The 72089-nt window shown below is 39.3% G+C and overlaps 1 pseudogene; it reads left to right on the forward strand.

The window, feature by feature from the left end:
- Window positions 1-27249: 27249 nt before the first annotated feature.
- On the forward strand, window positions 27250-51026 carry LOC122470005 (annotated as a pseudogene).
- Window positions 51027-72089: the final 21063 nt, after the last annotated feature.

The following is a 72089-nucleotide window of genomic DNA, read 5'->3' on the forward strand; positions in this document are numbered from 1 at the left end:
ATGTGATCGTTATCTTTAATGTATCAACTTGACTGAACTAAGGGATGCCCAGCTAGCTGGCAAAACATTATTTCTGGGTGTGTTTGTGAGGGTGTTTCCAGGAGACATTAGCACTTAGATGGGTAGGATGAGTAAAGAAGATACCCTCACAAATGCAAGTGGGCATCATTCAATCCTTTGAACGCTTAGATAAAACAAAAAGAGAAAGGGCAAATGTGTTCTCTGCCTGAGCTGGCTTGTCCATCTTTTCATGCCTTTGGACATCTTAACGCATGGTTCTTAGGGCCTCTAGACTCAGACGAGGACTTACACCACTGGCTCCCCAGGTTCTCGGATCTTCAGGTTTGGACTAGACCTACACCACCCACTTTCCTGAACCTCCAGCTTACAGATGGCAGATCACGATTTTTCTCATTTCTTTCTATACATCTATTTATACATCTACTGTTTTTCTATATGTCTATGTAGATATACAGATACCTCACTGGTTTCTGTTTCTCTGGAGAACCCTGAGTAATACACTTAACCAAAGGACACAAGAGAAAGTAACCATGTTTAGAAACCAGAGAAGAGAACTTAGCAACACACAGAAGTATTAGGTTTCAGACCCTCAACTAATAAAGTACACAACCATGCGTAGTGACACTTAAGTGAGTGAGAGTCCCATTAGGCTCTCAGTAGGAGCAGATGGATAAAGAGCGTGGACACTTCCCAGAAACCACATCATCTGGGTTAGATACAATCATGCAATCATGGGTCATGCCTACACAACATGACCATGCAGGATAATACAGACACTCAAGCACAGTTTTTCATGTATTTATCTCAGCCTCTATGATAGTATAGTCTATTCCAAGTACATTTTGAATTCAATACCATGGAACCAGAACAAGGATCAGTTGCACAGATACCTCTATTATGCTAGCATACAGCTATATGGCCTATACTCAGAAGCTATCAGTGACACAAAGAAAGAAATACCCATAACTCGTATTTAATATTCCCATAGGGAAGACTACCAATCATCTCTCATTATGTTTTCTCCTTCTTACATGACAGTTGAATTATCAACAGGGCAACTGGCCATCTAATTAGGACTATCTTTCCTAACCACATGGCAAAGTTCTCATTATGGAATATTAATGCAACTGACATTGGCAACTTTTGGGATATGCCCTCAAGAAAAGGGTAAAGTCCCTTCCTGTGGAAGTAAAGAAAATATTGACATCTGGCTTGAAATGTGGATGAAGGAGACATCTTATAGGGACAAATTATCTTTCCCAATAATATTTCTCAACCACATGGACTTTTCTCAACCTTTCTAGGCACCTTATAGTTTTACTGATATTTAAAACTTCCAGACCAGCCTGGACCTTCATGCACAAGAGAAACATACTTCTATATTCTTTGAACCAATTTTATTTTGGGCCCTTGTTAGAACCAAATTTATACCACAACCAATTAAGGCATATGTATTATAATTTTTTAATTATGATTATACCTAAAGGTCTTTGTGTAAGAAAGAATATGGTACAAGGTGTCCATATTTGTTCCATCTTGTTCACATGCCATCCAGCAGAGGATCCCACATGTAGCTTTAGGATTTAACAAACTTCATTGTTTGCACAATTTGCTTAGAATGGACTGTTTCAGTTCATCAGACTTTGACTAACTGAATTATTTTGTGCTCTCTATAGGGATTACAAATCTTCAGAAAAATAATACATTTTGACCCGGAGATTTTGCTGGATATAATTTAATCTTTAACAAATCAGATAATACTTCACAGCCTTGTTATAGCACAGGGCCATGATTTTAAATACCAATACTTGTTATGTTATAATTAGTAGGGTTCAAATTTTTTTAAAACAATGAAAGAATGATGGAGGACAGAGTTGATCCTACAGGATGCATTTATTAAAACTGCTAGTTCATCACGTACTTATTGAGCATCTGCTGGGTCCCCTGTCTAGTTTTATCACTTAATTCCTATGCAAACTTGTACAGCCTATTCATTTTTTTGAACTTCTGATTTTTCAGAACTTCTCTTCCTCCCCAGGCAGAGAATTCTGAACTATAGCCACTGGTTTTGAAAGGCTATGATTCTAAGTATGTGGCGCTAAGGCCACAGAACAATGGCTCCTGTCACTGCCTCAACTCGCTGCTCTTCTTATGTGGGCACTCATTCTGCAACCAGATGTCTGCAGTTGGAGATATTTCCCCAAAAGCAACATCCTATAACTGCTCCTCTACACATTCTTTCACAAGTTGAGTTGACAGCAGTAGTGTTGCCTCAGGCCCCTTCCCATGCTGAGGCTATAAATGGGGTATCTGAACCATCATCCCTGACTGGACATTACCTCCTTGAAATGTGTGCGCTCTTAGAATGCAGAAACTTTTGAATTCCAAATTCCCTCCCTCTGTTAGAGAAATTGCTTGCCAATAATTCTGCTGACCTCCAAACAAGTCCTTTCCAGGGTGCCCTGTCTCTTTCCCTACATTCCAAGAGGCCGGAGGTGGTTCTCTGTTCTGCCAAGGCTGTGTTCATCTGGCCACAGTGAGAAGACCAGGCAGATTAATTAGATGCTTCAGAAGGGGTGAGAATCCTGCTGCTCAAGATGAAGCAGATTTGTGGGTGAGTTAACCGGACTCCTCTGTTCAAGTTGATGATTAACTTCAGACCTGAATAATGCACACGTTGACATACTGGATCCATCCAGGCCAGAACTCTGCCTCCAAGAGCAGCACTGTGGGGCATTTGGAGGAGCAGTAAGTGTAACAGTTACACAGCATAACAATATAGCCTCAAGATCAACATCCCTGTAATAACAGCTTACAGAGCTATAATTCATGAGTAAATCCACTCTATTAAATACATTTTTAATTTTGGACAATATTATCTTGGAACCCCACTCTACTACTTTTTAGCTAGAAAAATTTAGGCTAGCTACTTAATTTCTGATTTTGCATCTGCAGATGGAGAAAATAACATTCTCACTTGGTTACCTTGTAAAAATTAAATGAGTTATTATAATGTAAAAAGCTTAAATGTTCAGTACGTATTACATATTGTTTTTATTTTTGTAAATATGAGATAACAATTTCCAAGTCCTTGAGTAGGACAGGAAATATATAACACAATGGGCTTTGGAGTCAGATCTGACTCAGAGTTTTACCTCTGGTGTTTTCTAGCTACATGACTTAGGTCACATTACTTAACCTTCTGAGTCTTGGTTGCTAGAACTGAAAATGAGAATATTAATGGCAACTTTATAAAGGTAGTGGAAGTATATGTGAAACACCAGGCAGGTACTAAGTATCTACTAAAAGATCCATAGCTTAGCCTTCTTCCCTCCCTCAGGAGAAGCAGTCTGAGCTTCACTATGGAATGAGTATGGCTTATGAAGGTGGAGCCATCTTTCCTAGGATGCAAGGACAACATTGTTCAGAAAATATTTGTTAAAAGGACATTGACATTCAACAAAATAGAGTTCTTGTTTCTCTGACTGAAAACAATTTTAAAGGTCCTACTATAAATAGCTTTTACCCCTGATCAGAGATTTGTGTGTGTGTGTGTGATTCTCTCAAGGGCCCATTGATTCAACAAAAAAACTGAAAGGATAATTCAGAACAGTCAAATGTGGACTACGGAATAGAAATAAGGACACTCTATTTCTCGCACAAACTAGGTAAAGGATAACCCAGACCTAAAGCATATGGTTGATGGGTGGAGGTCTTACTGTTGTGCTAGTAAGTACCTTCTTTACTTGAACACCATGTCCTCTTCCAGCCAGCTTCTTATAAACATCTGCATGTTCTACCAACTGATGGTTACCAAAGGCACGAGGGTGGGGGGATGGGTTAAATAGATGATGCAAAAATGCGCAACATCACTCATCATCCAGGAAATACAAATCAAAACCACAATGAGAAACCACCTCACACCTGTCAGAATGGCTAACACTAACAATTCGGGCAACAACAGATGTTGGCGAGGATGCGGAGAAAGAGGATCTCTTTTGCACTGCTTGTGGGAATGAAAACTGGTGCAGCCACTCTGGAAATCAGTATGGAAGTTCCTCAAAAAATTAAAAATAGAACTACCCTATGACTCAGCAATTGCACTACTAGGTATTTATCCAAGGGATACAGGGTGCTGTTTCGAAGGGGCAGGTGCACCCCAATGTTTATAGCAGCACTACCAACAATAGCCAAAGTATGGAAAGAGCCCAAATGCCCATCAGTTGATGAATGGATAAAGATGTGGTATATATATACAATGGAGTATTACTTGGCAATCAGAAAGAATGAAATCTTGCCATTTCCAACTATGTGGATGGAACCAGAGGGCATTATGCTAAGTGAAATTTAGTCAGAGAAAGACAAATATCATATGACTTCACTCATATGAGGACTTTTAAGATACAAAACAGATGAACATAAGGGAAGGGAAGCAAAAATAATATAAAAATAAGGAGGGGAACAAAACATGAGGGAATCTTAAATATAGAGAACAAACGGGGATGCTAGAGGGGCTGTGGGAGGGGGGATGGGCTAAATAGGTAAGGGGCTTAAGGAATCTACTCCTGAAATCATTGTTGCACCATGTGCTAACTAACTTGGATGTAAATTATAAAAAATAAATAAATTATAGAAAGTAAAAAAAAGAAAGGAAGGAAGGAATAGATGATGCAGATTAAGGAGTGCTCTTGTCGTGATAAGCACTGGATGATGTATGGATGTGCTGAATCACTACAGTGAACACTTGAAACTAAAATCACACTGTATGTTAACTAACTGGAATTTAAACAAAAACTTTAAAAAAATAAAAAATAAAGATCTGCATGTTCTAAATAAAAATGCCAATATCCCTAACCTTTAAAAACATCAACAGGGGAGCCTGGGTGGCGCAGTCGGTTAAGCGTCCGACTTCAGCCAGGTCACGATCTCGCGGTTCGTGAGTTCAAGCCCCGCGTCAGGCTCTGGGCTGATGGCTCAGAGCCTGGAGCCTGTTTCCGATTCTGTGTCTCCCTCTCTCTCTGCCCCTCCCCCGTTCATGCTCTGTCTCTCTCTGTCCCAAAAATAAATAAACGTTGAAAAAAAAATTAAAAAAAAAAAAAACATCAACAAAAGCATTTCCCATTCTAACCACTAAATTCAATTTCTGAGAAGAAAATAAAAATAGGTATTAAATGGCATGAACTTAGCTGGCCAAGGTATGAAGCTTTTAAACATTTAAGACTTGAGAGAAAACATGCACCAATAGGTACAAACTTTAGGTCTTTTGCACATTTTCCCACTTATATATGATGCAAATGGATTAAAGAACAAATATAAAAATGCCTGGGTGGCTCAGTTGGTTAAGCATTTAACTCTTAATTTTGGCTCAGATCATGATCTCATAGTCATGGGATTGAGCTCCACATCAGGCTCTGAGCTGAGCACAGAGCCTTCTTGGGATTCTCTCTCCCTCTCTCTGCCCCTCTACCACACTCATGCTCTCTCTCTCAAAACAAATGAACATTTAAAAATATACATATGTGTGTATATGTGTATATATGTATGTGTGTGTGTGTGTGTGTATATACACACATATATAAACTAAGCCATAAATAATATTGGAAGAATGTACAGAAGAATATTGGGGTAGGAAAGATTTTCCTTTGTAAGAATAACTGAGAAGGCACAGAGGAGAACATCACAACTCATGTGACTGCATATGACTACATCATACAACTTATAAACTCTCTTAAGACAAAGATATACAAACAAATTTAGAAGACAAGTAACAGAGTTAGAGTCAACTACAACACATATAACCAAGAAAAGATTAATATATGTAATATATAACAATTATTTCAATCTATAATAAAAAAATGGCCAAATTATATTAAGAGACAATGAGCATACCTATTTCAGATTCCGGGTTCCTCTCTGTCTGCCCCTCCCCCACTCACTCTCTGTCTCTCTGTCTCTCTCTCTCTCTCTCTCTCTCTCTCTGTCTCTCTCTCAAAAATAAATTTTAAAAAGCACTTAAAAAATTTAAAAAAAAAACAAAAGGAGCACAAACTCAGGAAAATACTCAATCTCTCTAGTTAGCAGGCAAATGCAAATTAAAAACAACCACTAGAATCTGTTTTGCACTGCATATATACAAAAATCAAAACTTTCCTCATAAGGATGTAATGATACAGGCCATCTATCTATACCCTGTGGGGCAAAGTTTAGAACAGCTTTTTAAGGAGGGCAATTTTGCACTATCTGATATGTATACTTTTTAGCCCCAAATTTCTATTTCTAGGATACAAATCTACAAAAACACACAGATGCCCAAAATTACATTAGCAAAGATATTTGTTCCTGCATTTTTTACATTAAGAAAAAAAAGGAGGCCATCTGAATGTCCACTAAGAAGCAGAAGGTCAAATAAATTTTAGTACATGTTTAACACAGGACACTATACAAGACTCCAGACTGATTTGGAAATACATCTAAGCTACTGTAGCAGATGGTTTGTTTTGTTGTTTTCCTACATGGAGACAAGAAAATCTCCCATCCCCACAAGCTTTTCTCACAATGTAACGCTGACTTTCTTCCTACCTAGAAATGGGACTATGTTCCCTCTCTTTGAATTTGGGTGGAATTATGAGCACAGTGCTGAGTGGAAGTGACGCTGTGTGACCTCCCACGCAAGGTCATAAAAGAAGATACAGCATCCTCCTGGCTCTCTCTGTTTTGGGGTACACTTACTCTGGCAGAAGCCAACACCATTCTGGGGGGGAGCCTAAACTATCCCACACAGAGAGATGAGACAGAGACGCTCACATGGAGGGGAACTAAGACCTTCAACCAATAGCCACATCAACCTTCAGACACATGACTGAATAAACCTTCAGATGATTCCAGCTTCCATCTCTCAAGTCCTCTAAGCCCCAGACATTGGTAAGTGGAGACATACCTTCCATACCATGTTCTCTCTACATTTCTGACCCATAGAATCCATGAACATAATAAATGATCATTTTATGCCACTAAGTTCTGGGATAATTTATTATGGAACCAAATAACTAGAACAGATACTTTATATGAAAGATACCAAGTCTCATGACAATATATGTAGTATAATCCCACTTATGGAAAAATATCAATCCAAACTATAAATGTAGGTGTGAATATAGAAGTATATATGTGTTACTATATATATACATATGTATGCATGTGTTTTTGTATATGCCTAAGAATACAGACAACTATCCAGAAAGACACACAGTATGTTGCAAATGTTACCTCAAGAGATGGGAGAAAGAATGGAACAAGAAGATAAAGAGACACGAAACTTGCTCTCTAGATTTCTAGACTGTTTGAATTTTGTGCCACCAGCCTATTATTTAAAGGGAAGAGGGAGAAGGAAGGGAAGAAAGCATGAAAGGAAGAAGAATAGATAAACAGCTTTGTCCAGGAACTGAAAATCTAGCTGAGTCCATGAATAAATAAAATATAGATCAGATTTAGGGGAGAAAGGAAGACAAGGCTGAACCTTGACTGAGAATTGGCATCCTGATATCACCACTTATAAGTTGTGTAATTTTGGACAATTCAATCCTTTCTAAGCCTCAAATTTCCTGACTATAAACTGAGGGTAATATTTTATTTTTTTAGGGTTGCTAAAAGGATAAAATAAGATGCAGAATGTAAAGCCCCAAATATAAATGCCTGAAAGATACCATGTTTCAAATAAAGGGGAAATTTTTCTTCATCTTTCTTCTTCAAAGAATGGAAAAAAGGGCACTCACTCAAGTGAGCAAAAATATAGAAGAGGCAACTCAGTTAACAGGGACAATGTAGAGATCAAGCTACATAAAACTTGAGGCTACTTTAAGGTGAAGTCAGAGGTTATAAAGAAAAAACCTGAGCTAATCATATGCAAATATGTACAAATCATTGTAACTGACCCTCCATTCCCATGCAACTCATATACCTTTAACCATGGAAGCCAGTTGTGCTATGGCAAGGTGCAATTGTTACTGCTGCAGGATATTGAGCACATGGCTTTCTTGATCAAAAAATAAAATCTAATTTCTTCTCCTCATATACAGAGGACTACTTATGGCATATCCTTGGTTTCTGACCACCTAGCGATAATACAGCAAATTTCAAATCTAGGGGTTCTGAAAGAGACATAGTCCAAGGGGACAAGAATGCACTTGAAAACCCATTAGAAACACGTGCAGAGTGTCCTTTGAAGGCTCAGCTCCCCCACCCTGTATTGTGCCCTGAGTGTAAGACCTTATTCCAAAAGGTTGAATAAAAAGGAAGATAGACTAATGATTAAAAAAAAAAAAAATCAGCCTTGCCCCGATAGCCCACCCATCATACTTTCAAATAAGCTGATCACTTACAGTAGAGGTTATTTAGAACAAAGTGGAGCTCCAGAGTCCATTTATTTGAATGTATTTCCATTTCAATCACCCTGTTTCAGAAGTCGCCTCTCCTTCCCGTCACATAAGGTGAACAGATGTGATTTTAAGGACTTACTTCACGAACTCCTGCTCGGAAAAAAACAGCGCTGTCTGGATAGAGAATTTCTTTTTTTTTACCCCATTAGGAGCATAAGATTCAAAATTAGTTCATTTCTGATCCTACCCTTGTGAGGGCATCATATTATTAAAGTTTCCTTTCAATACCCTTAGTCATAAGGTTCCCAGATGAGTGAGTTTTCCTCCACTCTGGGCATAAATAGATTAAAGCGATCTGTTCAGGTGAGGAAGCAGAGATCAAGGAGACTTTCTAAAACTTTTCATTTCATTTGGCATAATCATTGGTATACAAAGGCATCCCTCTAACATGAGTGGAAGATCAGTTGAAGTTCCTTTTCCAGAAGATGGGAAAGGATGGGTGGATCTGAAGAAAACCAACTACACAGTTTCTTGTGTACTAAGTGCAGTTGTTACAAACAGCCTTTTATTTCAAATGATTAGCCAGGTTGGTGTATCTCCAAGACTAAATCTGGATAGAGATATTGTACATTATGAATGTTTAGCCATGTGCTTATTATTTCTAACATATTATAAAAACAACAATACAACCATTAAAAAGGAAGACAAGAGAAGAAATGTACCACCAATTTTTACCTTTTTCACGACTAAGTAAAAATTATGGCATTATCAACCAACATGACATTTTTGAGCACTAGCATCCCCCAGGACACTCTGAGAGAAGACAACACTCCTGCCCTCCCTAATGAAAAGATAAAAGTTAAACACACACAGGACGCCTGCGTGGCTCAGTCAGTTAAGCGTCTGACTCTGAATTTAGGCTCAGTCATAATCTCACAGTTTGTGGGCTTCAGCCCTACATGGGGCTCTGTGCTGGCAGTGTGGAGTCTGCTTGGGATTCTCTCTCTCTCCCTCTCTCTCTGCCCCGCCCCAGCATGCACTCCCTCGCTCTCTCTCTCCCAAAGTACATAAATAAAACTTTTAAAAAATTGAACACACACCAAAACTATAAAAATTTAAGAATGTTCCGAATGAATGAAAAATAAATGGGGTACATATGTGAAGGCAAGGGTGTATGGGAATTCTCTGTACCTTCCACTCAATTTTGCTATGAACCTAAAAGTGCTCTAAAAAAACAGTCTATTTAATTGGTAAAGAGACAGGTGATACATACATACATACGTACATATATACATACATAGAGAAGGTCATCTAGAATGACTTGTCAAAAATAGGCAGAGTCACAGAAAGCTTCTTAGAAGAGGTAAACCTTGATTTGGAACTTGAGAGGGAGTAGAAGTGGGATAAACTTAGTGAAAGCAGAGAAAATCAATGAGCACAACTAGGAGCCCAAAAGGTTTCGACTTCACAGAAACTATCCTCATTATATCAAAAGGAACATGCTGGAAAGTATTTGCAAATAAATCTGAAGAGTGGAATAGATAGAAGGTAAGATCCTTGTTTTAAAGTTATAACATCAATCATTCTTACTAATTTATGCTATAACATGCCTATTCAATAGGGTCAAAACACAGAACTAATTAATGATGAGGTTGAAGCTCTTAGAGTCAAGGCATATTATTCCAGAAAATTTGGTAGCGGCCTTACACAATGTTCACCTTTGACACTAGTGTCCAGGCCAACCTAAGAAATCTCTGGCACGATAGTGTTGGAAATATTCAACGATCCAACTTCTATTCAGCCAGACTAAGAAAACAAGGTAGTTTCTCAGGGAAAAATAAAATAAAATCCTGAATCCCACAGAAATTTTTCTCAGAGGAAGGAGTTCAAGGGGAGAAGTGCCAAGAGCAACTGAAACAAACAGAAATAAATAAATAAATAAATACCCTCATGTAATGGTAATTTGAAGGGTAGGAGGGAGGTGTGTGAATTTAATTATGATAACACCAGTTTGTCAGGAGAGCTAAACTCAACAAGAAAGTCCTTAATCATTAACACTGTCATCCCAGAAAAGTGCCTTCTCTCAACTGCCGGTTTGTTAGATTCTGGATGACAAAGGGAGCCTGCAGACAAGAACCTGTCAATCCTGCTGCACAGAATACCAGAGAACCCTGTGTGTGTGTGTGTGTGTGTGTGTGTGTGTGTGTGTGTGTGTGTGTGATGTGGTGTGGTGTGTTTTCAGGGTGTGTATTTCTTTCCCCTTTTGCTTCTCACCCTTTGTCCTTGAAAATTCTTCCCTCGTGTTCTCTAAAACAAATTGGCAATGCCTACTTTGCTCCCTTGCACTTCTTCCTCCTAGTACCTTCTGCTTGCTTTTCTCCCTGAAGGTTTTACTCAGCTTCACCGTCTGCTTCCAAAGGGGACCATGTTATTGAAAACCATTCTCAAGCCACAGTGTCTTTCCAGCATGCCCCTCTACCCCCACCTCCATCTAATCTCAGAAGAGAAGCTTCTAAACCAGTTGCATAGGTTAAGAGGTAGTTAGAGGCCACCCCCTGGCCCAGACACCCACAGCCGGGACCCGTGCCGATGAAGAGGTCAGACTTTAATTGGTCTCTTGTTGACTACTGCCACTTCTCCCCTCTTCACCAGCCTAGGAACATGGCAGGTAGTTCACCAAGACACACACAGTCGTTCACCTCTGCAGGCTTGCAATCCACTCCTCTAAATCGACAGCCTTTTCTTGTTCCCTCCTCACTTCTCCCAGCACACAGTCTTTAAAAATAACCTACTGATTTAGCATTTAAATTGGGAACATTTATACTAATATTAGAGCTAAGTTATCTAGATGGGGTGGTAATGCTGGAGAGGGAACTGTGGGCAAATATTGAAAGATCACAAGTCCCAAAAGAGGTGAAAAATAGTTCTATTTCACCCAAGAGGGTGTTAGTTAGAACAACGACATGAGATTGAAGGAAGGTAAATACATGCTCTACTGCAAGGGAAGAGTTCCTAACCAAGAGTCAGTGAGACAGCAGGATGGCTTCTGTGGGAAATGGTAAGAACTGCAGCAGCAGGGTCACTGAAGATGAACCCCCAAAGTGCCGGAAATAAACTCGAAGTAACATTCTATTCAAAGGGCTCAATTTGGTCAGCGCCCAATCTGGTCAGCACGTGGTAATAGCAGATTTCCCCATTTGGACATCTGTCATTCTCAGACTTTGAGCAGGGGGAAATCTGCTATTCATTTTTTGTACATTTTTTGGTGCCAATTTTAAATACAGTTTTATTTAAGACATTGCATTTTCCACTTATAATAATATAGTGCTTATAAAGAATGTCCAAGATGAAGAGTCCCTGAAACTTGTGAGGGGTAAAATCTGGCTTGCTGCCATCTTCTAAAAATACATTTCTATGATAGTCTTCATTTATTTTATAATCACAGGTCTCTGCTGGGTCTTTGCTTTATTTTAATTCATCAGACAATGAAGCTAAACAGATCTTGTTTTGTACCATCTTTTGTATGACATATACTCCCTTTTGTATTGTTAACGATTTAGGGGTGCCTAGGTGGCTCAGTTGGTTGAGCATCGACTTTGGCTTAGGTCATGGTCTTACAGTTCATGGGTTCGAGTCCCACGTCGGGTTCTGTGCTGACAGCTCAGAGCCTGGAGCCTGCTTTGGATCCTATGTCTCCCTCTCTCTCTGCCCCTCCCCCACTTGCTCGCTTGCGCACGCACTCTCTCTCTCTCAAAAATAAGTAAACATTAATTTTTTTTAAAAAATGTCTAGATATATTGGATCAGAGGAAATTTATGGTTGCTTTCTATTCCAAGTTTTTAAAAATTAATCTCTACACCCAAAATGGGGCTTGAACTCAAGACCCTAAGATTAAGAGTTGCATGCTATCAACTTGAACTAGCCAGGCAACCCACTATTGTAAGCTTCTATGATTCTTTGGCTTGAAGCAGAGAGGGAGAACTTGACAATGCTTTTTAAAAGGTGTATGCTTCATTCTTAGAAATTCCTTTTGGTGATCACAATTCCTATAGATTACCATTGAACAATCAGGAATGTTCGTATGTCAATAACTGGTTCTATAAATAACGTTTTCTGTAAATTTTCTGAATTAAAAAGATAATTATCATCTTCAGTTGGGTGTCCTTGCCTTCTTCCAAGAAGGATATGATAGGCTTTTCAGTGGTGGGTGTGGATTTCTCAGTCTCCTCTCTCATATCCCTCTGCAGATTATTTGCTCTTTTCAAACAAGCTACTGTCGTTGTTGTTGTTGTTGTTCCTGAAATTGCCATACATCTTCACAGTATGCTGTTCCATTAGCTGGGGGAGCCCTTTCACGAATCTTCAGACACATTCAACTTCCCTTGAGCTTTTTCCCCTTGGACTACCACTATTAGCTACTCCTTCCTACACACAGTGGCTGTGTGCCTAACCCAGGGCATTTCACTCTGACTGATGTTATAGTTCATTGTTTGTATGGTTCTGTACTCTCACGGCCTGGAAGCTACTAGAGTTAATTATGACTATCCCTCATTTATCTTCTTTCCCCTAGACAACCTAGCTAAGGTGAACTCTAAGTGTTCATTAAATGCCCTGAATGAGTGAAATGATAGATGAAGTAACCATAGAAAGCAAAGATCCTTGATTATGAAAAACTACACTTGAATTCAAAAAGTTTAAACTGGTTTCCAACTTGTATCTGACATGGTTTAAAGTAAATTTAAATTAAAAAAAAGTCTTACCCTCCTACTCCTAATTACCTGATGTTCTTTACACTTTATCAAAAGGCAAGTGAAAGGAAATAAATTCTTTCTGCGGTTTCCTGGCCCTGCTTCTATACTCCACAGAAAGAATTAATAAACCAACATTATTCCTGGAACTGGGTTGATATAAATTGATGGTTCTAGTGCCCAAACCAAGATGTGGTGGTCGGATAAGACTCTGAGAGCATAAATTTTTGTTAAAAGAAGAAACTACATTAATTCTATCACCACATATAACAAACCTAAAATTTAAAAAAAAAGAAACATAGAAAGGAGAAAATTACAACATTTCCTTTGTGGAGGTGAACATAGAGAAGGGAGGGAAAAACACATTTGTTCTTTTAAGTTATTTCTAAACCAAGTGAAAGAAATTAGACATAGGAATGAAGACACTTGCTAAAACAGAGAATATTGCATTGAGTTTGTTCTCACTGCAAAACTGTTTCTTCTATAAACTGCAGAAGGGCAGTATACCATTAAGCACAGGACCCAGGACACAAGAGCTGACAACTGCTAACATGAACAAATTACTTCATCCTGGTCAGGTACTGTGCTAAGCTCTTTACTTGCTTATAATATTTTATCCTTACAATAGCCCTCTGAACTGTGAATTGAGTACTGTTATTATCTCCATTTTTCAGATGAGGCTTAATAATATTAGGCTGCCCAAGATGATGGAGTTAGTAAGCAGTGAGACCAGGATTCAGATCCAGGTAGTGTGATTTCAAAGTCTTAACCACTTCCTATTCCTAGTATGCCTCAAGAATAGGAAATCTGGAATATAATCTGAATTCTATATTTGAGCTAGATTTTGAACATAGGCAGAATTTCAACAAACCCAGGCTGAGGATAAGATTTTTCAGTTTGAGAAACCAACATCAACTAAGATGTGGAAGTGAGAAAACAGGAGGTATCCCCAGGGATAAAAATGACCCAGTGAGAAAAGAGCACAATATCTATGGAGACAGTGGGGCCCGTAAAGTTAGGCCCTGGAGGCCAAATCTGATCTACCGCATGTTTTTGTACAGCCAGTGGCTGAAGAATGGTTTTTACATTTGTAAGTGAATGAAAAAAAAATTTTCAAATAACATTTCAGAATAAGTGAAAATGACATGAAATATATAAACTTTGAATAAAATTTCAGTGTCCATTAATAAAGTTTTAGTGGAACACAGTCATACTTATTCATTTTGTACTGTCTCTATTGTGCAAAGTTATCTGTAAGTAGCCACTTACAGAATTGAAAGGTTACAGTATAGACTATGGGGACTAAAAAGCCTAAATTATTTACTAACTTGCCTTTTACAGAAAAAAACTTACTGGCTCCTCATTTACAGAAGTAAGAGAGGAATGTTTAGAAGAGTATGTATATGACAGGCAGTCTTAAATACAGGCTGATCAATCACATTTGAAAGGTACTGGATCCAAAATTCTTAAAGATTTTGAGACATAAAGTGAAACAATCAGGATCCTAAGTTTTTAAGATATAAGACATATTCAGATGTCTTCTGTAATGATCATTTTTGTAAGGTCACAAAGGGAAGCAGGACAGCAAGGCAACTGCCTCAGGAGCAGTAAAGCCATTCTGAGTCCTGGGGCTTCCAACTTCCGAGGAAAGCAGTTCATCTACCCCAGGCCTCACCATGACCTCAGGCAAGCCACCAGCCCTGTGTGCTTATAGCATTCATTCCTCCAAGAGAAACTATTTGGTTGGATTAGTGCCTTATTCCATGAAGTACAGTGGTTAGCCTTCTGTTTATCCAGCCTGCCCATGGCTGCCCTTGACGGAGACCATTCCTTGTTCCAGACAAAAGCAAGTGAGTAGTTTCTGAGGTGCCCAGCAACTACACAAGAACTGTCCTTAAAGCCTGGTCCATTTTATCTACCACTTTAATCACTTACCTTTCCTGCAGCATTCTTTTACTGCAGTTACTTTTGTTCTTTTCCAAAAGAAGGAAGAAAGGGAGGAGGGAGGAAAGGGGACAGAGGGAAGAAAGACGACAGAGGGAGGAAAGGGGACAGAGGGAGGGCGGGAGGAAGGAAGGGAGGAAGGAAGGAAGGAAGGAAGGAAGGAAGGAAGGAAGGAAGGAAGGAAACAAATGCTCTTGAGAGTATATCTCTCCATTAGTGATTGCAAGTCAGTCATTTATTCTCCTTTGAAGATTTTATTTGTGTCATACTTACTTTGAATATAATAGCAAAAGATTATCTATATAACTAGCTCAGCAAGTCCCAACAGCTCTCAAATCTGAATCCTTAAAAGGCTTTTTGTCCTCTCTTCTTAAGTATTTAAACTATTTGAAGATTTGAAGCCAAAATCCAGAGTTTTGCTGGAAACTGTATGGATAGAGAGAACCTGAGTTCTAATCTTCACTGTGTTACTCATAGGCTGTAAGATCCTAAGGAAGCCAAAACCTTTTGGAGCTTCATATTGGTCAGATATGAAATATGAATACTAGTATTTCTGTGACATACTGCACATATGGCTCAAGTGATCAAATGGGAAGATAACACATTTCAAGCTTCAGAAATTGTCAAACATAGAATACATATGAATAAAGGATACAAACATTAGTATGCACAATATACATCACAAGGGTACAGAACAATGAGTCATCATGCCAGGCCAGATTGATAAGGGGTTGCTTTGTGAATGATTTAAAATTTCATCAGGATCTTAAAGAAACAGGAAACATCTTAGGCCGGAACAACAGTATGGAAAAAAGCTTGAGGTATGTTTAGATGAGTAACTAGCATGGTGGGAGAAGACTAAGTACAAAGTCAAGGGAGATGAATGTGTAAGAGGTAAACTGAAGCCAAACTGTTAGAGTTGTTGAATGCCAGGGTTAGAAGTTTGGAGTTTTCAGGAGACAAAGAGAGATATTTTTAGACCAATGATTTGGGAATAGCATGCAGGATAGATGGGGAAGAGAATGGGGAACAGGGCCATTAGAGGCTATTGCTCTCACCAATCTAGAAAGGAGATCAGGGCCTACTGAAGTTATGGCTGCATTGGCTACCATGAAGGATTTATCAAATGATGAGGATCCTACTGTTGTAAATGGTGAATTAATAAGTGGGAGCCAACCTAGAAGAAGAAATTAACTCACTTTCAGCCTCAGTTTTTGAAGGGAGGGCATTTGGGCTTGAAAAGATTTTAATATATCACACAGAAAAGGTTTGGGGGAAGGAATGAGCACGAAAGGGGCTTGGAGCCCCAGAGAAAGACAGGAGGCAAGCATTTCCCCAGACTTATGGATTGAGTAGGTTCTCCTTAAAAAGCATGAGGGAGACTTAGACCAATATAGCCAGAAGGGAAGGCAGCTCCCTTGGGAGCCTGAGTAATGGAGAAATAAATGTAGAACTGTCATACTGTAGCCCTTGATGGTCTAAACCTGACCTTCTCCAGAGATGTCCAACATAAAGGAAAACCACAACTCAAGACAATGTTTTTGAACCAGGCAAATGGGGAACCAAATACCAAGGAGAGCTGATTTGTATTTAAATACAATATTTTTATTACTTTTCTAGAAATTTGACACCAATCCTCATTTTAAACTAGACAAAGCAGCATAAATTTTTTCTTTCAAAATGATTGACACTCAAAAGGTAATACCCTTTAAATTCCTCCAATTAAAGTAAATTTAATTTTAAGTTTAATTAAAGGAAACTTTAATTAGAAAGAAGATTAAATTTTAATTAAATTTCTCTAAAATCTTCATACCGGCCTTTACAGCTAATATTTCTGTCAGAAACCAAATCCCTTCTTAATATTCTTAAATTCTATTCTAGCATTTTCCTTCGTATTAAAACAGCATCTCACCAGCTGAACCTGCCACTGTGAAAATTATTCCCATCTTAAAATACTGGAAATGCAACTGAGGAACCAAAGTCTCCCTGGGCAGAGGAGGGAAAACAACAGATTCTATTATTGATGAGATTTTTATTTTCAATCTCTTCCCACTCCTTTCTGAGGCGATTAGGTACGGTGGGCCTGCTGTGAGCCAGTTGTACTGAGTCTACAGCATCAACAAATGTTTATGGAACACCTACTGTGTGCGTGGCCCTACACTAAGTTTGCTGTCTAACAGGGAAACATTGTTAAAATACCAGCTCAGCCAGAGGTCCCAGTCCACAGAGCCTGGACCAACTTTGCCTCCTGGATTTTTCGGCTGCTTCCCTCTTCCTAGAGTCAGGAAGAGAAACATCATCTGACACCTGACTGGTACAGGAACTTTTCACTGCCCCACACTGCTCCACAGCTCACTAGCAGAGGAAGAGCCCCAGAATAAGAGAGAAAAAGTCAGATTCTAGACCTACACTGCTGCTAGACAGCTATATCATCTTTAAGGAAAACCTAAACTCTCCATTCTCACGTTCCTCATCTATAGAATGGGGTAATAAAACCTGTCATGCCTAACTTTCCAAAGATGTCATAGGATCAAGTGAAATACCGTAGATAGAAAAAAAAAAGCTTCTGAAAACCGCAAAGCGCTACATATTCCTACAGATAATCACCTCCTATTGCCACATTGCACATCCTCATTTCATTCCTCCCAGGAATGAATTCCTCCCAAGCCCTGCTCTCTTTTGATTCAAACCCAAGTTCAGCTCATATTTTATCTCCTCCTAAAGCCAGCACTGAACAAAGACCCCTGAAAAAAAAATTCTCTTGCTTGGATACTCATTTATATATGAACCCTGGCTTAGACTGCCTTATATTTAGAGATACTGATATATAGCAGAGCCCTCCCTTTTGACATACATGAAGCAAGCTTCAAGATCCCAAGCATTGGAGTGAAGTTAAAACAAAATGAGAATAAACAATTGCATTAAAAGAATGTTACCTTTAGTTTGCGTGACAGGAAGCAAAATCTCCTCTTTGCAGGTTACTAGATTAAGTTTCCAATCACTGTGAACAGAGGGCTGTGCTGAGCTCTGTACCCACTACTACATGTTCAGTTAAACACTCCATTTTCTTGAGTAGCTCAAATGCTCAGGGGCCTAGGCCACATGCTACAGAAAAACTTTAATTTTTCTGTTATCATCTCCTAACAACCCATCTCCCTGGCATCTCAGGGTACCTTTTGGCCCTGGGCGTGGAAAGCCTCTCCTAAATCTACTTACCTAGTCTTCAAAACTGTCACCAAACCCAAGATCTTCCAAGAAGCCTATCTGACCCCCAGCCCTTCCTTCTGAATTCCTGGATCCCTAGGACTTGATAACACACGATGAAGCCTTTGATGCATGGCCTGGCTCCTTGCTGTACCCTGGGTCTCAGTCCTGTTCCTTCACCTGCCTGCAGTTTCCACAAGGACGATCTGTGTTTTATGCTGTAGCACCTGCAGTCCTTGGGCCACCGCTAAGCAGACATAGGAGGTAACCAGGAAACATTTATTCATTAACTGTTTTCAGGGAAGGAGTAGAAGTCCTATTCTAATTCATTAAGTTCAAGGTACACCAGAGACGTAAAAATTCTCACAAAGCACGGAGACAATGATTATTCAAGAAGCAAGCAAAAGAGAGGGACAATAAGAAGTGGAAGATGGAATGGAAAGGTGTTTAAATCAGTGGGCTTGGCACAGGGTAAAGATGAGAATGTGGAGGCGGTTTTTCCCAGGGGGCTGAGAGGCCCCCAGCATAAGAAAGAAATCAAGGGGAGAGGACTCAGAGAAGACTGTGGTTCCATGGCCAACTCTGGGCCTAGGGTGATCCATTATTCAACTGTAAAATGGGTACAGGGTAATTCCCATGTTCCTACTTTGAGGACTTTTGTGAGATCTAATTATTTATTGTTTGTAAAGGGCTTTGAACTCTCCAGATGAAAGATACCATGAGCAGTTCAAAGGATGACTCTAGACCATTATTAGCTGTAGTTAGACTCAAAGTGAGAGGAACGACATGACCATTTTCAGCACACCTGTCAGCTCAACCTTTTTTTTTTATCATTTGTAGGATTTTTGGGGCTAAATTAGAATTGCTCTTCATTACTTTTTCACTGGCAATTAAAAAAAGATCAAAATTGGACTTGTAACAAGGAGGCTGAATGCTAATTTTTGCTCTCTATAGAAAGGCAAAATATACATCTCAGGAATCCTTTCCTATTACATTTACAGTCTGCAAGAATTTTAGGGGAAATGGGACTTTCCTCTTCTGTCTCAGAAAAACTAGGTCTAAAAGAACTGAGGTGAGAAGGTAAAACATCACGTTTAAGTGTTGATTTTTCCTTCTTTATACTAGTTACTAAACTTCCCTACTGCCAAAAGACAGAACACCATTTTATTTTATTTTTTGAAGTTGAACCTCTGAATAGAATCATCTTTCTCATTATCAAAAATGCTGCCAACAATGAATTCTAACATTTTCTCTTCTCCCCCTCCTACTTCTCCCATCTCCCCCTTCCTTAAAGGGAAGGTGAGTTTCTCAAGGATCCAATGAGACTGAGGTATGATCATTTTCTTTTCCTGTTCTAGCAGAAGATTTCTTTGGGGCCCCTTTTCCATCCAGGGCTACTGGCTACAGGTCATGTCCACCTCATGCTGAGGTCCCCATATGCCCCTGGTTTTCTTTCTTTCTTGCCTTTCCCTTGACCTTTTCACTCGCAGGAATATTTAACCGAGAATTAGTTTGCTCCAATCTTTTTTTTCTTTCTAGATTTATTCAGGTATACTTGACAAATAAAAATTATATACACTTACATAGATGTGACATTTTGATATATGCAAACATTGTGAAGTGTCACAATTAAGCTAATTAAAATATCCACCACCTCATATAGTTATGACTTTTGTGTGTGCATGGTGAGAACATCTCCTATCAACTGTCTTAGAAAATTTCAAATATATAATGCAGAATTCGTAGCTATAGTCATCACGCTGTACATTAGATCTCCAGAACTTATTCATCTAACATAACTTAACCTTTGTACACTTTGACCTATTATCTCCCAATATACCAGCCCATTCTAGTCTCTGTTTTTATGAGTATGACTTTTTTAGATTCTACATATAAGTGAGACTATGCAATAACTGTCTTTCTGTGTCTGGCTTAGTTTGCTGAGCATAACATTCTCAAGATTTATCAATGTTTTCATAAATAGCAGGATTTCCTTCTTTTTCTAAGGCTGAATAATATTTCAGTGTGTGTGTATATGTGTGTTTGTGTGTGTTTCACATTTTCTTTATCCATTCATCCCTCAACAGACACTTAGGTTGTTTGTATATCATGGCCATTGTGAATAATGTTACAGTGAACATGGAAGTGCAGATGTCTCTTCAAGATACTGTCTTTATTTCCTCTGGATATATACCCAGAAGTGGGGTTGCAGGATCAAATGGTAGCTCTATTTTTTTTTTTTTTTTTGGTAGCTGTATTTTTAATTTTTTTAAAAACCTCTATACTATTGTCCTAAGATCCTGGAGAATTAGGGCTAACCATAGTCATAGTTCTTGTTTCTTTCCAGTAATTTCCCTTCCTCTCACATACGGAAGTCAATACACCAACATGGATATGCATGTTGGAGTCACTAATGGAGATTAGAAAAAGCTTCTCCATCTTAGATTAATCCTCACAGATAACCTAAGAATCTAGATTTGTAAATAATTCTTGAAGATGACAAGTCTAACCTAAAACAAGGAGTTGAGAATGAGTTGACTGGAAAATAAACTTTTGAACTGAAATGCTTCCTGTTTCTCCTACCAAAGCTGGGAGATGGCAGGGTTTACATAACATTATGCCTCCACAACAGCATCTAACAACAAAAGTTCGTGAAATAACCCACCCACATGAGCTAGTACAGCAAAGATCCACTTTTCCCCAATCCAGGAGAGTTGTAGGATCCTGAACTGTGCTGCGGGTATATAAGAAACTTTCCTGGCCCCCCCTTCAAAAGTCCGGTGTCCATATTCAGGGTATTCGTAAGTATTCTCTAAAGGGTTTTTCATCCCACAGCAATACTTGTGTACCACAGGACTACTCAATCTAAAATATCTTGAATGTGTGTTTAATGAGTCTACTCTTTTCATAAACTGTTTCTCCAAGAACACAAGTTTCTCTTTTCAATAATTGTTTCTCATCTTCTGTTGTTGCTGGGGTATACATTGTATAATACAAAACCAAAGGCATTTATTTCAATAATTCCTTATGATATAATAATTCAACAGCAATGGCAACAACAATAAAAAAAAAACTAAATATTCAGGAATAGGAGCAATGACATGGAACTTTTAAAGACTTCACAACATTCTTATTTCTTTACTCCCTATCCCAGAGTCCTTTTTCCATGATAATCTCTACCCTATATCTTCCACTTTGCACACACACAAAAAATACCCTCTCTGCTCTCATACCCTATACACACATCAACATGGTACTTCTCAATAGTTTCATTTCCAAGACTGCTCATTATTTTCAAATGTCTTCAAGCTTCTTTTGTTCCATTACAAAACCCCATATTCATCTGACGTATCACCCATCACCAAACATTTGAATAAAAACATTAAAAACAATTATTCAACCCATTGTATCAAGCATTGGGGTAGGAGACAGGCAACCTGTATTCTGATCCCAGCTTTGTAAGTTATTAACTTTGTGACTCTGAGTAAATTCATTTACTCTAATTTCTTTATCAGTAACACAAGGAATATAACTGTCCTTCCTATTTTAGAAGGTTGTTATGAGATATAATTAAGAACTAAATATACACCTGAAGTCAAATGTTTATTACTGCCTATATCTTCATTACTATCTCTGTCTCTGGCATCCTCTCTGAGACCTCTTTCTGATGATCACCATCTCACCTATTTAAAATTCATCCTTTCATTCATTCAGCACATGTTTATCATATACCAACTATATGCCAGGCCTCAGGGGCTCACACACTCATGGGGAAGAGATCTTGGCAGAATTGCACCCCCATGTGAGAGGTGTCCAGTGTGCTGGGGGACACCTCGCCCAGGCTGTGAAAGCACAGAAAGACTTGAGACAGTCCATCTATGTATATATGGAGTGGACATGTGTCTTATTTTGCTTTTCCTTCTCAGCCACTCAGCATTCATTCCTCTTTCCTAACAGGATCTTCTTTGAGAAATCTACTCTTTCCCCAATGGGCCAAAAAGCAGACTCAACCTTATGCTAATTGTGCGCTCCTTCTCTGACACATGAAACTTGCTCAGAGACAGTAGAGATTTTAAATAGCAGGAATTCACTGATTATAGCCACGGTCCCTGACCCAGCTCTCCCTGCTAAGAGACTGTTTCAGTGTTACCGTTTCTGCTCCTCCAGAGCTGGCTCAGTTCCTGTCTTCTTCCAAGCCTGGTCCTCAGCCTTCTCTGTGAGTTAGCTGTATCCTTCCATTAAATTTCATGTTTGCTTCAGTTAATCAGAGTTGTCTGAACAACAAGAAAAACCAAATTAAAAAAAAAAAAAAAAAACTAACAATCATATGCCTATATGCTATACACAATGTGTTTCTGTGAAAGTGTCTGAAACCTACAGGTCTACCTAAGGGCTCAATCCACATTCATTCATTCAAGCAACAAATATCCACTGAACATAAACTGTGTGTCAGGCACTACGTCCATGTTCAGCTCACAGTAGGGCAGGGACAAGAGTTAACAGGTAATTTGAGGTATAACATGTAGCAAGAAAGCCAGCCCTCTTCTGAAGAGTGTGGAAGGCAGCCTGGAACTAAAAGGGACACTTTCTATGAAGAAGTCATATTTTACTTTAGACAGGAAAGGAGGAGGAGGCAGCTAGGTAGAGGCTGGAGAGATGGAGTTCCAGAGGGAGGGAACAGTATGTTCCCCTAGTAGAAGACGATGCACACAGCCACTGCCTCTCTGTTTCATAAGTCACCAGGGTGCAGGGTAAAGGGCTATAAAGAAGGAGCCAGGAAGCCGAGTGCTAACTCTGGTCCTACAGATAACTCACTGAGAACTTAACAAGGCACTTCCTTTTTTTTAACGCCTATTCCCTTGTCTGTGAAATGAGGGTAGAAGGATACATGATATGGAAAGTCTCTAATATTTTATCATTTTATGTTTATTTTTCATGTCTATAATAGATAAAGGAGGGGCATGAACTTCATCTGAAAGGACCACCCATCCTATCTTCTCACAGTCTTCTCTCTGTTGCTCTTACCACAGGATAGGACCAATGTGGTGCAGACAACTTTGGAAAGTAATAAAAGGGCACACAGGCTCAGATGGACAGGGTGTAGAAGGCAGAAAGTTGCCAAAAATGCAACTAATATTTACTCTATCAAGAATTAACCCTACAGCACTTGTACCCCAATGTTTATAGCAGCACTCTCAACAATAGCCAAATTATGGAAAGAGCCTAAATGTCCATCCACTGATGAATGGATAAAGAAATTGTGGTTTATATACACAATGGAATACTACATAGCAATGAGAAAGAATGAAATCTGGCCCTTTGTAGCAACGTGGATGGAACTGGAGAGTGTTGTGCTAAATGAAGTAAGTCATACAGAGAAAGACAGATACCATATGGTTTCACTCTTATGTGGATCCTGAGAAACTTAACAGAAACCCATGGGGGAGGGGAAGGAAAAAAAAAAAAAAAGAGGTTAGAGTGGGAGAGAGCCAAAGCATAAGAGACTCTTAAAAACTGAGAACAAACTGAGGGTTGATGGGGGTGGGAGGGAGGGGAGGGTGGGTGATGGGCATTGAGGAGGGCACCTTTTGGGATGAGCACTGGGTGTGGTATGGAAACCAATTTGACAATAAATTTCATATATTAAAAAAAAAAAAAGAATTAACCCTACAATGTATCCATTTTCCTCTTTGCTGCTATTTAAGACAGCACCTCTGTCATGCAATGTTGACCACATTGTATTGTCTGTATGTATTTCTCTTTTCTTATTACTATTTTTAATTATGGAAAACAAATATAAGGCACTGTACAAAATTGTGAGAGTCGGTGATTCAGCATAAACGATGTGATCCCACTGTATGAATTACTTACAAAAAAACCCACTCACCTATTGGAGAGGAATTCTCTGGGAAGTAGGTGGTATGAACCAAGAAAGCTACCAGTAGAGAGTACATTTTCTCAGTCCACAGCCCTTTCTCCCTAACACCTCCTTCCTCTGAAGGCCCAAGGAGGTCTGAGTAAGGGACAGCCCAGAGAAGGGAGATAAGCACACCCCTGGGAGGACAGCCCTGTGGCTAGAGAAGACAGTGGTGTTTAAAGAAACTGCGGGGTGGCTCAGTGCGTTAAGCATCTGACTTCCGCCCAGGTCATGATCTCACAGTTCCTAAGTTCCAGCCCCACGTCAGGCTCTGTGCTGACAGCTTGGAGCCTGGAGCCCGCTTCGGATTCTGTATCTCCCTCTCTCTCTCTGCCCCTCCCCAGCTTATGTTCATACTCTGTCTCTGTCAAAAATGAATTCAAAAAAAAAAAAAACAAAACAAAAAAACAAAAAACAAAAAACAAAAAACCTTAAAGAAACTGCCCTAGGAAAATCCGGACTCCTCACACTTCCAAGATACGAGCAATCTTTGCAAACATCTCCCCTACGTTAAAATTTAGGCACAAATCTGCGAGCAGCTTCCCTCCCCCGCTCCCCATAAAACTTACTAAAAGAGCAATGCCCAGCAGGAAAGTTTTGTTGGTAGCTGGTGTTTCACATCTCTGGAGTTCCAGGGTGCAGTTGGAAACTGGCGTAGTGCATGGCGCGGAGGGAGTCGAGAGGCCAGCCCCTCCCACCGGAAGCAGGTGGCATGTTTCGCAGCGGGGAACTCACCCAGGAGGCTTGCGCGTCCAGGGGCCTCAGAGCCGCGCACCTTCCCACCTCAGGGTCTGAGGCTCTCACACCAGGGAGGAACTGGCCGGCGCGCATGCGTCCAGAAGGTCTGTGCACCACGTGCTCACTCACTCGCGGTTGCGCGCTGGAGGACCGCTTGGCTGAGGGCCGGTGTGGCAGAACGTTCGTGCTGAGGTCGTGGAGGGGTATAAGGGTAGGGAGCGTCCCGCTTGCAGGGGTCTACCTCTCGTCTCAATCCGCTGTCACGTCATCTCACAACCTCTTCCAACAATAGCTATACATTGTCCCTGAGTACGAAGAGAAAAACAGAACTCAAATCCAACATGAGTCCCTACAAGAAGGTTATGGTAACGTCAGCCCTGCTGAAGAGACACTTCTCAGAAAACCAATGCAGGGAGCCAACCTTACCCAGATCCAGCAGCAGTCCCTCCCTCTCTAGGTCACAGAGTGCAGTGCCCTCAGGGCTCCAGAGCAGGATCTAGGATGTGTGAACTGCAGCATTATTCCCAGGGCTTTATTCTGCAGCTGCTCTTCTAATCTAAAACATATGTGGCCTTCCTTTAAGTCTTTGCCACCCTGTTCCTAAGTCCTGGAACTCCTTTGCCATTTTTCTCCACCTGTCTACATCCTACCATCAGGAAGGTCCAGGTGAAGTTTGGCTAATAACCACTGGGAAGCTGTCCCAACTTAAACCCTAAGTGACAGGTTTTCATCTCAATTCCTATAGCAACCACCTTTAGAATCACTCGTTCATTTGACGCCTACAGTATGCTTATTATTTTGAATTAAATCAGATAATGGATATGAAAATCCATTAAAACTAAAAAGGGATGACCTAGCATTTTCAAAGCATGTTTCACAATATAATAAATGTATAATATTAATAAATAATACATTTAATAAGGGTTGCCTAGTGAGTGTGAAGAACAAGCAAAACCACTCTGTGCATGAGGGTAGAAATCAGAATAGTGGTTTCCTGGGGACAGGGCAGGTTAGGAGGAAGAGGATTGAGTGGCAAGAATCATGAGAAAGCTTTCTAGAGCGATACAAATTGAAAGAGCAGACCTAGGCCGGCTGACTAGTGACTATGTCCCCAACATGGCCGCAGAAAGAAGTTCCTGCTCAAACCTCAGAACAGCCTCCTCCCCTTAAGTAACTTACCGATTGATGCATTCTTCCCAAGTCTGAGGTGGGAGGAAGGGGGGTGTGAGAGGCGTGGAAAGGGTGAGTAGAAGAGGGAGGGCTTCTCTCAGGTAGGGGCCAGAGGCAGGAGCCTTCAACCCTGCCCAGGCTTAGAATGACCTGGGAGCATTTTACCCCTCCCCGAACCAATTAATCAGAGTCTCTGGGGATGGTGTTTGGTGCTAGGTATTTATATAGCACAGCAAGGCTGACAGCCAATGGTTAATAGGTGACCAGTGAGAAACGTTCTGTATACACTGAGGCCAAACATGTTAGAGATCCTCAGACACAGTGGTTCTTAAACTTCAGGTGCGTCAGAATCTCTTGGAAGACTTGTTCAAACACAGATTGCTGAGCCCCACCCCAGGAGTTTCTGATTCAGTAGGTCTGTGACCACCAGGCCCAACATTTGCATTTTTAACAAGTTCCAGGTGACGCTGATAATTGCTGATCTGGGACCACATTTTGGCAGCCAATCGGCTGAGTCCACAACCCTTCCCCAGCCAATCGGCTAAGGCCATGATCCCTATAAAACCTTTGTGCTTTTGAAACTCGCTCTCTCTCTCCGGTATCTCACCGCTGCGTCGGTGCAGGTAGGGGATTGAGCTCGAGCTAGCTTGAATAAAGGCTCTTTGCTTTTGCATCAGATTCGGCTCCCTGGTGGTCTTTGGGGATCACGAATTCTGGGCATAACAGAAATATTCTAGATTGTTAGGGTTTCGGTTGCAGGAGAGTATCCACTGGTCAAAACTTAAACTCTGTATCTAAAAAGCGTATATGTTGCTGTATGTAATTATATCTCAATAAAAAAGAGATAGTACAAAGATATTAAAAATATTAAATAGATATTTCTATCACAAAACTTCAAAAAGCTTCTATCCTGTTACTGCACATGAAAAATCTCCAAAAAGTGGATATAGCACCTTTTATCCATAGCACTTCTCATTTTTAAAGTGTTCTGAGATGGGTGTATTACATGGAAAGGTCTGTGCTATTATATAACATTTGTTTCTATTTTCTACTATTATATTAGATTCTCCAAGGCAAAGACAGGTTTTATGACTGTCTGTACCCACAATACCTGGCATAAGACCCTATAGACATGTGCCTTGTTGCTGCTATTGCTGAAAATGATGCAGATAAAGACAATACAAGATACTACAATAAACACAAGGGTAAGTGATTTGCCCCGGGTCACGGGATCAGGACCATAGCAACCTCAGCCCCAAGAGGTATGTGTGGATTCTCTTGTGACAGAGGCAGGATGAGGGGGGATATTTTAATGTGAAGGTTCTATTTAGTAGCTCTTAGATCTCATGAGGTGGCTGCATTCTCTACTCATTTAGCAGATCATGCTGCCACTTTCTGAGAATTTACTCACCTTTAAAACACCCATAAAACATTCTGGTGCTAGGCACTGGGGAATCCGCAGTGAATAAAACACAGCATTTGCCCTCAAAAAGCTCATGGTCCTGTGGGGGAGAGTGTTAAAGAGATGACTTAAAATGCAACGAAGTAGAAGCAAGTGCTATATGAGCTCAGAAGAAGAAATAACTCATTCAGCTCTGGGACGATTTCAGACACTGATATTTGCCAGTCAGACACAGTAGTGGAAGACACCCAAGCTGAAAGAAGATAAAGGTAATAAGGTAATACATTTGGAAAGGACCTTACATGTCAAGTGACTATAACTAATATGCCTTATGATCTTATACAAGTTATTTATCGTCAGCTTTTTCATCCCTGAATAAATATAATAGTAGTTTAGATGTGTTTAGTGAAGCTGGAACACAGTTTCTTGGCATGGAGACATGGTTGGATGAACTGGGGCCAGGTTGCAAAGCTCTTATGGATCCAAGAACTGTAAAGGGGTGTGGATTTTATCCCTCAGGATGATTTTAAGAAGAGTGGCATGACCACATACGTATATAGAATGTCACTTAAACCCATACCACACAGAAAATTCTATACAGACTTGTGTTTTTTCAGTATCCCCCCGCCCCCGCCCCAGAGTGTTAGTCTTGTTTACCCAAACACATTGTAACCTACATGAGGATAAGACCCTTATCTCACACTAAGGTCATAGAGTACCCTTAATGTGTATTTCTTGATTATCTCTTATACAATTATCTGACTTACTACTAGACATCTTAATAACATTTATAAGGTTTAATACAATCATATGTTACAAAGCAGATGTAAGAAATCTTAGAGCACAGGATTTTGTATTTTACACATTTTATGGAGAGAAGCTTGTCTTCATTTTCCAAAAGCCTTACATTCACCTCATACTTGCAAGTAGCTGGGTGGGTATCTCTCCATATGTATGGAGAAGTCTCTGGATGGTAAACTAGGAGGCTGTTGATTGTAGAGGTCTATGTAGAATTAGGGAATAGAAGCTACCATGTGCAACAAATCCCAGCGGAAAACATTAGAAGGCAGGGAAAAAGAGACATGGTGAGAGACTGAAAGTAGAATAAAGGAAAAGAAATGGAAATGATAGAGGCAACCAGGCTACAGACCTATTCACTGGTGAGTCCAAACTCTTCTTTGGAGACCACTGGATTTAGTGGTTCAGAGGCAAAAAATGAATATAAATAAAGTGAGAAAAATCAATGATGACTTTGTAGACTACTGAAGCCTTGACTTGAGTGAGTTATTTTGTTTTCCTTTGTTAATCTTTGCCCATAAGTAGAAACACACAACACAAACACTTGGACCCAGCGTATCTCAGCCCCTCTTTGGGTTCACAAACCCTGGATACTGCCCTCTAGACCACACACTCCCTCTCCTCCTTCACGAAGATAAATTTCGCATCAGCCCAGCAGTCAGCCATCATCTATTCTCAGGGGAAGAGTATATAGCATGACCTCCCTTGAAATATTAGCTCTATTTACACGGGTTCGCGTGGACCACATTACTTATGAGTCACCAAGGGGAAACCGAGCCTCCAGTAGATAAAGCGATCAGCACAAACCTCTGTAAATAAATCTGAAATTTCAATGAAGGTCATGCCAAGCCTGATTTATTCCTCAGCACCCTATGAAATAATGTTGACCAGGTAAGTGGTTTTCATTTTTTTCCTCCATCCACATAAGGGAGAACATTTTAGCTCTAAGGAGCTTGTCATGCATGTAACAATGAGCATCTGGCTAGAGAGATAATACACCCTGAAGGAAATAACCTTTTATTATTATATTAGATTCTCAGTTCTGAAAGGCCAGGTCATATAGCAACAATTTGGTGTTGTTTTTAAATTTAATCTGGTGGTACAAGTTCTCATAACAAAACTTAATTGAGGAGCTATTGCTCTACAATAGAAACTTTTTTATTCAATAAACAGAAATGGAGCGTCTACCTACAGGAATCACTGAGCAGAGCATGAGGTTAACCCGTATAAGGGAGATGAAGATAAATATGGCATGTCCGCTGAAGGCCTCCCTGTGTCTCCATTGAAAACCCCCAAATGTTCTCAGAAGTCAAGCAATGTCAATGGCATATTGACTAACCCGTCAATTTGATAAGCAAATAATCATTCAATTAATTTATATTTATTGAGCATTTTCTAAGGATAAGACTTTATCCTAAATATTGAGGTGGGGATAAGAAATAAAATGAAAGCATAAAAAAATTTGCCTTAGAAGTTTACAATACAGTTGAATCCTGTTACAAAAATAGTCATTCCAGTGAGCAAAAAAAATAGACAATCAAATTAGGTGGGTTTTGTTTCACTTTTTTGTTTTGAGCTCAAGAACCACTTATCCTTTCTGAGCTGAATTTCCTACTTTTCCGTCTGTCCTATTGTATATAGCCCATATGTGTAGCAAAAGGACTTCAAGATCCCAAAGAATTGTCCTTTAAGCAGGAAAAAAATACATGATGACCCTAGAAGATCTTAAGTGAATTGTTGAAAAAAAAAAAAAAAGAGAAAGTTCAGGAAGTCAAAATTAAGAATCAGACATTAATTAGTTCTTTAAAGAAGAAGATAAGATGCCAATAATGCTAGAAGTATGCATCACAATATGATTCTCCAGGTTTCGTAGGAATGTACAGAATGAATGGTAACAACTTCTGCTTTCACTTCTGTCTCGAATCTGACAAAAGGTAACTTCAGTGTGTATGGGTGCCCTTAGAAACTACAGCCTAGGAGAACAGGCTGTCCCTCTATCCAGTGTTAAAACACCAATCTCACTCATTCTAAGAAAACTTTCTTTGGTTCTCATTACAACTCTCATTTATAGGCAAACAATTGATAAATTACTCATAAGATACTTCTTTCTGTTTATAAAGCATCCTTTTCTTAAGGAGTCCATTGTATACCTAAGATTGAAAAATCTGGATTTCCTTACACTGACTCATTCTTACTTTAACTGATTTCCTCATCTTCACCCTCTCTTAAAATCTTCTCAGTTTTTCCAGTTTCACTTTTTTTCAAACAAATATTTCTTCCCTGGCAGCCTGGACTCACACCCTGTTGGAGAGAATGGCTCAGGTCTTTCTATCTGTGGTAACTCTGATCTCCAGTAAGGCATGAGCAACTGTTTTGGATAAGATACATATATGGTAATTTTGTTGGATTTTCAGTCTCTGCTTACAAAGGTTTCAGAACATTTGAACCGGGTAGGGCATTAGCAAAAACCTGAGGGCCGCTCTTTGTCATGCTGAGGCGCTCGCCTGTATCTTGTGCCTTTTTTTCCATTTGATCAGGCTTTATGTGTGCTTTGATCCCGGCAAAACATAACAAAGATATTTTTCAGTTGCAAAACTCCAACTATATATTCACTGAGGGCAAAGCTAAAACCGTCATTAGGCAACAATGATGCTTTGAAATTCTGGCTGTAGAATTTTGTGGAGCATATTCTCCTTCCCCTTTATGTGAATAAAACTCTTTATAATGCTTCATATTCACGATGCCTCCTGGTTTCCCTGTAATGCAGCCCTGCTTTGTTATTCCCTCCTTGCTGCTAAAGAAAAAGAGGACAAGAGTAACTAAGTAACTTGCCCAAAGTTATTCACATGGATTAAAATGAGAATATTAAAACTATTATAAAGAATGCAATGAATGTCTTTGCAGTCACTGGGTCTTCCTGTGGCATGCTAATATTGCCTGAAATGCACACTCTCCCTCAACTACCACCTGCCAGTTCAAATTGAATCCTTTAGGGGCTAGATCAGGTCCCACCTCCTCAAGGTCCACTTCTTCCAAATCAACCCTCTATGAGCTTCTCTCAGATTCACCAATGAATGCAGGATCAAGTTCTTGAGTCTATACTGTATTTCTGTCTATGCAATCCAAATTGGTAAAAGTCTTAAGGATAGTAACATGTTTCCTACTTCTTTCGTACACAGTGATATTCATCCTACTTCGTGGCAACAATAGTAACAATAATTATTTCATTAGTTGACAGAAAGCACTAAAGTCAAAAAGAAAGCATGAACTTATGTTGCCATTAATAAGCTCTTGAAAAACCTGAACAAGCTAAGATTCAGTTTTTCAATCTATAAAATAAAAATGGTAAATAACATGCTTTCTGACAGTAATTATAAAACTAAAATTCTATGATTCTGTCATTTTACTTGCACACATCCTTTGGGATGCTAGAAGGGGAACACATTTACCAGTCCTTTCCTCCTGCTTCTAACTTTTATCTGTTATGTTCCTTCAACCCTGACCCAATTAGATCAGCATTTTTAGAAGTAGGGTGTAGACAGGTGTTACTGAATGAAGATACTGCTAGTCTATTTAACTGGACTATACTTTAAAACACGTATTTTAAAGTGACTAGAGTTTTTAAAAAGGAAGTTGGAATTGTATGTGAAAATGCTTAATAATTGAAGGAGGAAAAAATTTGTCACTGGTATTATTCATCCTCTGATGGACAACACATTCAATTTGACATTATGATATTTGAGTTTTAGTTCAACCCGTTATCTAATTAGGTATTTGATGAATTAAAATGGTCTCTAATATCCCTTCCGGGACCAACACTCTAGTATTTGAGAGGTCTGATGGGCCTCTCCTACCTCCCTTAAATAGCTCCGTATCTAAGTTTCCAAGACCGTCCTTTCCCCCATGGTAGTGTTCTCTTTCTCCAAGACATGCCCTCCTAAAACAACTTCCAATGAGTGACCTATTCTACTAGCTTCCACCTATGTTAGTCTTACCCACATTTATCCCAGCTCTTTAGAAACCTGCTACTGCTTTAAATACCTGAGGCATGAAGCAAGCTCATGTTGTCCATTCACATGCATGGATGAGAGTACAGGATCTCTTCGGAATCTGTCCAACATGGCAAAAGCAGCTCCTGTCAGATCAGAGGAAAAAGTGACCCATATTCCCTTGTCTGTTGACCAGTCTCCTCAATTTTCAGCAGGCACCTGCTTTTCATTATGATTTGATATTTTACAAATACCAAATGATACACCAGCATTAAGGAAACCAAGCTCACAGGACTTTTTGACAATAATTTTGAATCAGCTAAAACTCTCATCTTCCATATAAAAGTGACAACATGGCATAAAGAAAGTATTGGCAGAGACCCAAAGCAGGAAGTTACCTTAACTGGCCTCAGTTTCTTTATCTATAAAGTGGAGTGGTTGTGCATGCCCCAAATTACAGGAATTATCTAGTATCTTAAGGTAGATCGAGACAACAAGCTATCATGCAGCCATTCAAATCAAAAGTACATAAACTGTAATAAGATGGAAAAAAATCTAATTTAATGCTAAATAGTAGTAGAAAAATATTGTATTTTTACTTCAGTAACTATACAAATACATATGTGTGTAAGTAAAAAACACTACACAATAAGTGAGAATAACCATTTTAGAGTGGTAATGAGTGATTTATATGGATAACAGCTTGAATAATGGTGGACTCTTCAATTGACAGTATGGTGATTAGAATGATTGCTCAAGTCTCATCCAGCAATGGAATTCTGTGATCCTTTTATAAATACATTCATGCCGGGGCACCTGGGTGGCTCAGTTGGTTAAGTGTCTGACTCTTCGTTTCAGCTCAGGTCATGATCTCACAGTTTATGGGTTCAGGCCCCCCAACAGGCTCTGTGCTGACAGTGTAGAGCCTGCTTGGGATTCTCTCTCCCTCTCTCTCTGCCCCTTCCCCTGCTCTCTCTTTCTCTGTCAGAATAAATAAATAAACTTTAAATACATTCATGCCAACATGCTTAGCAAGTATAAATGGGGTAAGGAGCTTCTCATCAAGATAAAAGATATGTAAGTATTTTAAGTATGGAAAAAATGCCTTTATGAAAAAGGATGGCTGAAATAGACTCATTTATTTCTGTAGTTTCAAAAAAAGGGGAGATCTTTTGACTCTCATCTGAAGTTTTCCTTTAGCCGAGGAAGGATTAGGCACCCATGGTTCCTTCTACATACTTTTTTTTTTTTTTTAACAGATAGCAATTACCACATTCCACAAGGACTATCTTTATGTCTAACTTTCCCAGGAAACTGTGACCCCATGAAAATAAGAATGGGGCTTTATTAATTTTTGAGTCCTTCAGAACCCAATACAGTGCTTGGCATATAGACAGGGGCGAAATTAAATGTTGGCTTGAATGAACAAATGAGAGAAAAGGAGTAGTTAGCATTCTTCTCTTAAAAATAGATACTATAGCCACTCAGGAATTAGTGTTCCATCCCAGGGCCAGTGGGCTGGGTTGTTGTTGTTTTTCTTCTTTTTGTTTGTTTTCCCCCCCAAGCCATCTTTACATACACAGCCCACTGGGCTATTTTCTTGTTGCCAAAAAAACTACAATTTACTTCACAGACCCAAGGTTTGCCTGACCAGACTCATTAAATCTGATAGTGCTTATTGTTTTAGTCATAATTGCTAATAAACCACCTTTGCTCATATTGATTTATTTCTTACCTGTGCTCATCTTTGTAGAAGGTTTCTCCCAACCCCCTTCACTCCCACAGTGAAGACCATAAATATATTGGGGAGCATATTGGCTCTCTGATCTTCTTCAGAGAGAGAAACTATGTTTCCTAAGCATACGGATACACCATTCCTACAAGTCCTTCGGGGGTACCCAGGAAAGCAGTTCTAGACAGAAGTCCCTGTTGGTGTCTGGATACAGAGGCATATATAAAAATAACTTGTTTTTTTACTTGTCGATGTTGTTTATTTCACAACTGTTTTCTCATTATTCAGAATACTCCCCCTGTGTTCTCTGTCTCTAAAAGTTCCCTTGCTACCGGCTCCTTCTAGTCAACATTAAATATGCCTAAAGTCTGTTCCATCCAGACATCTCCCTCTCTCTTACTTCGCCAGTCAGTACTTTAAAGTGTTGCCCACAACCATTGTCTTCACTTCCTCTCCCCTTCCAGCCCCTCCTTACCCCACTGCTCCAGTAAATCTATTCTTCCAAAGGTCAGTAGATGCAGTACCTGGCCTCTCTGCAGTGGCGAACGTGGTTTCCATTCTACTGAAACCCTTGTGCCCACTCTCCTTGGCTTCTTTGAAAACCCCATTCTTTGTTTTTTTGTTTTACCTCTCTAGCCATTTCTTCAAAGACTTACATTCTTTTACTGCACTTTAAATATTTGGGTTGTGTTTTCATTTCCCTTCTCATTTTACTTTGTCTTCCTGGGAGAATTCATCTATTCCTATGACTCCAGAAGTTCCTGTGTGCTGATGATTTTCACAGTCCAGCCATATCCTTCTCCTGAGCTCCAGAATCATATAGTGAACACTTCCATTTGAACATCCTAGAGGCATTTCAAATTCAACATGTCAAAAAAATAAACTCATTATTCCACTTCCCCAAATATGCGCCTCTTCCATATTCATAATTTATCTCCGTAAAAGATAAGACCATCTATCCACTTACCTGAGGCAGAAACCTGGTAGTCATCCCCACTTTTCTCCTTTTTTTCCTTTTACCCTCCTCCCACTTCAATCACCAAATCCTGTGCTTTTCCTTCCTCTGTAACCCAAACCCATTCACTTCTCTCTATCTCCACTGCAAATTCATTAATTCAGTTTACCATCTTTCTTCACCTAGACTATTTCCTTCATTCCACCCCTACCCTTCGAAGGTATAGTAGAATGAAATCTGAAATGATTCATTACTTTATTCTCATAGTCAAATTATTTTCATTAGCCTAAACATGTTTCAGTTCTATGTAGTTACTTTACCTTGATCTTCAGATTGCTTAGAGATTACAAATGAGGCTAGATGCTCAAGAACATCACAACAGTGTCTTTTTCCCTCTGCCATCCTTAATTTTGCAATTGGAATTTATCTTTTGTTTCATTCACAGTCTCATTTCCTTCATGGTATAAATCAACCAGAGCTCATAATGCAGAAAAGTGTTACAAGCACTTAGGTTACAATGCAGCCCATTTGCTTAGGTTATAATAATTAATGTGTGACTTGGGGTAAGATATTTAATATCCCTGGGTCTCATTCATATGAGGATATGAACAGTGTATCATAAAAGATTATTGTGAAGACAAAATTTGTTAATAGAAGTAAAGAGTTGAGGCCTGGCACATGGCAAACTCTGTTGGCCTTTCTCATTATTGTTTTAGTTGGCTTATTTCTTCTCCTTGCAATTTTCCTGAGCCTACTGCTCATACTCCACACCCAGTTGCCCTCTTTCTGTCACTAGGAACACCCTTTTAGTCATCCCTCCTTTTCTTCAGGCTAGCCTCACACCTGTACCCAAATGATGGCTTAATGACCTTCCCTTTAGAAGGGAGGGAAGAAGAGCTCAAGAACAGGAGTGACTACCACGGTTACAGAGTAAGTGAATGGCAGAGATGGGACCAGATCCTTGTAGCTCATAGCTCATAATTTCTCTGGTCTCAGAGAAAAGGATGGCCGTCAAATGATGGCTCCATCCTGCCATGGTGTCTACAACTCCCATCATTAAAAAGACGTCCTAAAATATCCTGGAGAAACTTTCTCTTAGGAAGTCCTTCCCATTCCACTTCTCTCTCTTTCATTCCACAAAGCACCTTATAATTATATCAGAACTTAGGGCAATTCATTAAAATTAGTTGTTTCTGTGTCTCTTCTCACCACCCCCCTCACCTCTCCACCCAGCCACCCAGTAGCTTGTGAGCTCTGTAAATGGAAGGACATCTCATTAATCTTTAAATTTCTAGTGCCCAGCATGGGGCCTATCTCATGGAAGATAATTCAATAAAAGTGTATTTTATGAATTAGTAAATATATGCTCTAACTGGGTCAAAGAACAAAGTATTTGAAAAATGGCAACATCCCAAGGGAATGTTTTAGATGATTTTACACAAGCCAGAATACATCAGAACTTTCATGAGTTTAAATCCAGAATAGCTGGTTTTCATGGCAGGACACTTTCATCTGCAAATAACAGAATACCCAACTAAAAGTGACTCAGATTTTAAGGGTACTATTTATTGCTTATTTCACAAGAAGTTCAGAGGTAAATAGTCACTCACCACCGGTGAACCAAAGGAGAGAGGGCAAGGGTGTGAAAAATCCACTTTCTCTTCTGTGAGGCATAAATTTGCCTTATCAGGTTTTTCCTCTCCTGTTTTTAAACTTCTCTGAAACTTCCTCCCCAAACCATTTTAATTTGCTTCTATTTTATGCCCATAGACCATCTTCCCAAGTAGATGTTAAGCTCGTCAAAGGGAAGAATAGTGTCTTCTGCATATTTGCATCTGTCACTGAGATAATTATTATGCACTGATAGGCACTTACAGCTTAGTCATTGTTTGAGTAATTAATTGATTCAAAGTTCTACTCATGTCCTGCACACAAAGGATTGCCACAAAGAACAATACATGTTCCCTATTATGGAACACAGGTTTGAAGTGGGGAGGGAGTGTCTTCACTTGCTTATCCAGAAAACGAACCCAAACTCACTTGCACTTTCTTGGTTCTCTGAAATGTTACTGCATGAGTCTCTGATAGGATTCATTTCAGATGAGTTCCTCAGAGTCATGCCCTTATACTGTCAACATTGCCACAATTTTGTCCGGATTGAGTTGAAGCTCTGTTGATTTAATCCAGAAATTTATTTCTGACAGACAGCTGGGTAGCATTTGTCACTGTGTTCTGAATCCAAAGTCAAAGAGATTGAGAGTCAGTGTCATCACAGTTTGGGTGGTAGTGAACCACAAACGTGGTTTATTTCCATCATAAATTGTTATTTGTTGCTTTTACAATGTGCATAAAACCATAGGCTAAACAACGGGAATACTTTATACATTTTACAAATAAAGACGTGAACACTCTGGAAAGAGTACTATGTTTTGGTATCCAAGTTTCAGTGTTTTATTAAGAGGGCCTATTCTCTTTAATCTAGACTTTTTCCTCATTTATATCAGCCAATGGAGCAAAAAATAAATATATGTGCCATCAAAACTCACCCCCTTCCCTTTGCACATATTTAGCCGAGGACACCGTTCTTGGCCTCACATCTCACAGATTTCTCTGACAGCCTCAACAGGAGAGATATGTGAGACAATCCATAAAAAATGTAGGGCTGGTGTAGACATTCTGTCAATGAACAGAAAAGTAATTCAGAGCCCCTGTTATAATTAAGCTTTCTATAATATTTGCCAACTAAAGTCAATTTGGAAGTAAAGTCCCCATGTGGAGAAGCCAGAAACTCTAAGTACATCCCCAAACAATTTTTTAAACTATTGGCTGTTTCCTAAACCATCACCATCACCACACATTATTTAGGGTGAAGTCTAGCCAAACATTTCTATTTTACTTCACTTGAAAGATGAATTAACTTGCATGAATCAAAGAAGGGGATTGCAACTTCTTAATTTTCCAGAACTCTGTGAGGTTGATGTCCATATGTAGGGTTAATCAACTGTTACAGCAAATGAATCCTGGATCAATCAACTTGAGATAAATTCACTATGTGATTGATTATTTGTTTTGTACCTGGTTGTCCCTAAAGGATTTAAAGTAGAATTCAAAAGTGTACATAGTATAATACAGAGCACATACTGGAAATGGAACACAAATTTGTCTCCAAGCTTCCAAGAGAACTACAATAAAAAAAAAAGGTGGGGAAGCTAGCAGTTACATCACTTAATGTTTGGAAGATAAAACCCAAGCCAGGTTCACAGAAGAAATTGATTCTTCTGGTACTAAGAACAGAGTCCTTACAGAAAAACCCTGTCATGCAGCGAACATCTTTTTTAAAAAACACATTCACATTATGAAAGCATTAATGGTTTTCATAAGACTATTTCCTAGAAAGCCTCTCAGTGTGCTCATTGACATGACACTAAAGTTCAACACAGTGATAGCATTTTCTGTGGTACTGCCATTACTTGTGTAGATAAGTTAGGCAATAGAACAGGAAATTAGCAAGTAACATTTGTTTATCATCTACCAGGGTAGCCTGCTGAGTCATTTGCATTATATTTTAGAGGTGGGCAATAAAAATTAAAGAGATCTTTCTTTTTAAAAAAATACTCTAAAATTAGGGGACAGATGGGCTGTTACTTAGAGTGCTCTGGCTTTTTGAAAATCTTCCTAAGATTTCTTGGACCCAGAAGCTGTACCTATCTAAGCACCCTGAAGTAGAGATATAATTATTTAGAAGCTTTGGCGGGGGAGGGGGGGGGAGAAAAAACCCAAAAACCTATTTTCACTAAAATGGCAGTTGTGTCTAAATTTATATAGTCTGGCTATGTCATCGACCAAATCACTACATAGTTTTCTTAAATTTCTATTCCCTCTGCCAATACATTAGCTTCTCCCAGGGCATCAATTACTGCAAGCGATTTTTTGGAAAGTATTCAAAGGCAGCTACCCTAGCAGTTCAGTGAACTGTAGCCATCCCCCAATGCAATCTGTTATTTCTACAACCCCTACATGTGTACTAAATTTCACCAAAATCTATCAAACATACAGAAGATATTCCTCTTTGATAAGTTTGCTCAGCTTCCATTTTGTCTCAAGATGAATGACTGTGTTAAAAATAAGAAATAAAGAGACATCTTGATATCCTATCATAAGGTATACAATTTCAGCAAAATAGGTCAATGTAGAACAAAGCCATATTAAAACAAAAAGTTTCCGGAGGGTTGAAAGAGAGCAACTACTCCAGAAGAATGAAAAACCCCATGAACTACCTACTGATAGAACGGCACACCTTTTATTAAAACTTTAATGAGATTGTGCACTCAAAGCTCTCTGGACTCAAGCTAACTTTCCTTACTGTGTAAGAGCCCATATTCCCCTCTCTGCAGCCTACACACACCCCTTACTATTCTCAGGGGAAAAAAGCCTGTGGTAGAGTATATTTTCCAAGAGGGCTGCAGCAATGTCTCCTATCTCATGTGTTTTTCTGCAGAATGTATTCTTCTTGCCCCTGAAAGGTGGAGTCTATTCTCCACCCCCCTTGAATCTGGATGAACCCTTTGAAAGTTTTGATTGATAGAATAGGTCAAAGTGATGTCGTGATTCTTCTTGTCATAATCCTTAACTGAGCCATCAAGTTCCAACTCCTGCCTCTTGCAGCTTCTGTAAAAAGTCTATGCTACTCTGATAGATAGGCTCTTGGAGGGTACTGAGACACAAATGCCAGCCATTTGGACTTCCAGTTCAGTTGAGCCTTCAGATGATCTGGTCCCAGCTATTCTCTGAAGACAACTGCTTTAGATACCCTAACAAAAACTCCTTAGGAGAGCCTGGTTACCCCACAGAACCACGACAGAAAACAAGAAGTTGTTTTTTAAACCACTAAGTTTGGGAATGCTTCAGAATAAGTCAAACTCCCTAAACATCCTTTCTCTCATATCTGTTCCAAATGCTTGAAATTCTTTTTTAAGAATTTTTTAATTTTTTTTAAGAGAGAGAGAGCAAGAGCAGGGAAGAAGGAGAGGCAGAGACAGGGAGAGAGAGAGAGAGAGAGAGAGAGAGAGAGAGAGAGAGACCCAAGAAAGCTCCACGCTGAGCATGGGACCGATGTGAGGCTCAATACAACGCCCCTGGGATGATGACCTGAGCCAAAATCAAGAGTTGGATGCTCAACCAACTGAGCCACCCAAGCACACCACCAACTGCACCAACTGCTTGGAATTTTATTCCTCCTTATTTTTGCCTTTTAAAAATTTCACTCATGGGGTGCCTGGGTGACTCAGTCGGTTCAGCGTCTAACTTCGGCTCAAGTCATGATCTCACAGTTCCTGGTTCAAGTGCTATGTCAGGCTCTGTGCTGACAGCTCAGAGCCTGGAGCCTGCTTCAGATTATGTGTCTCCCTTGCTTCCTGACTCTTCCCCCACTCATACTCTGTCTCTCAAAAATGAATAAATGTTAAAAAAAATGTTTTTAATAAAAATAAAATAAAATAATAAAAAATAAATAAAAATCCCACTCATCAAAAGTTGGCTAATTCACTCCCTCTACCCTAACACTAACTTCTCTTTCCATTCTAGGCTCATAATAATTTTTCCATATCTGTATTCTATGAGTTTCCACTATCATAGGATATAGAATACACACTCTTCATTCATTCCAGAGTATTTATTGAGTGCCTCCTATGTTCCAAGAAAAAGTGAATGCAGTGCCCAACTTAAAAGAAATTAATGACTGAAGGGGTGACAGATATAGACAAAATGGAGGCTCGGTGATTGTGGAGCTTCATAGAAACACTGAGAACGGATGGCAGGAAGGCAAGGAGTTAGAAAATACATGAGCTCAGCTTGAAGAAAAAAGGAAGGATGTTCCCTATAAAAAGGACCACACACACAAACAAACTTCCCAGTCGTGAGAGGCAATATGGTACTTCTGGGAAGCTACCAGTACTTCGGTATTACCTAGATGCAAACCAGAAATTTTAGAGTGGCTAGAAGACTGAAGAAAAAGGGCATATATTAGAGACAGATTACAGACAGCCTCCTGTACCATGGTAAAGAACTGGGATTTTGCCCCTACAAAGACCCTAAAGAGAGACTTAAGAGTGGCAAGGTGAATGCCAGGGTCAGATCAGAGCTATAATTTATTTTCTTGGCATATATATGGAGGGTAAGACAAGAGGAGAGCAAGTCTGGAAACAGAGTTCAATTAAGAATCTGTGGTAATAGTACATCCTAGAGATGGCAAGAAATTGCCCAAGGGCAGTGGCCATGATCATGGGAAAGAGAATTAGTCTAATCCAACTCCTGCACTTGTAAGAAGGAAAACTAAAACCTCGGAAGGGTAAGAGGTTTCCCCTATGTTCTAACAACAAATCGGGAAATGTTGACATTAAATTCAAGTTAACTGATTCCTCACTTTCTCCATTATATTAAAATGATATTTCCAACCTCCTAGATTATTTTCTCTTTAATAAAGTGATCAAGTACTCCATTTTTATATTATATCTTTATATTTTTCATAACATGTAGTGCTGACACTTATATATAGTGAGTGCTTGAAAGTATTTGCTGACTTTAACTGATGCTTCATTCACATTCTGGTGGCATAGTATATTCATGTATACCATACTACTGTTATTAATATTCTTTTCAAAAAAAGTTATGAATGTGTAGCAATTTGTAAAGACATTGTTCTGATATAAAGAGTGGAAATTTGGGTAGCAACAATGTGTCATGGTATTTTTTTTTTTTTATTTGAGAGAGAGAGCATTAGCAGGGGAGAGGGGCAGAGGTAGAGGGTCTGGGGAGAAAATCTTAAGCAGGCTCCCTGCTCAGCACGGAGTATGACTCCACACTTGATCCCATGACCCTGGGATCATGACCTGAGCCAAAATCAAGAGTCGGGTACTCCACTGACTGAGCCACCCAGGCATCCCATGTAATGGTATTTTTAAGAAAAGTATTTACTCATGCACGCTTTCCCCTTCTGTAAATATGAATCCTATTCCTCTGCTAAAGACCAGCTTAGCACCAACTTCAGAGAGGTCTCCCCTGATCCCCCAAACTCACAGCTATCTGCAAGTAATCATGTCTTCTCAAGCTTCCATGATACCAAACGTTTAGGGTACTTTAGAACTTTATCAATTATTTCTCATATTTTTCTAAGATTGTTTTATAAATGTTGACCTTGTTTTCTCAAATGTACCATTGTGGGTTAGATGGGCAGTGAACACACTTGCTTCTCCTTTTCATTGCATATGGTAAGGAAACAGAACATAGTTATAAATACTTGACCAGGCAGTTTGTAGGAGTCTTGAGCTTGCCCTTGCCCTTACTATATTTATAAACAAAGACACATTAAATAATTATAAAATAGCATTTAAAGGAAATAGGCATGATGGCAAAATGAGGAAAAAATATTGAATAAGTTAATATAGTATTTTCTTGTACTTATAGTCTAGTTAACTAAATGATAATAAAGTCTTTTGTCTAAGCTGTTTCATAAGCATTATGTCCTTTACCTTAGAAAAAGATATATTAAGGAACACAGAGTAATTAAAACATATTGGAGCTATATATAAAGGATTGAATTACCAACTTTATTCTAATCAGTCAAGGCAGACTTCAGAAGTAATTGTGTGCTAACATGAAGTTTTGTAGAGTGAAATGATGTTATTTTACTTGGTCTTTGTCTATGAGATCTATAAAGAACGATGTCTCTCTAAGGGAATACACAGGATCTTGAAGATGTCAGAAGATGATTGCAAACCTCATGTAGAATTCTGAAATGTAACTAAAAGTAAAATGAAGACAAAGATGATTTTCTCCAGTACCCTGAATCTAGAAGAAAATCATTGCATCATTTTCAGCAAATAATTAATTTTGATTTCTTATAAAGGGACTGCTATAGAACATGTAGGAGTCAGCCAGTTCCATTGTCTTCCTCCTTTTCCTCACATACTCACTCATGGTGACTAACGAAATGAGCCAATAATTATTTTTCCCCTTGCAAGTTCTTCTCTGCATAGAGTGGGAGCTCATCTAGCTAACCACTGGGGATGGCCAAAACCAACAAATAAGATAGAAGAGGCAGAAGACTGGATAGATCACAGAGGTATGTCATAGGTCTTTTAATATAACAATATTTTTAAATAATAGATCATGTTATAGTTCCATGGGCTCCTTTGCTACCCCGAAAACAAGGATTGCCTCTTGTGCACAGAGTCCAATAAAAATCAGGTAGTAGATTTCCAGTACATGAAATATACTCTACTACATTTTTCCATGTTTTTTAATTCAATTTTTATGGGCCTCTGTGGCTGAAGGAACTATGGCTAAAGGAACAGGGTGTGCTGGGTATTTTAACACAGGCTGATATATGCTCACAGAATTACAGCGATGGAATGGACCATGAGAATCAATTTGTCCAATCTCCCTCATTTCATAGGAAATTGAGGTCTGGAGCAGTTCTTCGCAACTATGTACATATGATGACAACAGAGAAAGTGGACACATTTTTATGCAACAATAGGATTATCTGTAAAGGCCAATCATAGCTAAAGGCAACCATCTGGGGGCACCTCAGGCCTGCTTGGCCACCAAGAAGGCTACGGGATCATTATCTCAGCACATCTATAACCCATTCACAGTACTTCAGGTTGCAAAGGTACACATCAAGGGGGAGCTCTGGTCTAGAGTACATTTATAAGAGTAACATCTGAATTTCTAACTCTTCATAAGGTACTTGTATTGTCTTGGCCAATTGGCTAGGGGCAATGGTTAGAGGTAGGATGGTCCACACTAGAGTTGACGTGATACAAATCATCGTTGTAAGAAATTTCTAGCTATCTTACATATACTTAATGTCTCTGATCCTTCCAAAATCTCTGGTCTCAGAAAATGGAAATGTAAATCATTGCTCTATCCCACTCTTCCCTCCCCACTCAATAAGGTTTATAGTAACTAAACAGAGTTGTGATTTTTAGAATAGAAGAAATATTAATGTGAATAACTGCTACAAGTTCCATACATGCATGGGCACACACACACGCACGCACGCAAGCACTGATGGAAGTCTATTCTGAAACAATTAAAATCCTATGATGTTGCATGGCTCTCACTTTAATTTTTAAAAATTCATTTCAACGTACCATTTTCTTTAGCACTCAGGCAGAGGCAGGTTGCTTCCTGGGTCTGTGGGTTGTCGAATCTCCACCTCAGTAGCCTTCCCTAGCTAGTCTCAGAAACCTTAAAGGGCATCTAAACTATTTATAAACTTTCTGCTTCATCTGATTAAAACCTATATGAACCATTCTTTATTTTATATGGCGCTTGCGGCAGTGCCAAAATCAAAAACACCAAGGTAACTGGGCAGTGGTGTTACTAGCATTCTGTTCATTAGCCCTTCTTCTCCATCATAACTGTTTCCACAGTGAGTTCTTAGCTCTGAAAGAGACAGGGAGAAAATACACCTGCTTATGAAATGTTTTCTTGTATACTGCACACTTGAGAATGTAACAAGATCCTTGTCATTCCATTAAAAATTACTACTTTAGTACATTCCAGGTTGAAAACAAATGACTACAGAATGATTTTTCTAAACATTTGGAAATCTTGCTTTTTAAACAACTCCACTTCTGTTTCACAGAAAAAGCCTCAACTATTTATTCATTTCATTTGACTACTTTTTAATCTCAGTTTTTATGAGGACACTAATGACCCTCACAGATTGTTACCCTCCAGTGAAATAACAGAGCTTTGGCAGTGGCTGGATTCCAGTTGAAGAGTTCTGAAACTCACTGTAAATCTTCCTGTTTTGTTGTTCTTCAAACTAGGCTTTGCCATCTGCCTTATGAATTGAATTTTTGTTGCAGTATTTCACATGGTCTAAAATATGGTTATTGCCATCCATAAACTGAGGTTCCTGGAGAGTATTAATTAAGTCCAAAATATTGCACCAATGTGCACAGTGAAATACAACACAAATGTCATGGCGTGACCATCATTATAACCCTCTTTGCATTCCATGATGGCTCCTCTCTCAAAAACCCGGAGACAATTTGGTTGTAGCAGCCAATGAAGTTAAATCTGAAGACTTAAATTCAGGTGTATGAGATAAATTGAAACAGATCTTATTGCTCCCAAACACTCTCTTGGAAATAATGGCATCTTGACATTTTATCAGTCACTCAAGCGGTCATTCTCAGCAGTATCAGCCGGAGCTTGAAGGATAGAGCTGTAAAGAAAGGACTGTCAGCCATAAACATTCCTCAAAACCATGAAAACCACAAATGAGAGCTTAAGTAATGGAGGACGCAATACCCTTGATATTTCAACAATTGCCTGCAACAACAGGCTTTGTTCAGAACCGTGGTCATTTTTTCAAAAGCTTTACTTGTCAGGCCCAGACTGGGGTAACTAGAAACAGAAAAGAGAAGAGGGAAGAGAGAAAAGGTGGATCTGACATCCTTAGGTTAAAAAGTGAACTTAAGTTCACTGCATATTTAAACTTATGAGAATTTTTCAGCAGCAACAAACTACAAAAAAAAAAAAGAATAAAAATAAAACCACTGAAGATTGAACCAAGGACATTAATATTATTAAGCTTGTGGTGAAGCTTTGAGATCATTAGAAAGGCATTTACACTGCTCAGCTGTTTCCTGTGTGGCCATTCCTGATGTCAAATTATAGAAGAGAAAAATAGCAGGGAATGCATTGCAGGGAAGAGAAGGTAGTAATGGATAAGAATGTAAGTATGGGAAGGCAAAATGAATTTAACTTCATTATACCTCGGGAACATATCACTGTGTTGTGGAAGAAGAAAGACTAATTTTAAATGGAGTTGGTGCTATTATCTTGGCAATTGGGACCCAAGAAAACTAAATGAAATTGAGTATACACCACAACCGAGTCACCCAAACTCAAGAGACAGCAAACGTGGAAAGGTTAAATGTCCTAGAAATTGCATTTGTGGAGTTTCTCAACACAAGAGATTAATGGTTACTCAAAGCAATGGATAAATATTAGCTGAAGACCATTAGCGGAGGAAAACACATCAGTGCATCACAGTTCTCAGGGCTTATCAGATCAATTTTAAATAGGTTTATCTTGGACTTTTCTAACATTTAATGAGGAACAAATTGTTTTGTTTTGTTTTGTTTTTCTGTTTCCTCTACCCATGTTGACTTTTTGATATTACCTAGGAGAGAACAATTAAAATAAATGGGTCTGTGACAAAGTGTTAATTTGCTTGTCTCTGAAGCAATTGGAAAAGGGTCATTTTATGATTGTTTCCTCCTATTACACAGTTTATCATAAGTATTTAGATTGACTAGCGGATTCTTTAGATGCGAAAAGAGTTTGAATGGTCATTTGGCTGTTTCCACAGACTTCATATAGCACCTACCTAAACAATCTCAGACTAATGAGAATCTGCCTACTTTTCGGTAGCTCTCCGTTCATGTTAATCAAACTGTCAGTCAGTTCTCTTTATGTTTAACAACAACAAATGAAAACAAACACAAAATATATATTATTATCTATCTGGTGCCCATCACTGGGCTAAGTGTGAGGGGAATTTTAAAAAATAAATAAAGCCCAAATCCTTATCTTAAGAAGTTTAGCATCTAGTAAACCTAATTCACTCATATGAATATAAGTCCATTTCTTTTGTTTCTAGGAAAAATAGGGGGGAAAGTGCAATTATTTTACCAATAGCCTCTTGAATGCATACAAGAAATACTTAAGTCCAAAGCTTCCTGATTAGGCATTAACAAACCACCTGGAGGAAACCAGAGAATAGTACCTAAAGATTGTAAAGTTTGAATATCAGCTTTACAACTTGGGGTTCTGTGCAATCAGCTCTTCTTTATCTCTTAGTCCAGGTTTACTTGGTTCCCCCACCAACTACGTGGCCTGCTTGATCATTCCTTGTGAAATCACAAAGACTTCTGTATATGAATTTGCCTCTTAAATTTTACTGTACTCTTGTTTGTTTTTACTTTATTTTTCTATGGTTACACTCCCAAATTCAATAAGGACTTTGCAAGACCTATCTAAATCTTTTGATAAGCAGCAAATAAAGCAACACAAATGTTCAAACAAATGGTTCGATTTTGAAGTAGCAGGTGACATTTCTGCTTCCTTCAATGAACCATGCATTTCATCTTTATTAAAAGAATCTCTCCTTTTATTCTATGTCAGTAGCTCATAATAAGGCATCAGTAGAGTAGTTCATAAGCACTACTATGCTATGGCTTGGCTGACCTGTGAAACAACTTCCCATGATCCCAATATTTCTCTTTGTGAACAGTACACCCACATAGGACCTGCAATGTCACAATAAACGAAATAGCACAGAAGACCATGTACACTTTTCATATACTGAGGACTATCCAAAGTTGCAAATCTGAATACATTTGTTGTCTGAAAGCAAAGTTCATGAGTAAAGGAAGCTTTGAGAAGATTATTTCATGAGAGAACAAAAGACAAGTCTCCTCTAGTGATCAGAAAAGAGAAAAAGTGTGCATAATTTTGCGTGTTAAAAAGTTAAAAAGAGATCAAAAATCTCACATAACTTCTAGGTCATATTTTGCTTTTAATAAACATTTTTCTGTCTAGAGTCTTCAAAAGAGTGACCAATATCTATCCTACCCTTTCAGCTAGAACATAAATGCCCTTTGCCCTGCTCATAACCAAACCAAAACAAAACAAACCTATGAAAAGCAACAGTTCTAAAAATTGCTTGGAGCCCAATTATAATAATTGTTATTATTTTTTATTATTTTATTTTATTATTTTTTTTCAACGTTTTTTATTTATTTTTGGGACAGAGAGAGACAGAGCATGAACAGGGGAGGGGCAGAGAGAGAGGGAGACACAGAATCGGAAACAGGCTCCAGGCTCCGAGCCAGCAGCCCAGAGCCCGACGCGGGGCTCAAACTCACGGACCGCGAGATCGTGACCTGGCTGAAGTCGGACGCTTAACCGACTGTGCCACCCAGGCGCCCCTTTTATTATTTTAAAAAAGAAGAGAAATGCATATCTAAAGGGCAATGCAGTTAGCAGGAAAGATGACAGAAACTAACCTGGAAAGGTAGGAATCCAATAAGAAAGGTAGACAGCAAGAAGTATTTTGAGACAGAAAAGGAATTTAGCTACTGTCTATCAACCCTCACCCAAACACAAAGGACCAATGGATAGGGCCTCCAACTGTACGGTATTTCTGGGCTCACCCAAGCAACAGGTTAAGTGAAGAGACCATCTTGTTTCTCTGTTTCCTTCCCCACTTCATGTCTATACCTATTTTTCTTTCTTATTTATCTATTCAGCCAGACAAGTATGAATGAACCAACTTTTAAATTTCCTATAGGAGTAGCAAAGATGCAGGATTCTGTCTTTATGCTTAAGGAAATTTGCCTGTAGATGGGGAGTGAAAATTTATATTTGTATTAATAAGTAACTAAAAAATAAGTAACTGAAAAAATAAGTCCTTGATTCTTCCAAAAGAATTTGATAATTAAGAAGTTCTACAGAGAGTGTCTAGCTTTGCAAAGAAGGGCCAAGACCTGAATTTAGAAACAGGAACAGACAAGAGCTGAATTTTTTTGCATAAGAAAATGAGGGAAGATACTGGATTTTGTTGGGATGGGGGTAGAGAATGAAGGAGAAGGAAAAAAAGAATCGTCCAGCAATTTACAGAAGTGGGAGAAGGACTTTTAATGAGAGACACTGTAATATTTGATTATAAGATTTTGCTTTGCCAGGATATAGACTCCATTTCTCTCCTGAAACTCTCAGTAAAGTCTGCAAAATGCAAAAAACAAAAGCAAACAAAAAACTGGTATTTTTGTGTAAATGAGAAAAATGGAATAAGACCCATGCTTAGAGGGAGGCCACAGTGGAAACAAACAAAGAGAAAACACAAAAGATAGTAAATCTGGAATTCAGAGAAGGCAAGAAGCTGGAGCCAGATACTGACCTTGATGATAGAACCTGCCTTCAAAAGGCTGAAAATCTTGAGAAAGGCAGGAAACAGGAATACAGGCCAACCTAGATTTTAAGAAAGGAGACCAAAGCTGACATCTGGGTTCTCCATGTAACTAGTCACATGAGGCTACCATATGTCTGTGTCAAATATGTAATAAATACCAGAACGTGCTAGAGAGAAAGTAGAAATAAAAGCAGGCAGAGAGTCAGGAAAGGATTTTAGAAAAAGTAGAGTTCAAAGCCTAAGCTTTGACCTGATCTCCCTTGCTAATGTAAAATATGACCACTTCGTTATAATGTTAACGCAATGTCATTTGGTAAGCTGTGTGTTGGCTTCAAAGGTTTTGTAAAGATACCCAAAGCCCATAGGGACTGGTCATATGTAACCCAAATTTTAAAAAAAACTGAAGAAAATAAAATTTCTTCAAAGGATCTCCCAGGAGAGTTCTAGTTTTCTTTGATCTTTTCAGCTAGGGTCTAATGCTAGTAGTGTCTTTCCTATGAATTCTCAACATAGGAAATACAAAGAATGCAAACTTAGAATCCCACTTGCTTCTTATGTGACAAGAGGAATAGCATAGTTGTCAGATGTCTTTGAACTCACTTCTGACATGTCTAATGGTGTGACCCTGAGAAAGTCATCTGACTTGTCTGAGCTCCAGTATTACCATCTGTAAAGTAAGAATGAAGGCAGCTATTTCATAATGTCATTAAGAGAATTACGAGACCTCATAGGTAATACACTTAGCACAGTACCTAACACATAGTAAATATTCAATAAACTGAAATCTTTATTTCTATAAATAGGAGTTCCTATCATAAGCCACTCCAATGTAAAATTATTTTCTTTTAGATGTATATTCATTCATTTTTACAAATATTTGAACTCAATTGTATTATGTAGATGTTAAAGGAACTACCAAAAACGTAATTTTTCCACCTTCTAAGAATTTGCCATACACACCACATAATATTCTTTAATACAAACAAATGTCATTAAATGCCAAAGGGAGTAAATAGCATATACCACAGTATAGAGATTTCACTGTGTCTCTGGAAAAAAAAGGAAAGATTATCAGAAAAAAAATATTTTCAGATCAGCAGAAAAAAATGTATTGCTCATGCCAACTTAGTAGCTATTTAATTCAATATTTTGACACTGTTACTGGGTCAGGCAAAGGTCCATCAATAAATCAATAAATATTTAATGAGCATCTACTATAATCAAAGATTATTGATGCTCTAGGGTTAATGGTGGTGGCACTGCTGAGCAGAATGCAGAATACCACTGCCAGCACGGGGAAAGTTTCTGGGCCTCTCCCTTTCAGCTCACCACCAGCTTGAGATTACCAGCATGTTCATGGTGATACCTAACTGCAGACTGCTGGCTACAAAAGGAGAGGAGTGGGCAAAAAGGGGTGGGGTGTCAACCAGTTTGGCAACAAGTACATCTAGCCAACCAAGCCCCTCCCCCTGGGGTGCCCCATCCACCTGGACCCTCTTACTAATTATACTTTTGGTATAAAAGAGTACCTCTATGAGAACGATAGCTTTGTTGTAGCTAGGTTTCATTGCATGGGCAAGGAATTTGATAAACTTAGAAAGAGGAGGGTCGTAGAAGGGGTTCTGATTATGCATGAGTATTGGCTGGCCCATGCATTACTGCTACAGCTAGGAACAACTTTCTTCAAATTACCAAATGAAGTGTTAAACTTAACCCAGGAGAAGAGGTTGAAAGACTAAAATGCTTAATGGCCGAGATACCAAGCCCTGTAGGTCATTGATGACTGCATTGGTAAATGGCAGAAACCAAATTTTGAATCTCATCAATATCCAGACCTTTCTGCACATATTACACAACCTAAGGAGCATAAGAATTTGTTTGTGGTTCAGCTTCAAGAAGAAACCTTATATGCGGTCCCTAAAACTGCAGTTGATAGCTGCACCATTGTTTGAACTGTATGATGATGCCCTGGGATAAAGACCCATCATTTCTAGTCTCCCTTGGCTTTGGGGCAGGTTCAATTTTATATACAACTGAATTTCTGAATGATGGAGAAAGTTGCTCTGTGAGCACAGCTGTACACAGTATAGAATAAACATGGTAGAAGAAGTGTTTGGGGTTTTTGTTTTGTTTCATCTTTTTCCCAATCCCTAAAATGCCAGCTACTATCCACTGTTTGAATAGTAAAGTTAATATAAAAAGCTAGACAGTGGTGTAACCAGATGTGAAAATATTTAACTTTTTGCTCTGTATTTTTTGTATATTAAAGAAAGTGGACTCCAAAAAATTTTTTTCTAGCATACCATATCCTCTTTAGGTAGCAATGTATTATATAAACCTTAACCAAATCTTATGATAAATACACTATAGTCATGACTGTGCTTGTGCTACATCTCATCCTTGTGCTAGCCTTTTACTCTGGTATTTTATTCTGATACATTAGGACCAATCAGCAATCTCAAAATGCTCAACAGTATGTGGCTTCTCTTTCTTTTCTTTCCTTCTTTCTTTCCTTCTTCTTTCTTCCTTTCCTTCCTTCCTCCCTTCCTTCCTTTCCTCCTTCCTTCCTTTCCTCCATTCTTTTCCTTTTCTTTCTTCCTTTCTTTCTTTTGTTCTTTCTTTCTTTCTCTCCCTTTCTTCCTTCCTCCTTTCCTCTCCCCTCCCCTCCCCTCTTTCTTCCAAAAAATCCTGTTTATGTCATTAGGGTGGTGCTTTATAAACTTCAATCAATTACAGAAATCACCAGGGGCCCTTGTTAAAATGCAGCTTCTGGGGCGCCTGGGTGGCGCAGTCGGTTAAGCGTCCGACTTCAGCCAGGTCACGATCTCGCGGTCCGTGAGTTTGAGCCCCGCGTCGGGCTCTGGGCTGCTGGCTCGGAGCCTGGAGCCTGTTTCCGATTCTGTGTCTCCCTCTCTCTCTGCCCCTCCCCTGTTCATGCTCTGTCTCTCTCTGTCCCAAAAATAAATAAACGTTGAAAAAAAAAATTAAAAAAAAAAAAAAATGCAGCTTCTGATTTCAGTAGGTCTGAAATCCTGGTGATGCTAAATTTCTGCATTTCTAGTAAACTCCCAAGCAGTGTTGCTGGTCTATGGACCATACTTTGAGTAGCAAGCACTAGTTCTTAAAAATCCTTTATATCGGGGCACCTGGGTGGCGCTGTCGGTTAAGCGTCCGACTTCAGCCAGGTCACGATCTCGAGGTTCAGGAGTTCCAGCCCGGCGTCAGGCTCTGGGCTGATGGCTCAGAGCCTGGAGCCTGTTTCCGATTCTGTGTCTCCCTTTCTCTCTGCCCCTCCCCCATTCATGCTCTGTTTCTTTCTGTCCCAAAAATAAAAAATAAACGTTGAAAAAAAATTTTTAAAAATCCTTTATATCATGATGACTATAGTTAACAATACTGTATTATACACTTGAAAGTTGTTATAAGAGTAGAGCTTTAATGTTCCCACTATAACAACAAAATGGTAATTATGCAAGGTAAAGGATATGTTAACTAACATTTTGGTAGCTATGTCACAATATATGCATGTATCAAGTCATTACATTGTATACCTTAAACTTACATAATGTTACACATCAATTTTATCTCAATAAAACCAGAAGAATTTTTTAAAAACTCTTACAATGCTTCAATTCTAAGCATTTCTTTCAATAGCTAGACATAGCTGGGGAGGCAAGAAATACAAGAGGAGTCTGCCTGCTTCTATTTGCTGACCACCCAATAATTATGGTTAACAATTCCTGAAGACTCTCTTTTTTGCCAAGCATTGTGCAGTTTGCACTGAATTCATTATTTCATTTAGGCTTTACAATGACCCTGTGAAGTAGGAATTATTATTTCTGTTTTACAGATGAGAAAACTGAGGTTTGGAGAAGCTGAATAACTTGTTCAAGGTCACATCAACTAGCTAATCCATGACAGAGATAGGAACTGAACACAAACACTCTAGCTTACAGTCTAAACTCTTCACATTCACTGTCCTACTCTTTCTTACTGTATTTACTGAGCAAAAACATAACCACATTTGGTTCTAAGGCAGTAGATTAATCTGTTATTCATTTGGTGTCATTACAACTGGAAATCCTTAAGAGCTCTCTCCCAACTATTGGGAAAGGGTGAGATATAGGCGATTTATAGAAGTACTCCCTACTTGGCCTCAGGGCATGTCTGCTAGTTAAATTGCCAGACCTCTAAGTAGCTCACTACCCACTAGCCATCATCTATTCTTTTTCCCCTACTCCTGTCTCTATACTTGCCACCATGGACCTTCCACTGTCTCTGAATTTCTTCCCTTGGCTCCATGATGAGCGTTGAAGACCAGCTCTGGCCACTTCCCAGACCACACTCCCAGACCCATCCAGGCAAATTTTACCCTCCCCCACCAATCAAGAGGGAAAGTTCAGACACTGAGCCAGCTGTAAGCCACAAAACTGAATTCAGGCTTATTAATTTGCAGGCAGGAAAGGCTTTAACAAATCAGGGAGCATTTTGCTTAAGTGACCTCATCTCCCATTTGTACCCTTAATGGAGAAACTGAAATTGTCAAATCAGTGGAATATGTTGCCTCCTTTTGCACACAAATAATTTATTTTAAGACTTTTCATGCCTTCAGGGTTCTCTTTTCTGGGTCACAAATGATAAAGCGCACAAAATTTTATTCATTTCTATCATGGTCCTGGAGATGTTAAAAATCACATTCTGCTTTTAATAGCTTCTCTATCAATACAGGTAGTAACCTCTTAACCAGCCTCTTGTCTCTAACTATTATTCCTGCCAGTCTGTCTTAACTGTGGAACAATTCACTTGTGTGAGTTCTCATTTATTAAGTGCAGACTATAGCTAAGTGCTTTGCAGAATGTATACAGCATTAGCACTTTGTGGGTTTCATTGTGGTTTTGTATATTGATGACAATAATATGTGTTACATTCACGTAGTTCTTTTTATTTTTCAAAGGGCTTTTTGTGTTCCTTATCTCATTTTATCCAAAACTACCTTGCAGGAAAAGTAGAATAAATATTATTCTATTTTATAAATAAAAAAAAAAACTCGAGTATCATAGAGGTTAAGTGATTTGTTCTGGGTTACACAAGTTTTGTCAGTGTGAGTTTGGAACTGGGGGTTCCCTAACTCACTGCACACTTTTTTTTTAGTACAGAAAAATGAAAAACAAAACAAAACTTGCACCAATCACCAACAATAAATGTTATTTTTTCATGGAAGGAGGGAATAGTATTTCTGGCCTGTTGGTTCACAAAGGAGATAGAATTTTATCTCACTCTTGAAAGATAGCTGAAATGTTAATGACCATTAGGAGAAGGAATTGGTATAAGCAATAGTGTGGGTATATGATCATCTATGGATATGCAAGTTGAGTTTATGAGGCATTGGGTACAAAAATATGACTAGTGCAGGAGACTTAAGTAGGAACGTTAGTAAGAAGTAAGTGGAGATCAGGGGCACCTGGGTGGCTCTGGTGGCTAAGTGTCCAACTCTTGATCTCAGATCAGGTCTTGATCTCAAGGTCTTGATCTCAGGATCATGAGTTCAAGCTCCACGTTAGACTCCACATTGGACATGAAGCCTACTTAAAAACAAACAAAAAAAGTAAGCGGAGATCAGATGGTAAAGAGTCTTGAATATCAGCCTAAGGAATTTAAGACTATTCATATTTGCATAGTTGATACTAACATATAAGTGGTACATAGCTTTTTAAGTCAATCCATTAATCTCAACAAGAACCACTAGGCTTAACGCTGGGCCAATTACCAAAGGTGTTTGGCCTTGTGATCTTTCCACCTGAGGTCCTACCCCATTATCAAACACCCCTTGCCCAACTTTGATCTGAATCACCATATTTGTACACATGCACTGCAAGGTTAAGGTCACAGGTCTCAATGCTTGACCATTTTTTTGTTGACAAGTATTTGCAAGAAGTCTATCATGGTAATACTTCAAGTAACTGAAATCCATTTCACTAGTTACATCAATTGGCCATTATTTTTTCATTGCAATCAAGCAATTGAACTTAAATATTAAGGAAATGCAGAACAATAATAGTATACTTTATGTAGTCATATGTTTCTTTAAAAAAAGAAAAAGCCCTGGATTCTATATACTGTGGGACTCATTACATTTGGCCCAGGTCCAGCATCTTGTTACCTATCTCCATCCTTGGTGATGAGAATCCCAGTCAAGAAAAAAAAAAACAGTGGGATTCTGTAGAAATTCCTTGGTGACAGAATACTGAATTCTGTTCCCTAGAGCCTACTGACAACATCAGAATTTCTCTACTTGACACTGTTAGCATTTTGGGCCTAATAATTCTTTGTTGGGGCTGGGTTGAGTGGCTGTTCTGTGCATGAGAGGATGTATAGCAGCATCCATGGTCTCTACCTACTTGATGCCACTAGTTGTGAAACCCAAAAATGTCTCCAGATAGTTCCAAATACCCACTGGTTGGCAAATCGCCCCTGGCTGAGAAGCACTTGACCACAACACAAAAAACTCAGAAGGATTTAACAATAGGTTTGAAAAAAAAAAAAAAAAGTAAGAAAATAAATGAACTAGCCTCTCTATTTCCCTAAGCTTCCCAGTGCATCAAGATTTTGCTATATAATCTCATTTGCCCAGGTAAAACTATCCAAACCAATAATGAGAAGGGGAAAAAAGAAAAAGGATGACAGAAAATAAATCCCAGCTATGAACCAGTTAACTAACATTCCACATGAAGTTATAGACAATTTCCCCCAAGAAATTAAATTCCTTTACAAAAGTACCCTGAGGACTTTAACACAAATCACTCTTCTTACTTGAGACTATTTATCATTTTTTAGAGCTTATAAATTATACACACCAGCAGCAATTTTATATACCAACAACCACAATAATCCAGACACAAAACAGAGCAGTTGAAGGGTACACTCTAACAAAGAGAGAAAGAGATGGAGGGAGGGGGCAAGAAAGGAACCAACTGTGCTCTCCTTTAGAGCTCTCCTCTCAGGGACATCGCTTTTCCTTTCTGTCCTCACTGTCTTAATAGATTTCATCTTCCTTTAAAAGACAAGTCACAATCTGTCCCTGAAGACAGCCGTTATCATTAAAACGCTCCGCTGGGGGCAGAGGGGCAACATTACTCAGTGTGAGACAGGACATGTGAGAGGATGTGTGACACTTTTCCTTCAGGGCCAGCATTTTGGAGAATGGAAGGACTAAGACAGGACTCCCAGAGGTCAACCCTTCCATCCTCTGCTTGAGGCTGCCACCTAAGCCATTTAAGAAGGAAAGGAGTCAACTCCCTCCATTTACATTTCCAGAGTAGAGTTGTTTTCTCATTTCACACAATTAAAAAGACTGAAGATAGATCCCAGAGCAATAACGTTCCTCTCCCAGTTATATCCTGTGCTCCCCTTAGTGCTCCTGACCTGAACATCACTTAAAACAATCAAGAATCAGATGCTAGATATTCATCTGTGCAGCACACAGAATATATCACTCCTGCCCTCCTGTGTTTGGGGTGAAAGAAAACAGATGAAGGACACTCACACAGTGGTCAACTTCCATGGCAACACTTCTCCTGTCCCCATTATTGTAGGTAGTAACCTACATATCACAATTAAGCTGCACACCATCTACAGAACTCAGTAGAGAGAAAATAAAGTAATTACAGTATTTAGAGCAGAAGCCACCTTGAAACATCTCTATTTCCAAACTCATTTTACAAAAAGGGAAAGCCAGAGCCAGGGAGGTGAAATAACACTGCTCAAGGTCATTTGGCTCATCAGTGACCAGTGAGAACCAGAGCCCCTGCCTCCCGGCTCAGTGGAATGCTCTATGACAGTCATTCTCCTTTTCAGGAGCAGTGACAGAAAACCCAGCTTACACTGGCACCAGAAACCCCAAAGCCAAAAAAAGAAAAGAAAATGGGAGTTCTCAAGTTCTCATAATGAAACAAATCAGAGATGGTGTTTGGTTTTATGAAGCTGCCCAGCAACCACTCTGTCTCCTAGTACCACCCTGATTCCCTTTGAGACATCACTGTGTCTCCTATTCTCAACCATGTGGTTTGGGTGGATTTGGACTTACTGTCAGCTCTATGCATCCTCCTTTTAGATTCACATTTAGCTACAAACCCTGCACAGTAAATAAATTTATCAGATTGCTCTCCTCCCAGTGAAAAGAAATAGGATCATCGAGAAGAGAGGCACACTGAAGGTAAGATTGGAACTAGGAATCCCAAATATACACCTTTTTGTTTGTTTGTTTGAAGCTGACACTAAGAAGTGGCTATCATTTATCGCCCAAGAGGCTTGGGAGAGCTCATGACTAGAGAGGCCCAAGACTTCCCACCAGACATCACGGGGCACCGCTGCAGGGCATAACTCCAGCTGACTAATTCAAAGTCCCCTGGATCCAACTGGGAAATAACGAGAGAGGTCTCAGAGAACTCTGCCAAACCACAACAGAACATTGTGCTTACATTCCAAACCACTTGGGGTAAACACCCTAACCTTAAATAAAATCCCACATGTGCTGAAAATCAATGACTCCGTTTATTACTAGTTATGAGTTTATGCTGCTCAAGTTATTATCAGAAGGAAGAACAGGTCTCCCTTCATATCTTTACTTAAAAAAATATTACCCAAGTAATAACAATATTTTATATTTTTAACTTAAAGATCATACTTGAATAGCAGTTTTATACTTTTCAAAACCTAGCATAACGGAGAAAGACAAATACCATATGACTTCACTTATATGTGGAATCTAAAAAAACAAATGAACAAACAAAACAAAACAAATAGACTTATAGATACAGAGAACAATCTGATGCTGGCAAGAAAAGGGAGGGGAATGAGGGAATGGGTGAAATAGGGGAAAGAGATTAAAAGGTACAAACTTCAAGTTTTAAAATAAAACATGGGGATGCAATGTACAGCATTGGGAATACAGTAAGTGCTATTTTAATAACTTTGTATAGTGGCACATGGCAGCAAATTTACCGTGTTGATCCCTTCCCAATGTACATAAACACTGAATCACTATGTTGTACACCTGACACTAATATTGTAGGCCAACTACACTTCAATTAAAATTTTTTTAAAAAAATCCTAATATATATTGTCTCATTTATCCTCACAAGGCATCCCATTTTATAGATGAGAAAACTGAGCCACGGATTCAAAATGATTACCCAGTATTACATACACAGTAAAAGAATGGTAGAACCAGGGCTCATGACATAGGATTAAGACATTTATTTAATATGATGCAAAGACTAGGGGCCCTTTATTTTTCTTGTAATGGCTCCAAATATATAATTCTCCTTCTCTGTCTTCAAAGCTTTGAAGGTTTATCTAATCTCCATAAAGACATAGATAAGTCCTAAAGACAGACACAAATAAGATGCTTTTGAAGTGATGTGACGTTGTTGTGAGAACTTCTGACAGGTTCATTCAAATTTCATGAAACTCTGGCTTGGTGCCCCTGATCCTGATAGAGGGCTTGCTACTGCAGTGGGTGTGTATGTGCATGTGTGAGCATGCAAACACATGCATGCACATGCACACATCAGTGTAAAATAACAGAAGGGCAGCATGTGACAGACCAGGCTATGAAAATGAAAGGCTGAAAACTGCATTTAGTTTCTACATGGCACTATTGACTTCAGATTGGGATTCATTGTTTACACAGCCATTTAGGTCCCCTGACATTCAAAGTAATTCCTTAGCTATGATATTTACACTCAGATTCTTACTCCTCTTTCTACTAAAAATAAATAAATAAGCATTTTGGACAATGACAATGATCTTGCGTCTGTGAATCTGGAGGCGCTTTTTAAATCCTGTGTTCTGAGAAGCAGTGCTAAGTCAATCAGAGGCAGTTAACTCTGCCATCTAGCTATTCATTTACCTGAATCTGCTTTTTCCATTTGTTTTTACAATCATCAGTGATGAGGAAATTTGGCCACTCCACTGAAGTTTCAGAAGATTTAGTGAGAGGCTTTGAATTACTTCCCAATTCATGCTGGAAAGATCCAGAAAGGCAGCAGAGGCCTGCAGCAGCCAATTCCTAGAGCAGGGAAATGGAAGAGCTGTTTCAGGCATTGTCACAGGAAGAGAGAGAAGGAGACTGGGTGTGGAGAGGACTCTACCAACCCACCAGTGCTTCAAACGGGGCAGCTCCATGCATCTGTTTTAATGTGTTGGGATTTTACTTAAGAATCAACATGTGAAATTCTGATTCCAAAGACACACCAAAAAAACCTTTGAAATATCTGAGAGCCATTCAGACAAAATGATTGACTGGACCCGACCCGTATGACATAGTCCCTGCAAAACAAGGTTCCCAGCCCAAGTCATCCGTGTCCCAGCATCCATCTCGTCAGCAAGCCACATCCTCCTGACTTCCTACCGCCAATCTTATGTCATCCTTACAGCGACCAGGCAATGTACATAATATTAGCCTTACTATACAGATGCGAAAACTGAAGTCCAGAACTTCAGAGTATCTTAGCCACCTAGACTAAGGTTGGAATACCTACATCTCCTGATGACAGGCTCCCATGTTGCTGGCGCTATATGTGCTGTCTCAGTGCACGTGTCAAAAGACAGTGGGTTAAAAAAAAAAAGTGTGAGCCATGCTATCTCCTTTTCCTATTTTAATTTAAACTGTCTTCTGTAGACGCCACCTTGTCTCTTCTGAAATGTTCTTTGTCCTTTATCTGTGCGTCCGTTTCTTCTCTATTAAACCGATTGTGTCTGTGGTGCCCTTCCAAGATGACCTCTGCCTGGCACAGAAAGCCATCCAACAGACCATTTGTCACACCTCATCTCTTCTCTTTTATGAAAGGGACAAAAGGCTGTCTTTTAGCCCCCTTTGGAAGTGTTTTCATGCTAATCCAAGAATTACTGTTGTGTTTGTTTTCTAGCTGGTGCAGTGTGAAGCCATTCATGGGGCCGCATGGACCTTGTCTAGTCACATTCCAGGCCATTCTTGGAACATTTTGGGGAAACGCATCATCGCTCTGCTGGTGGGAGACAAGTCTGTGTCCCTGCCTGAGGCTGGCAGCCAATGCATCTACGCCCTTGATTGCACATGAAAACATCTCCTGCCATCTCTGCCAGGAAGCCCACTATACACACAGAGAGAGGGGAGAGCAGAATTAAATGTTCATCCAAAAACAAAACAGAAAAAAAAAAAAATAAAGGAAAAAAGACCAGGAAGAAAATAACAACCTCCTAATTGTGCATCTCTCTGGAAAACAAAGAAAAGAAAGAAAGTAAACTGAGCACTTTAGTCAAGGAGAGGCAAGCTTTTCCCAAATTACCTGAGTTGCTATGGGATAATAGAAATAAATCCAGAATAGGAATCAGGAAATATGAGCACTAATTCTGATTCTGCCACTAACTAGCTGTGTGACTTTGAGCACATGCTTTTATTTTGTTCCTTATAAAATGGGGCTAATATTTCAAACCCCATAGGGATTAAGTGAAATACTGTTCACTGATGCACTTGATAAACAAAAGAAACCAAACAAATACCCATTGTTGTTGCTCTGCCTTCTGGGTGTCAGTCCCTCAATCTATAAAATGAAGATAGAATTATGTCCCCTAAGTCAGCTGTGCACCTGAAATACCTAGGGAGCTTTTAAAAATCCAAACTGGGAGCTTTGCTAAAAGGTTAGGGCCCACGAACATGTTTTTATAACCTGGTTTTACAACCAGGGTATTTAGATACAGCCTGCCCAGGACTGGTTTTTGGATCTCCTAAACCATCCACCAATCAGGAGCTGTGTTTTGTGATTCTCAAAGAAGACAAAAGAGCTAATATGATGAGCTGAGTTTGCCTGTAATTTCACCATTAAAGATTCAGTATTTTGGGGTGCCTTGGTAGCTCAGTTGGTTAAGCGTCTGACTTCAGCTCAGGTCATGATCTCATGGTTCACGAGTTTGAGCCCCACGTCGGGCTCTGTGCTGACAGCTCAAAGCCTGGAGCCTGCTTTGGATTCTGTGTCTCCCTCTCTCTCTGCCCCTCCCCCTTTCATGCTCTGTCTCTGTCTCTCAAATATAAACGTTAAAAATTTTTTTTTAAAAGATTCAGTATTTTGAGTTATAAGAACTTTATTTTCAAAAGGTCCCCTATTAAAAGGTAAATATCCTTCATTGGGCCATTATCCTAATCCACGGCAGCTTATTTGTCGACCCTGGTCAACTGTACTGATTAAGAGCATACATAAACAGTGGAACACAAGCAATGCCTGTGTATGTGTGAAGGTAGAATTTTCTAGAATATCTTTATTTTCAAATATGGTAACAAAGCCCCAAACAGCTTATAAGTAGAGTGATCATATAATTTTCATCCAAATGAGAGTAAAAGGGGGATTCTTAATAGTTACATTAGGCAGAAACCAGCACATACAAGAATATGTTCATCCTATTCAAAGGAATTGTCTACATCACAAATAAAGTTAATATTTTAGAGAGACTAGAAATATCAAAGAATGGGACTAGAACTTCAGCTTCCAGACTTTTTCATTGATCCATGTCACAGCCTGTGTGATTCAAATTCATTTCACTTTGAGTCCATGTTCACCCTTATTTCTCAGAAACAAGCTAAGAATATGTACCTTTCTCTTCTACTTTTTCCTATCTCCATTTTCTAGCTGGCCCATTTTGGGACTCAGACTCCATCACATCTGTAACATTCTATTGACTCAGAAAATTCACTAACAGTTGAAGGTGACTTTCCTTTGCATAAGCAAAGATATCTGCTATGCAGGATCAACAGAAGCCCATGTGAATATCAGAAACCATACCCAGATCCTTAGGAACATCCCCATCTGAAGACAAATGTTCTTGAGGCTGTTGCATGACTCTGACAGTCCTATCCAGAGACTCTGTGCTTTGCCCCTCTGATTCCCATAAGTGGTGCCTTAACTAAACCCAAGCAGCCAGTATGTCAATACCCACCAGGCAGCAGAAAAATGTCTCTTCCCAACATTAGATTTTCTAATATCACTTGTCTAACAAAGGTTATTTCATTCTGGCTTTATTTATGAGAGATTCCTATGCCCCTATTCTCAGCAGCCATATTAACAGGTACCAAACACTGGGCTTGGGATTTAAAAAAATAAATAAATACCGTCGTTTTCAGTTCCCCTTCATGCTTGAAAGGAAATTTGTAAATTGTCAACTTGACTTAATTTTTCCTCTGGACTCACACCTATTTGCCGTAATAAGAATTCCCCCCCTGGGTTTCACTCATCTGCAGCATGTGGCAGGAAAAAAAAGGGGATTAGGATTGTATTTGTCGACTTTTCCGAGCGGATTTTCTTTCAGCTAGTCTGCTATCAATTCTGTCTGCCGAAATAGCATTTTAATGTGTTACCTGCCGGTCAAGTATGTTCTGTTAAGTTAACTTCTGAATCTGCTGTGTTTTCTGATGCTGTTTACCATTATTTTTCCCATTGTTATCAAGCTTATTATTTTTAATACAAATGTGGATTATACTATTTTGATCATGTATCTATTTCTGCAATACATTAGTTGAAAAGAAAAAAGCAGAGCGTATAGAGAAGGCAGCAAACTGGGCCTTCTCCTGCTGGAAAGACTCTTTTAATGAGTTTTATTCTGTAGATGGGGAGATGCTCTTAACCTCCCTGGCCCAGTAAGATGTGATTTCTTGACACTGAGTGTATTGCAAATGCATTTTTATCAGAGCCATATAAGGTGGACACCGAGGGGATTTCTCCAGTATTTAACAAAGCCATCTATTTGCAACACAAAGTAATGCTTTGTTTACCCTTCCTCTTTGTCCTGGGCATGGTATTATTCTAGAGGCATTGCTTCTCCCTTGCAAACTGTCAGTGGCCAAGGGTACTTTTCAGTTTGTTTGGGATCATAATTGGCAAAAATGTCTGCTCAGTAGTGAAACAGAGGTAAAGGTCAGACACGACCCTGTGGGGGCCATTCTCCAGTTCGCATGACACAGACACCAAAGTACCTTGCCCATTCTCCAAAGTTCACAGACCCTTCTCCGTATTCCAGGGACACAGCCTTTCCTCCCTGCCAGATAATTAGCAGCAGCAGCAAGCCCAGCCAGCTTGTCACTGGGCACTCAATGGTGCTCCTTTCCTCCAAGCTCATTTCCTTGGAAGGTGAGAGCCATTATCGTAAAGAGGGATATTGTAAATTCTGTTCCTTCTGCTACACCGTGGCTCTGAACAGAGAAATTTGTGTTTTCTGCCAGGAAGAAGAATAACATTTATTTAATGGATGCTGAGCAAAAGGTATTCACATTTCATGCTTCGGGGCTTAAGCCGATCCTAGATCAGTAGGGAACTTTTCCAGGCTCTGAATTGTGCAACTGGGTAAGTGCTTAGTGCTAACAACCCTTCTGTCCCCATCCAGGCATGGTCTGAGGTCACCATCTCAGGGGTGCCCCCACATCCCCTCAGCTCCTAAATTTGTTCACAAACCATGCTTTACATCCCTGCTCCTGCCAGCTTCCCCTACAAACTTAAAATCTATTGGTATTTTTTATAGACAGCTCTGCTCCACTGATTTCCAGTTCTGCTTCACCAGCATCTGAGACCCTTCAAGGGAATCCTCTACAGTGTTAGAGCTATAATACATGAATGTTTCCTCACTCCACATTGGGGACAGCTGAAAACCAAGAGGACAGAGAAATTCTGGGACAGGAAAAAGAGGGCAGCTTTCAAGCTAGAAAGATCAACATAGATTTAACTTATCTTTTTTTTTTAAGTTTATTTATTTTGAGAGCTAGAGAGGGGGCGGAGGAGGGGCAAAAAGAGAGGGAGAGAGAGAATCCTAAGTAGGATCCACTCTGTTAGCATGGAGCCCAGTGTGGGACTCAAACTCATAAACCATGAGATCATGACCTGAGCAGAAACCAAGAGTTGGATGTTCAACTGACTGAACCACCCAAGTGCCCCATAGATTTAACTCATCGTTTCACCCTAAATAGTTGAGTAATCATAAATTGTTTTTCTCATTGACAGTTTCCTCACCTACAAAAAGGAATAATAAATCTTGCCTTACAGCACTATTGCAGGAACCAAGTAAAGTCACATGTAGATGTGTGCTCCATAGAGGACAGAAGTTGGATCATGTCTCCCTTCTCTCAGGGGATTACAATCTAGTCTGCCTCTAACACTAACTTGCTAAGTAACTTGTGGCAAGTCATTCAAATTCTCTGTGAGTTCATCTCCAAAATGAGGAAGAGAAAAACCTCTATGCTGCCTTCCCTGCAAGATTATTATAAGGATTAAATGAAATATTCATTAAAACAGAAATTTCTACAATGTAAAAAGAAGTGTTGCCAAGAAATAAGGTGTTATTATTATGCTGATGCTTACTCTTATTATCTTTAAATTTGTGAAATTATACATTTTAAAATATTATCCACAATTAATTAGACCCATCTAAAAATACAATGATGCGTTTTAATCACATATAGATACAGGCCACAATGCTCTGATGGTGGGAAGGCTGGCATAATCTTGTGTCTTGAGAATAGGTTTGCTTTCAGAGCTGGGAAAAAAGATTCCTGGTGGCTTGGTCTATACATAAGATGAATAAGGACTTGGAAATTTTACTGTATTGTAATTAGGTGAAAGCCTTGCATGTAAACATGTGAAACACAGACACTCACTAACTGTCAGATTTCAACTATTCATGGTTTGCCAGTCAGTCTTGGCCTTCCTCCTCACTTCAATGCTGGCCTCTTGACCTTCTCCACCCTTCCTTTCCATACACTCTGCCACTCCTGCCCCTAGTTCCCAGAACCATCTGGACTTGAGAAAGGTAGTAACCAAGCACTTCTAATTGCACACTCAAACTTCTGCTAGCCTACCTTGGGCATAAATTCCCAGTCTCCTAGATATTTTAGGAGTATCTAAAGTATCTAGATACTTAGTTAGATAAAGTTCTGGGGGATTCTGCCTTGTTCTTGGTTCTTGGCCCCTTCCTCACTGATGTCCTGGGAGCTTTCATCTCCATTCACAGGACACCTTTCTACTCCCTACTTGACCTCAAATCTTCCAGGATTTAAGACTCTTCTGTTTGCAAATAACAAAAGCCAACTCAATCTACCTTATGAAATAAAAATTAGAAGGATACACTAGAACACAGGATTGTCTCACAGAATCCAAGGCTTGAATTATGCTGAGCTTCTCTCCATCCATGTCTCTTTCTCATTGCTTGGTTTTTCTGTAGTGGGCCCCTTTGCTTCCTCAGTCCACTTGAAAACTGACAGCCTTGGAGAGTGAAATACACAGATCTAGCTATCAGAAAAGAATAAACCAATTGGAGCCCAACTGCAAATTCACAGATAACGAAGACTAACTAGTCTGGCCTAGTTCATGTGCTGCTCACTGTTGACCAAAATTTGGGGAATAGCAGGATACCGTGAGCTGGATGCTCCAAAAGCATCCACTTCACATGGGAGGGTGGTCATCAGCATTGGCCTACACTCTTGTTCCAGCCCCATTAGGTGATGTCTTCCACTGAGCTACCCATAGCCTAAACAACACTATTAGGCCATGCCAATGGTATGGCCATTTCCCATGCTTTGCATGCCATAGTAGACAATTGCACATAAGGTTTGATACTTGGTTCACTCTGGTATCTGCATACACTGGGCAATGCTGCTACTTCTGCTCTGCCTCCCTATCCACACTAGAAGACATAGCCCTTCTGCAGAGTCTCACCACATCCATTAGGCACTGAGGCAACTTTGCCTGGAAGGTTCCATCACTGCTGCTATAGTTCTCACCTTGTACCTTTTGGACAAGTCTAAGAAGTACCTTCCACAAGGCTGTGCCACAGTTCAGAGATCATTGTCTCTACAGCTGTCCTTCTATTGCCTGCACTTCCTACCAAGTACCTTTACTAGTACATGGATTAAAGAGCCAAGATACCCGGGGGTGATAGAAATAAGGGGATAGGGGCATCTGGGTGGCTCAGTCGGTTAAGCATCTGACTTTGGCTTGGGTCACGATCTCACAGCTCCTGAGCTTGAGCCCTGTGTCAGGCTCTGTGCTGACAGCTCAGAGCCTGGAGCCTGCTTCGGATTCTGTGTCTCCCTGTCTCTCTGCCCCTCCCCCACTTGCACGCACAGTCTCTCTCTCTCAAAAATAAACAAACATTTTTAAAATTTTTTAAAAAAAGAAATAATGGGACTAGAAAGAGAAATAAGGCTTCCTGACTTCTATTTCATTCTGTGTCAAAGACTGTTAGTGGGGATTTGTACATTCTGTGTTACAGAGATTTAGGTGGAACCCCATTTTCTGTCTTTTATTTGTGACCCTCAGCATCATTCAAAACACAAGGCTTTGCCAATGGGTTAAAATTTTAATGCCTGGTTTCTTCATCCCCTAACATCAATTTTCTACTAAGAGACCACTTAGCTTTCACAAAATTCATGGTAGAATATTCTCAAATCTAGTTGTTTGATAAGCATTAGACACGTAGGGATCTCATCTTGAGCTGGAATCTTACCACAGTTAGAATTGAAGAGAAATAGCTGTGGATTGGTTGTGAAGCTAAAGTTTAATTTAAAAGGATTTTCTTTTATTTGAGATTATCAGAATTACCGTTCTTGGTGAATCTCATTGTCTGGTCAATGTCTGGTCAACTAGGACTTTTTTTTTTTTTTTTTTTTTAATCAAAAGTGGTCTCTTACAAGGAAGAAGGTGTCTCTAAACAACTTAGTTTTCTTTGTATTAAAACCTGCTTTGTGTTGAAAATGTATCACAACAGATTTGCCACACATTAGAGTAGTTTGAAACTGGTTATATCTGCAGTCAGGCCAAATGAAAAGCTGGTTCACTAATGGTCTCCAAGGTGAGGGAATATGGTGGCGGGTTGGGTGAGGCTACGGCAGGGAAGGAAGGAGAAAGGGAGAGGCAGTAGTTCGTAGCTGCTGTAAAACACTGTAAAATGTTGCTGAGGGCATCATCCTGAGCTCCTTCTCCCTGAATCCCCTGGAAGAACTGACAACTGCCTGGCCTTTACAAAATGAAATTGACATTTGCAGGCTTAGGTTCAACAGAAACTGAAAAGGGAGGGGTGGAGGATGCTGTAGGCAAAGCCAGAGCCCAGTTCCCTGGATCCAGGGCAGCAGGCCCATAACTCTGCTGTGAGTGATGGGTCAATATCCAATAACTCCAAATCAAAAGCTGAAGTCTTCTTGAGTCAGCAGAGCTGAAGCCTCCTTCAGGGGATAAGAATACAGCACTGGCCCTTCTGACAGAGCTGGAGTTGCCAGTAGCCTTTAATCTAAGGAAACCACAGGCAAAGCAAACTTGGCATGTAACTTTTCCAACATTAATTAGCACCCTTAAGTTTAAAGGGGGAAAAATAATAATACTCTTGAGAGGGCAGTTAGAGCTCAAACTCAACTCATTTGGATTCAGCACACAAAGTCTCTGGGGAGGGGATGATGGGGCAGAGAACAGAACACAGGCATGGAGTGGCAGAGAGATTATTTTCAGGTCAGCTGAACAGTGGCTCTCAGAAGCAGGCCATTGTTTGAATTCTGTTTCATGATATTGATTAAGAATCATCCTTAGTAGTTCTTCACCTTTTTGGTCAGGCTCTGCCTGTCCTATTGGAAATGGGATGCAGTATGTCCTGGAGCTCTGCTAAATGTGTTTTCTTAAATGCAATGAGCCTGTTTGGAGGCTGGGCTGGTGAGGGTGGGGGACAGAAATAGACATGGTTTTAAAATGAACTTTTAATAGGTCATTATCTAGTCAAGGAAAATAAGTTAACTATTTTTATTTCCACTAACTAGAAATAAAAAACAAATCAGTGAGTGAAACAAAAATTATAGGACAATATGTACTGTTTGCTATTTATGTGGATGTTAAAGACAGACCAACAAGTTCTTTTTAAAATGAACTGAAGATACACACATCACACTCACAATACTGATTCCAAATGGCAAGGGGGACAAAGGACCAGAATTGAAAATGGTGGGCAAAGAAGCTTTATCTTACCATTCTCATTTTTCTCTTTGAAAAGAAGAATTAAAACTCATAAACCACTTATATAATTATTTATAAATAAAAAAGAGAAATCAATGTTACCTTCTATCTTTTTTAAATCCCTAAAGTTAAAACAAGGAGTTGAAATCAGACAGATGATTATTGTTTGTCTACTTTGCATTGGAAGGTGACTTTTTAAGAACAGTTTTTGGACAAAAGATAATGGACTCCTGATGCTGAGATTATATCAAAATGGTTCCTAGGTTTTGATACAGATACATGTCTGAGCCTTGGTTCCCTGAATCAGGCAGCAAGGCAACAGAAGTGAGGTTCTATGCAAGGAACCATTGCTGCTACTTTATGCCCATCCTCAACCAAGAAGCTCATTGGCTTGAATTTATCACAGAGCTCTACCTCATTTTATTTTTATATTTTTTTGTTTATCATTATTTCACATGTAGCACATTTTAAAACAGTGATCTAAAATATTTTTCAATGTTTATATAAACATTGAAAATTGTAAACAAGAATTGAAAATTGTATTTCATTCTCCAGTTACAAAGTATTGCTGCATATTATTTAATTATCATCATATACTTTGTAAAAGATGCTAGCTAGGATTGGTATCATTTTACTATTTTGCAAATGAGAAAACTAAGGCCTCAAAGTAACTTCTAAATAATACCAATAACAATAAGAACCATAACTAGAGTTCAGATCTAATTCTTAGATGTCCATCTGTTTATTCATTCAGCAAGCATTTATCAAGCTCCTATTAAGTAGACTCTTTCTTAGAATTGTTTTCAGGGCCTCTGGTAACTGTTTCCCTAGCTCTTTATTCTCTCACTATAAGATACCATTATAAAGTACATTATTCATTATAGCTCCATTTTACATGCCTTATCCTCTACCTCATCTGCCCAATAGATTATAAAGTCCTAGGGTAGTTCCTAGTTCCAAGACATAAACTTCTTTCATATCCCATGGGGCTTAGCATAGGTCTGGGTATATGGAAACTTTCAGTGTTGCTTAACAGATTTACTGACAATTATTCAACAAGTATAAAAGTCTAGATGCTAATGATTAACCCACAAAGCTCTAATTATTATAAGGAGGTAGAACCATACCACATATGTCCCAATCTGCCCCAGACATGTATTGAAGATAAAACCCAAGAGCTGGGCTGAAACTTCAAAGAACATTCTCCATGCCTATGTTACTGTTCTAAGATTTTCTGTTTCATTCCTAATTATAGCCTGTTACATAACATTGAAAGCAATCAGATAAGACCTTCTGGTTAGGAAAAAAAAGTTAAAGAACACAAAATTATGATCTATCAACTGTTTTTTTATTGAGATCCTGTTATGTGCATAATATTTTGGATGACATTATGAAAAGAATAGAGTAAAGTGCATGGACACTTTCTTCTTCCTCAGTGTGAACTGTACTTTACAATTTATATATATTATCTCATTTGGAACTTTATAGTCCAGTTTGGCTGTTATATGCTTGAGCTCTGAGCCACAGTCTAAATTTAAATCCCGGCTCTACCACTTTCCAGCTGTGCGACCTCAGGCAATTTGCTTAATCTTGCCAAGCCTCAATTTCCTCATTTGTACAACAATGATAATCGGGTTCTTGGGAAGATTAAAAGAGATAATTCATGTAAAGTACTTAGCACAGTGTCTGGCACAGAGTAAGCCCTCAGTAAATGTTAGCAATTCCTACTATCATCTTTACAATCACCCTGTGAGATAGATAAGGCACACATTATTTATACATTAAAGAGAAAACTGGGGCGGAGAAAAATTATGTTAGTTGTAAAGGGTGACAGAGCTAGCTAGTAAAGGCAATGGACTTCAGGCATTCTCTCTCAAGTCCTGTGCTCACACCCTATCATACTTTCCCTCTGATGGTAGGGGTGAGGGGAAAATCATACCAACATGAGGAAAAGTACAAACGTGGAAGGCAGTTGAGGGGAAAATGTCCTTGCTGACTGAGCTCTCCTGTGCTTTAATCAACATCTGATCTGCTTCTTACCAACAGATGAACACATACTTGGTATTATGAAGTTCTTTTCAGTTAAGCTTATTTTTTTAATCTAGGCCAGTTTTTTTTATATTTTAATCTCATGCAGACTTGTTGGATTTTTGACACCACACTGTGCTTTTGGATTGAATTGAATAATACAAACACGTATTCAAGGGATAAACATTATTCACTGATGTGCCCAGAGGACTTAAATGAAGGAGGCAGAATTCATCCCCAATCCTAGTACAGCCCCTAGATCTAGTTCACATACTTCAGTAAGCATCACATCACAAATTGCTGGGCCCACCTTGTAGATTCTGATTCAGTAGGTCTAAGGTGAATCCTGAGAATCTGCATTTCTAACAAATCCTCAGGTGTTGCTACTGGTCTGGGGACCATGCCTTGAGTACTGACTGTCCTATATCCGTGTTTCCCAAAGCACAGTTCCCAGATAATCTATACACAGTCATGTTAAAGGATCATCAAAATGCAACTTTCAAAGTTGCACTCTGGACTTCCTGAATATGCTTCTCTTTGGATGGGTTCCGGAAGCCTGCATTGTCACAGGTATCCCAAATGAATTTTAAGTCCGTGAAAGTTTCAGAATCACCAAATTCTGAGTTTTTCCATGACCTAAATTTATTTTTTTTTATGAAATTTATTGACAAATTGGTTTCCATACAACACCCAGTGCTCATCCCAAAAGGTGCCCTCCTCAATACCCATCACCCACCCTCTCCTCCCTCCCACCCCCCATCAACCCTCAGTTTGTTCTCAGTTTTTAACAGTCTCTTATGCTTTGGCTCTCTCCCATTCTAACCTCTTTTTTTTTTTTCCTTCCCCTCCCCCATGGGTTCCTGTTAAGTTTCTCAGGATCCACATAAGAGTGAAACCATATGGTATCTGTCTTTCTCTGTATGGCTTATTTCACTTAGCATCACACTCTCCAGTTCCATCCACGTTGCTACAAAAGGCCATATTTCATTTTTTCTCATTGCCACGTAATATTCCATTGTGTATATAAACCACAATTTCTTTATCCATTCATCAGTTGATGGACATTTAGGCTCTTTCCATAATTTGGCTATTGTTGAGAGTGCTGCTATGAACATTGGGGTACAAGTGGCCCTATGCATCAGTACTCCTGTATCCCTTGGATAAATTCCTAGCAGTGCTATTGCTGGGTCATAGGGTAGGTCTATTTTTAATTTTCTGAGGAATCTCCACACTGCTTTCCAGAGCGGCTGCACCAATTTGCATTCCCACCAACAGTGCAAGAGGGTTCCCGTTTCTCCACATCCTCTCCAGCATCTATAGTCTCCTGATTTGTTCATTTTGGCCACTCTGACTGGTGTGAGGTGATACCTGAGTGTGGTTTTGATTTGTATTTCCCTGATAAGGAGCGACGCTGAACATCTTTTCATGTGCCTGTTGGCCATCCGGATGTCTTCTTTAGAGAAGTGTCTATTCATGTTTTCTGCCCATTTCTTCACTGGGTTATTTGTTTTTCGGCTGTGGAGTTTGGTGAGCTCTTTATAGATTTTGGATACTAGCCCTTTGTCCGATATGTCATTTGCGAATATCTTTTCCCATTCCATTGGTTGCCTTTTAGTTTTGTTGGTTGTTTCCTTTGCTGTGCAGAAGCTTTTTTATCTTCATAAGGTCCATGACCTAAATTTAATTATTGTGTTCCCAGCACCTAACAGAGTGCTTGGCCTCTAGTAGCTACAAAATCAATAAACATTTTTATGTAAATATATCCCCCTTTGGGTGTATAGTCCTGCATCCACCCACCCTGCCCTTCCAGGAACAGCCCACTACTCTGAATTCCCACCTGCCACATCCACCCAGTCAACATGTACAATTCATTGTCTTAAAACAGATTTTTTATTGTCATTTAAATTATTTTCTCAAACTGTTACTAAACCTTATACAAACCCCTTTATTTAATTGGATTGTAATCTCCCTGAGGAAAATGACCAGGCCCCTTTTTCCTTCCGTTCACAGAAACTCAATCCCAGACACTGCATTGTCATTTCACCCCAAAATGAAACATTCC

Source organism: Prionailurus bengalensis, chromosome D3 (assembly GCF_016509475.1).
Source record: "Prionailurus bengalensis isolate Pbe53 chromosome D3, Fcat_Pben_1.1_paternal_pri, whole genome shotgun sequence".
In the NCBI taxonomy this organism is placed as follows: Eukaryota; Metazoa; Chordata; class Mammalia; order Carnivora; family Felidae; genus Prionailurus; species Prionailurus bengalensis.